General features: G+C 42.8%; 1 protein-coding gene across 1 annotated transcript; it reads right to left on the bottom strand.

Annotated features, from left to right (window-relative positions):
* Nucleotides 1-19,705: 19,705 nt before the first annotated feature.
* On the bottom strand, nt 19,706-60,601 carry SART3 (spliceosome associated factor 3, U4/U6 recycling protein). Its single transcript, XM_077461285.1, has 19 exons — nt 60,226-60,601; nt 56,743-56,869; nt 52,472-52,579; nt 49,681-49,865; nt 49,469-49,574; nt 48,995-49,119; nt 46,283-46,438; nt 45,179-45,317; nt 43,458-43,565; nt 40,644-40,721; nt 38,887-38,945; nt 33,938-34,047; nt 33,246-33,358; nt 33,075-33,151; nt 32,785-32,953; nt 31,551-31,996; nt 21,633-21,785; nt 21,110-21,297; nt 19,706-20,304 (listed from the first exon to the last, which is right to left on the bottom strand). The coding sequence occupies exons 1-19, from the start codon at nt 60,415-60,417 to the stop codon at nt 20,121-20,123; spliced, it is 2,823 nt and encodes a 940-aa protein (XP_077317411.1). The 5' UTR covers nt 60,418-60,601; the 3' UTR covers nt 19,706-20,120.
* Nucleotides 60,602-67,343: the final 6,742 nt, after the last annotated feature.

Here is a 67,343-nt window from a genome sequence, read left to right on the forward strand (position 1 = left end):
ACACTTAATTTTGTCTCGCAGCCCTCTCACGTTCCAAGTAAGAAATTTCAATGACACCATATCATGAAGTGGGCAAATAATAAAGCTGGATTCCCTGACTTTCCAAAAGGACGTTAATTTTAAGCTGCCAGTGGAAATACGTCTGCCGTAGCAGCCCCCCATTGAATGATAAAGCATGACTGACTATACCGTAGGTGAGTACGTTTACTTCGTGTTCTACAATAAGCATACATTTAACATCTAAAACTAACCCTGCCAACCAACCCTCCCCGCCCTGCATTTCCCCAAACTTATGCGGGCATTATCCCAAAACCAAACGCATGTAACTGTCCCAGAGTCAAAAAGGATGGTACAACACAGGATCACAGTGAACCGGCGGGGTCTATTCAGTGCAGACATGGCATCAGATAACACGAACATTGGTAACAACAACTTATAAATGAGCCATATCCAGTTTCCCTGTTGTAACAAACGGTGCAATATTGCCATACTCCTGCCATATCCATGTGCAATATGAAGTATAACCTGGGTTGCGTGGGGGGGTGTAATACACTGAACAGCATGACAGTTCAGCAGGACCCACACTTTTCCAGGGCTCCCACCACTGCCGTGGTGAAGGATTGTGTCACGCCCTCATGAGGATGGTAGGATAAAGAATAGTACAAATAATAAACTGTCTCCTGTGGCTCTAGTGATGTCTCAGCAGTCTCTCCGTGTAGGAGAACAAGGGTAGGGTGACTTGATAAGCATCCATTAACCACTTTCAGACCGGACCAATTTGCTGGTCAAAGACCAGACCACTTTTTGCGATTCGGCACTGCGTCGCTTTAACTGACAATTGCGCGGTCGTGCGACGTGGCTCCCAAACAAAATTAACGTCCTTTTTTTCCCACAAATAGAGCTTTCTTTTGGTGGTATTTGATCACCCCTGCGGTTTTTATTTTTTGCGCTATAAACAAAAATAGAGCGATAATTTTGAAAAAAACGCATTATTTTTTACTTTTTGTAATAATAAATATCCCCCAAAAATATATAAAAAAACATTTTTTTCCCTCAGTTTAGGCCGATACGTATTCTTCTACATATTTTTGGTAAAAAAAAATCGCAATAAGCGATTATTGATTGGTTTGCGCAAAAGTTATAGCGTTTACAAAATAGGGATAGTTTTATAGCATTTTTATTAATAATTTTTTTTTTTTTTTTTTTTACTAGTAATGGTGGCAATCTGCGATTTTTATTGTGACTGCGACATTGTGGGGGACCCATCGGACATTTTTGACACATTTTTGGGACCATTGTCATTTATACAGTAATCACTGCTATATAAATGCAGTGATTCCTGTGTAAATGACACTGGCAGTGAAAGGGTTAACCAGTGGGTGGCAGTGTAGGGGTTAAGTGTTCCTAGGGGTGTGTTACTAACTGTGGGGGGGTTGGGCTTTCATTTAGTGTACACTGATCTCTGCTCCAATCACATGGAGCAGAGATCAGCGTCACTAGTTGCTAGGCAGAATGGAAAAATGTTGTTTATACAGCATTTCCTCCAATCGGCCGCTCCGTGAGACGATCGCGGGGATGCCCGCGGCGATCGAGTCCGCGGGTCCCGCGACCGGACTCACGGGGGTCCCGACCAGCGCGGGAGCGTGCCGCCGGCGGCGCGCTCCCGATGGCACGGCGGCAACGAATATTGGACGTACATGTACGCCAATATGCCTGCCCGTGCCATTCTGTCGACGTACATCGTCGTGCGCTGGTCGGGAAGTGGTTAAAGATTATCAGCTAACAAAAATCACAGTCTGTCACCTCTCCCCTCCCTTCCATTCTGCACCTCCAGGTAAGTCATACAAAACAGAGGTAAAGAGTCAGACTCTTTACCTCTGTTGGGGGACCAAAGGTTCTTTGGTGGGGGGGGGAGTGTGTAGCGGGGGCTAATTTATCACCCGTAGTCCAGCACCTCCCAACATTCCCACCAGCGACCTCTGAACTGAATAGACACTCACACAGGCACTCACTGAGGGAGAGCACGCCTCTCGGTCCCTGTGGGGAATTTCTCCCCATCCCTCTCCTCTTCCTATGTCCCTATTGGCAAGTAGAGGGAGCCAATCAAGCAGCAGCAGAGGACCATGGGACTTGGAGTCTCATCACAATACAGCCCCATTGATTTCTACAGGGGGTTGAACTACCAAGCCCAGCCTGCTTTGCCAGAAGGGGGGGCTAGCTAAAGACTTAAGCTTGGTGGTCTGAGGAGAGATCACCATGAGGCAGGGAGGTGAATGGAAATGTGAGGAGAGACTACAGGCAGCTGCTGAAGAACTATCCAAAGACGGCTCCAGAGACCATTGAAGATGGATGTACCTTCTGTACCACCTAATATCTCTATTTTTATGTGGAATATCTCTGAAATTATGTGAGATCTAAAGCTAAAACCACTTGATCTTACCGGATCTAATGAATATCTATTAGCCTGAATGATTTTTGGTCAGAAAATTGCATGGGGAGGGGGGGGGGGGGGCAACCCATCCTTATGTACCACCTAATATTTCTAGTTTTATGTGGAATATCTCTGAAATGATGTGAGATCTAATGTTAAAAACCACTTGATCTTATTGGATCTAACACATGTCTATTAGCCTGAATGAATTTTGGCCAGAAAATTTGATAAGGGGGGGGGGGGGGGGGGGCTAACCCATCCTTATGTACCAAGTAATATCTATAATTTTATGTGGAATATCTTTGAAATTATGTGAGATCTAAGATTAAAACCACTTGATCTTACTGGATCTAACGAATATCTATTAACCTGAATGATTTTTGGCCAGAAAATTTAATAAGGGTAGGGGGCTAACCCATCCTTATGTACCATCTAATATCTCTAATTTTATGTGGAATATCTCTGAAATTATGTGAGATCCAACGTTAAAACCACTTGCTCTTACTGGATCTAACGAATATCTATTAGCATAAATGATTTTTGGCCAGAAAATTTGATAAGGGAGGCTAGCTCTCCCTCATTAATCACTTAATAAGTCTCTAACTATGTGAGATCTAACGTTAAAACCACTTGATCTTACTGGATCTAACAAATTGCTTCCAAAATAGCTAACTGCTTGTTCAATTTTTTTGATAAAGGGGGGCTGATGATGGGTTAGCCCCCCCAGCAAACAACTGTTAATATTGCTTCTTCTGTGTGAGCTAACCCGGCAGAGCTAAAAAAAAAATCAGCTGATTGCAGGCTGGGCCTGCTAGTTTAGAGAGTGCATTTAAGCCCCGTACACACTATCAGATTGTCTGCTGAGTTTTTCCTTCAGATTTACCAAAACCATATAATATGAGGTCAAACCTTAGGAGTTTCAATGTGTATGCAATCAGGCAGGCCCTTCTACTACATGGTTTTGGTAAATCTGAAGGAAAAACTCTGACAATCTGATAGTGTGTACGGGGCTTGAGGGGCGTATCAAATTTTCTGTCAGCGGAATCTTTGAATGAAAGAACATCCTCAATAGATACAGTGATATGTTTGTTTAGGGCAGAGGCAGCCGAGTCAACCACAGCAATAGCCCATTTTCTGTTATTTCACTGGGGAGTCCATCAAAGATTTTTGGCAGTATAAAAATTATTTCAGAGAATACATATTCTAATGACTGGGTCACCCTTATCTGTTCATGAACAGGGGATGTTTTGCACATTTTTGTATATATTCAAAGAGGTGTGGCAAGAAGGAGAGTCAACCTGCACTATGCCAAGGCTTTTGCAGACAGAGGCAATGAGCTTTTCAGTATTAGCAAGCATATTCTGTGAAGCTTCCTCCTCAATATAGTGACAATGTGGGGTGGAGAATTCTTCTACAGCTTCCTCCAGCACTGCCTCAACATGCTCTTCATTTCCCTCTAACTCAGCATCCTCAGTGACCAGCGTATCAGAGTCTGACCTTGGTTGACAAGCAGAAGTAAGAGAAAATATGGGGTGTTCCTGAACAAAGACAGCTGAAATAAGGGCCATAATTTGTCTGAGAAATTGCAACATAGATGCAGAAAATTCTGCTTTTGTCAAATAGGTGTGCCTGAAAGAATTGGATGCTGAAACTGGTGTTAAAACCATGTCCTGCTCCAGTGCAAGAGGTGCATCTTCATGCTGAGTTTGAGTGTTGTGCATGTCTTCAGCAGAGCAACTGTTTGCATGTTGATTAGAAATGGCTCCCTCTCACTTGATCTCTTCCATCACTAGAAGTGAGGATATTCGCCTGTGGGATACTCAGAGTAGAGTGTAGGCGATAATGTAAGCATGTGCAGGAATACACGATAGCCTACGTATAAACTGTCTATTGCCTGCCTCAATAGGGGCAATCCAATACACGACTTCCCATCAGGGGATCACTGTTCCGGACCTGTATAGCACCCTGCAAGTGTCCATACCAGATAGATATCAAGCACCCTTGGCTACCGCTTCCCGCAGGATCCAGAGCCAACAGACAACCTTATAAGGCCCTCCCCGAAGTTTGGCGGCATGGTCTGAGTACCACACCTCTGAGCCTAGTAGCAAGTAACCAATCTGAGAAAAGCTTTTCTCTATTTCCCAGCAGGGAGTACTGGAACAGGCAGATGCCAGAGAGGAAAAACTTCAGAGACTTCATGAGCACATGAATCACCTAAGCAAAAAACGAAGGCTGTGAGAGTTATGTCTGGCCGGTGAAATCTGCCTTTTTTGGCCAGTGTCCATTTGCCTGTAGGTGGCACTACCATCCAAGTAGTCATGAATAAGAAGAATCCATGTGTCCTGATATGTACATTTAAGAAAAAACTAAAGTAATTATTTGCACTTTACACTTGCTTGCAGCGTCAAGGGTTAGTACCCAGTACATCATACATCTCTAGCACATCCTTGTCTGTCCATTACTATGATTAACTGCATTACTGGTCATAGGGAAAGTGCAGGAGACTGCAGAACGTTCTGAAATTTACAAGAAGTCTTGAATTTGGAGCAGTCAGAAAATCTTAGCTCAGATTTTTGACATGAGACAATGGCATAACATGCTAGTATGCATCGCATTGTAGCACATTATGAAATACCTTAGAATGAAGCCCTCCAGCGACACACTGTCACTGGCACTGCCAACAGGGTTTCCATCGTCCACCCCCAGCTTTCATCTGTGTTCGCATTCTCTGGCTGTCTGAGTGTCATGCCCCCGGGAGTCACGGACCACAGCACAGAGTTCTAAAGGGACAGCACGTCTATGTCGCCCTTCAGAGTGCATGCGCCGGTGACATCACCGGCTGCATGCATATCTCTTAAACTGTGCAAGTTTAGGAGATAGTCACTGTGCCTACACGTAAGCTTGCCTGTAGGTACAAGTTAAACTTGCCGTCCATAGGATGTCCACGGATTTTGAGGTGGGCATACCAGGATGATGCCTGCACCTACAGGAATCATCCCATTATAACATTTTTTTAGCCGGCGATTCTCTAACAGGCAGAAGTCATTTGAGTGGCTAAATACTCGATCACTTCTGCGGGTGGCAAAAAGAGTGCAACCCCCCACCCCTGGACTCTGCCACCTTTCCCATGGAGCCCAGGTGTCATGGTTATGCAATAGTTTGTCTGCTTACCTGTCTCCATGTGTTCATCTCTAGAGACCAGCCGACTCTCACCTGACTGCTTTTGTAATCCCTCCTCTGGCATGGCTCCACCTTAGCTCCTATCAGAGAACTCTATATTAACCTGTGCACTGCAGGCCTACCCTGCTGATCAACCTTTGTGTGTTTGGCTTCCTGTTACCTGCCGTGTGCTCTTCTGTTACCGACTTTGGCGTGTCCCTGACTATCCCTGTTTGCCTGTGATCCTGAACCTTTGGCGTGAACTCTGCTGTCCTTGTCTGCTTGTGGCCCCGACCTTGGCTTTATCCCTCACTATCCCTATCCACCTGTTGCCTACTGTGGGTGTGAGCTGGGGGACCCTGGGGGTCGCGACCTGGAGCCAGTTACAGCCCAGTCCATCCTCACCACTAGAGGCTCTGGTGAACACCTGCTGGCTCTTAGACTCCGCTCCCCAGGGAATCTTACTCTCTAACCCCGGTAGGATCCGTCTTGGTGTTCCGGCGGCCCTGCCTTCCTTATCACCTTCACTTCCGTCCGAAGCAGTCAGACGTAGGATTCACAACCTTGCGGTGCACCTCTGATCCCTACGGTGTGCATCTGTCGTCTGGACTCTAGGTGGCCTGACACCGGGAGCGCCATGGCTGGTGGCATCGGCTGTAAGAGAGAGAGAGAAACCAAAATTGTACCCCCCTCTCTCTCTCTGTATGTGACCCTGGAAACCAGGAACGACAACTATGTCATCACTTCCGGTTCCGCCTCTGTTTACCTAGTCATTAGCCGCCAGGAAATCAGCCGATCAGACCGATCTATGTCTGATCAGCTGCATTGGAGGCCACAGGAGAGATTTGAGGTCTAATGGACCCCAGATCTCTCCATAAAGAGGACCTGTCAAAAGAGATGTTGTTCATCCCTTGTGATAGCAATAAAAGTTAATCCAAAAAAATAAGTATTTTGTATAACATAATAGTAAAAAAAAACAGATTTAGAAAGGCACCCAACGTCACCCCATACTTACACGCAAATGCTGTGAAGGAATGTAATGTACATTATGATAATCAGAAAATGTTTATTTGCTTATGTGTATACATGTTTCTATGCAACTCCTTACTTATTATGTAGTATACAGATTGGCTCTCTGTTTGGAGCTAAAGATGGCATCTGAAGCCTACATCCCACACGTTAGAAGAATGCATATAAGATAACAGAACCAGCTTCAACCAAACTTCAAGCATCAAGTTTCTCCATTTCTCTTGTATTTTAACCAATAAGATGTACCAGACTGACATAGCAATGACGTATCTTTCTATATTAAATATTGACACCGCCCAGAAATAAACCAAAAGTTAGGCTCGGTTCACACAGGGGCGACTTGTCCAGGCGTCTTCGCCGCCTGACAAGTTGCGCCCCGTTCTGTACTACGGAACCGTTCTAATAGGAGCGACTCAAGTCGCTCCGACTTAGAAAAAAGGTTCCTGTACTACTTTTGCGGCGACTTCGGGCGACTTGCATTGACTTCTATACAGAAGTCGTTTTGCAAGTCGCCGCTGAGGTCGCGGCGCTGCAAGTCGTGCCGCCTACTGTGTGAACCGAGCCTTAGAAGTAACCGAGCTGAACGTGTCTCAGAGAGTGTTTACTTGTAATGTGCATGCACATTTATACTTTTTAATTAGAAACAGCAGCATATAACCTTGAACTAGATTGTAGTTCTTATCTATTTCATTTGGCGCCCAGGACGTGGGGGCTCCAGGCTTCAATCAAAGGGAGACTGCATTCCAGGACCGAACAGCTGGCCAAATCAGAGAAGGGGGTTAAGTGCGCAGCTCTAACAGTATGGTAAGCATATTTATTCTTACCACTGTACAACTTCTCTGATTGGGCCGGTTGATTTTGTCTCATTGGTTCCTTTAGATTGCTCAAAGAGGCAGGTAACTTATTTCTCACCTGGGGCTGTTTTAACGAACCTGCCAATATTTTTCTGCTGACTGTATTATCTGTTCAGTGTCTGTCATTCTGAAGGACTGCAAATCAGCAGACTAAAAGTGCAGCTGCAGGTGTGTTTCCATCCTCACCCCTAGATTAGTTGTCTGCCTCTAGCGGCGGGATGGAATTCTGCAGCCATTTATAGACGGGTTACTCGAGGTTGAAAGTGTAGGACCTCTGAGGAAAATCTCAGCTGCTGGAATTTGGCAGTCTGAATGAAGACTTGCTGGAATTTGGCAGTCTTGCAACTCAGGTGAGCTGCTCCTAATGGTTATCTCAGCTGCTGGAGCTTTGCAGTTCAAAGAGTGGCAGGTGTAATGTCTTGTCCTAAATGTGTATGTGGATTAATGTTTGACATCAATGTGGGTAGCTGGGGTTTGATAAACGTCAAACAGCCAGGAGCCTGTGAGGAGGCGGTAGCTTGCAGGGTTGCGAGCCCCCACCCTAGGAATTCTTTGATAAGACAGCAGTGGGAGAGGCGTATTAACCCATTAGTTGCCTGTATTCTCCTCTGAAGCCATCCACTGAAAGAGAGAGAGAGGGAATGTTAGCATTTGATATTGAAAAGATGTTGAAATAGTTAACAAAGTTGTGTTATGTTGCTAAAGAAACAGAGAGGGATCCTGTGTGATAAAGAAAATTGGATAAAGGAAGTTAAGCAAGCTGACAATTGTATCAGAGTTGATGATATGCTGGAACCACCACGCTGTGCAAAAACCTGAAACAGAGGAGGGGAGGGGCAACCCTAACACTCACTTCCTTCTCACCACTGCAGCCCAAGCACAACCCACTGTGACAATTCCACCCGGCAGCCATCTTAATGCACCCAGGCCTTCACTTTCTGCCCAGCCCAGTGCACTTCCTGCCGGCGGCCATCTTGGTACACCCGTTAGGGCTAACCACAGCCTATACCCAGTTCTTCCTGTTTTAAACCAGGATAGTTCCTACTGCACAACGGGCTACCCCAATACAGAAGCATTACCTTCACAGGACGGATATGTTAATGATGAAGAAGTGTCTGAGTGGGAAGACCATCTGCTGATTTAAAGGGGTTGTAAACCCTTACAAACCACTTTGACCTACAGGTAAGCCTAGATTAAGGCTTACCTGTACAGTGGTGTGAAAAAGTGTTTGCCCCCTTCCTCATTTCCTGTTCCTTTGCATGTTTGTCACACTTAAGTGTTTCGGAACATCAAACCAATTTAAACAATAGTCAAGGACAACACAAGTAAACACAAAATGCAATTTGTAAATGAAGGTGTTTATTATTAAAGGTGAAAAAAAATCCAAACCATCATGGCCCTGTGTGAAAAAGTGATTGCCCCCTAAACCTAATAACTGGTTGGGCCACCCTTAGCAGCAACAACTGCAACCAAGCGTTTGCGATAACGTGCAATGAGGCTTTTACAGCGTCCTGGAGGAATTTTGGCCCACTCATCTTTGCAGAATTGTCCTAATTCAGTTACATTAGAGGGTTTTCGAGCATGAACGGCCTTTTTAAGGTCATACCACAACATCTCAATAGGATTCAGGTCAGGACTTTGGCTAGGCCACTCCAAAGTCTTCATTTTGTTTTTCTTCAGCCATTCAGTGGTGGACTTGCTGGTGTGTTTAGGATCATTGTCCTGCTGCAGAACCCAAGTTCGTTTCAGCTTGAGTACACGAACAGATGGTCGGACATTCTCCTTCAGGATCTCTTGGTAGACAGCAGAAATCATAGTTCCTTTTATCATGGCAAGTCTTCCAGGTCCTGAAGCAGCAAAACAGCCCCAGACCATCACACTACCACCACCATATTTTACTGTTGGTATAATGTTCTTTTTATGAAATGCAGTGTTCCTTCTACGCCAGATATACTTGGACACACACCTTCCAAAGAGTTCCACTTTTGTCTCATCGGTCCACAGAATGTTGTCCCAAAAGTCTTGGGGATCATCAAGATGTGTTGTGGAGAAATTGAGACGAGCTTTGATGTTCTTTTTGCTCAGCAGTGGTTTTCTCCTTGGAGCTCTGCCATGCAGGCCATTTTTGCCCAGTCTTTTCCTGATGGTGGAGGCATTAACACTGACCTTAACTGAGGCAAGTGAGGCCTGCAGTTCCTTGGACGTTGTTGTGGGGTCTTTTGTGACCTCTTGGATGAGTCGTCGCTGCGCTCTTGGGGTAATTTTGGGCGGCCGGCCACTCCTGGGAAGGTTCACCACTGTTCCATGTCTTCGCCATTTGTGGATAATGGCTCTCACTGTGGTTCGCTGGATTCCCAAAGCTTTGGAAATGGCTTTATAACCCTTTCCAGACTGATAGATCTCAATTACTTTCTTTCTCAATTGTTCCTGAATTTCTTTGGGTCTCGGCATGATGTGTAGCTTTTAAGGATCTTCTGGTGGACCTTACTGTGTCAAGCAGCTCCTATTTAAGTGATGCCTTGATTGTGAACAGGTGTGGCAATAATCAGGCCTGGGTGTGGCTAGAGAAATTGAACTCAGGTGTGGACAACCACAGTTATAGTATGTTTTAACAAGGGGGGCAATCACTTTTTCACACAGGGCCATGATGGTTTGGATTTTTTTTCACCTTTAATAATAAACACCTTCATTTACAAATTGCATTTTGTGTTTACTTGTGTTGTCCTTGACTATTGTTTAAATTGGTTTGATGTTCCGAAACACTTAAGTGTGACAAACATGCAAAGGAACAGGAAATGAGGAAGGGGGCAAACACTTTTTCACACCACTGTAGGTCCAAGAAATATCTCCTAAACCTATACGGTTTAGGAGATATTTACAAAAAGACAGCCACCGCTGGCAGCGCCGCACAGGCGCACTGGGCAGGCCACAGATCACGGCGATATGCTGCTCGTGTCAGGCTCCCGTGCGCATGCGCGGGAGTGACATCAGCGCGGGTCCGGCGAATCACAGCGCCGGAGAAGCGAGACCCAGAAGTCACTCCGGGATACATGGCAGCGGCGAACATAAAGACGGAGGGCCACTTCGGGGGCTTCGTTCTCAGGTAAGTTATTCATAATGAGCTAGTATGCTATGCATACTAGCTCATTATGCCTTTGCCTTGCAGGTTGCATTTTTTTTTTTAAATAGCCTTTACTTCCTCTTTAACCCTCAATCCGGCTCCGGACTCACAGTTCCGAGAGGATCTCAAACATATGCTGGCAACCATAAGGAACAGTGCCCCTTCCCAGCCCCCACCCCAATATCAGTCTCGGTTACCAGAAGGGGCACTGGTGATGTAGGTCACTTTTACCCCATCACAAGCAGTGGCCTTAGTGACAAGTCTGCCTGACCCAGAGAAACAGCCAATGCCCTTCTACTGCAGGATAGTGCAGATACAAGAGACTTGATCAGCCTATGCCAAATCAAAGTAGGACATGTCTTTTGGCCAGTCATGCAGGTGGCCTTCTATGATGTCTGTCTGACAAGTACCACTTCCTACACCTTAGGCATGGAGTTCTGTGCACAACTCCATGACTGGGCAAAGGAGAAATTGGCAGATCAGACTGTCACAACCCAAGATAAAGGGGAGTCTGTGGAGAAGTATCACACCAGACTCAAAGGCCTTTGATGATCTGGGCTTCTCCCACTATGGAAAGACACACACACACACAAACACACGTTATCAACTGCTTTTGTCTCAGGGCTCAAAAAGGATATCAGAAAAAGATTGCTCCCCTATCCTTAGAAGACTCATCTGCTTTGTATTCTCTGCCTCTCCTGATAACACTTCATGAAGCAATAACTCCAAGTTCAATACCACAGGAAGTACTTGACAGAATCCCTACGTGCCTATGATCCACAGGACCGGAAGACAACTGTCACTTAAAGGTGCCACCAGTTTCAGTCAAGTTCAAAGAGGGAGCATCATTGCCCCAGAAACCACAATACCCCCCCCTAAAGTTAGCCCAATCTGCAGCTATTTCGAAGCATGTCAAGGCCCTTGTGTCAAATGGAGCCCTGATACCCTGCGCATCTCCATGCAACACACCTGTTATCTAGGAAGAAGAGAACCCCTAAATGAGAACCAGCTACTTGCGGGAGTGTCCCTGACTGCAAAGTACCTCACAGTGGTGGACCATGCAAACGCTCTCTTCAGTGTCACCACCTCACCCTCACCCCTCCTGCTGGTACCTTTTGCATTCACCCACGGAAAAAACAGCAACATACCTAGACAGTTATGCCACAAGGGGCACAGAACTCTCCAAGCTAGTTTGCAAAAGCTATGGCTATCATCCTTGACACATAAGAGGATCACCCGGAAGGGATTCTCCTCCAATATGTTGATGACCTTCTCCTCTGTGCAGCTGACTTACCCACTGTTGACGTCACCTCAGAAAGCCTGTTGTGCTATCTTGCCAAACAGGGTTGCAAAGCCTCAAAGCCCAAATTGCAGTGGTGCTCAACATCTGAAATTTTCCTTGGACACAGTCTTGTCCCACGAGACAAGACGACTCCCTGAAGACAGGGTGAAAGCAATCTCTGACATCCCACTGACACAAGGCCAGAAGCCCCTCATGCCTTTCTTGGACTAATTTCCTATTGCAGAGCATGGATTCCAGAAGCCTCCCTACTGTTCTAACCTTTGTATGATGCTCTGAAATCAGACCCCTTCCAGATGTCTCCTGAAGAAATATCCAACTTTGAGGGCCTCAAGCGTGCCATCTCTGGCGCTAGGGCTCCGAGACTACGATATAACGTTCAAGCCCTTTTTATCCGAATGTCTGAGACATGCTGCAGGTGTACTCACCCAATTACACAGCATCTGCCTACGCCCCATAGGATATTATTCCTGTCAGCTGGATGCGATAGCAAGAGGAGGCCCATTGTGTCTGTGAGCTGTCTTTGCTGCACAAGCCTTGTTTGACAAAACTTCAGACTTGGTCCTCGGACACTGCCTCGTTCTGCTTGCTCCCCATGACATTACTCCCATACTCAACCAAGATCCAGCCGAAACATCTGTCCACTGCCAGATACTTGAGACTACTGTGTTCCCTCCTACTGGACGGTATTACTCTATTACGTTGTCATACACTGAACCCTACCAGTTCTCGAAGAGGAAAGGAGGAGGAGTTGAGTCTTGACTTGTCACCCCATGACTGCATCGAACTAATGCGGCTGGATACCATCTCCCCACTGTGAGTGAAATAACCCTGCAGGATCCAGGTCACCACTGAAAACTCGGTTCTCCAAACTGAAACCTTACCACCGGTGATGTCTGCACAGGTGGCAGAGCTGCAAGCACTTACTACAGCATGTAAATTGGCAGAGGGAAAAAGAGCCAACATTCATACGGACTCAAGATATGCTTTTAGCGTTGCCCATGATTTTGGTGTTATCTGGAAGGACAGAGGGTTCCTGACGGCTGCAGGAACACCTGTGAAACACAGCTCAGCGATCAAGGACTTGATGGAAGCCCTGCTTCTCCCAACCCAAGTGACTATTCTAAAAGTAAAGCACATGACAAACTCAACTCGAAGGAAGCTCAAGGCAATCTAGCCGATTCAGCTGCCAAACAGACAGCCAGTGATCCATGGGAAGTGGACAGCAGGGTGGTAGAAGACCACCCTGTGCTTATCAGACTCTCCCAGTAGACAGAGTTTATCTGAAAGAATTATAGGAAGCAGCAAGTTTGGATAAGAAGGAAAGCTGGAAAATGGAGAGGAGCAACTCTTAGAGATGGACTAATCGAGTGCAACAAGAAGCCTTGTCTACCCAGGAGTATGTACCTAGCCGTGGTGCAATGAGCAAATGGAGCTGCCCACTTGACAAAGACTCTTATGAACTCTCTTATCAAGTACTATGTAGCAGCAGGAGTTACTCCATTGGCCAACAACTTCTGCAGATCATGCACTATCTGCGACAAATGTAACCCAGAACGTACAGAAAAGGCACAGAAGAAGCACTTGGCAAAGCCCTATACCCCTTCCAGAGGATACAAATTGAACACTCCCAAATGCCAAGGAGTGGCAGATTCGAATACGCCCTAGTGGAGGTGGACATGACTGCCAGGACCACAGCTAAGAAACTACTGAGTGAGAGAGTATGTCGATTTGAGGTCCCAGAGGTGTTAGAGAGCGATCAGGGCCAGCCTTCACAAAAGAGATTTGGGCAGCACTGGGGGTTCAGTTGGCTCTACACACCCCTTACCACCCTCAAAATAGCGGGAAGGTAGAAAGGATGAAAGGGACACTAAAAAACAGGATGTTAAAGATGGCCCAAAAGACTAACATGAGTCGGCCAAACAGTTTTCCCATTGCCCTGTTCAGTGTCAGACACACTCCACGAGGTAAACATGCCCTATCCCCTTATAAAATTTTGTATGGTTCAGGCCCCAGACTTGGCTGTTACTTTCCACAACAGTTAAAGTTGCAATCTGATGTGTTGATTAATTATGTAACTGCATTATCACGAGAATTAACCCAAATGTATGTCCAGGTGTTTTCTTCCATTCCAGATCCTGAATTAGATACAGGAACACACAAAATACTGCTTGGAGATTGGGGGCTGGTAAAGAAATTTGTGAGAAAAAATTCTCTTGAACCCAGACATGATGGTCCATTCTAAGTTTTGCTGACCACAGCCACCTCAGTCGAATTGGCCAGGAAGAACACCTGAATACACACTTCCCACTGCAAGAAAGCTCCAACCCCTGAGGACAAGATCCCGCCCACTTCATGACAACCATTCTGCATATCTTTTTTCTGTTTGGTCTAGGGGGAGGCCCAAGAGGTGGCCATCACAAAAAATGATAACATAATTACATTTTGGTATAACTCTTCAGGTACAAGGTGACCACCTTTACCTTTGATTACTGTGACATAGTACCTTGTCCGTTTGATTTTTCATGGCAATGCCATTGGTACAGTGACATCCCTGATGGTAAGGAGATAGATAGATATATGTATCTATCTCTATCTGTTTTACAGACAGTTACTGGGGACAGAATTGTGGTTCCTGGGAGGGACAGTGGGTTGGAACATAGGACCAGATTAGAGGGTATCTGGACCGGTCGAATGTGCCATTGCAAAGGTCATTATGCCCCTCCATATCCTAGCAGAAGATACTCCTGATACATACACTGACCCAGCACCTAGTCAGAGGAGGAAGCGAGCAGCTCTCTCCGGAAGCTTTGATCCTCATTTGTACATGTCATAGGCTAAGGGGGTCCCTGATGAATTCAAAGCCAGTGATCAGGTAAAAGCTGGTTTTGAATCTTTGATCCCCATAATAACTGTCAACAAGAATGTAGATTGGAGTTGAAGAACTCGGGTATTACAGACCCATGGGATCTATATTTTAGCTGGATGAGTGGCTGGCAAAAAGTGCTCGCCTATATAGCGGTAACGGTACTAATAATCCTGGTTCTTTTAGCCCTGATTGTATGCTGTATTCTACATTTCATAAAGAAGTTAATGATCAAGGCTGTAGACAACAGCACACCTACATTTCTCCACCAAGAAGAAGAGGACCCTCTTATGATTGAGGATGACAAACCCTTCACTCCTCCACAGTCACTCCTTGTCCAAAATCTCACAATCCTATAGGGTTATAGGGATAGATGGCACCTGATTGCCCTTCTCCAGCTGTATCGAGGGGGGTAGTAAACTAGTTGCTGCCTAACTCGATATACAGCTTAAAAGAGTTGCTGAGGAGAATGGGCCAAGTGAGTAGGACCTTTAGATGAGGGACAGAAGAAAATAGCCATTTTAGGGGGGACTGTGAAGAAATGTAATGTATATAATGATAATCATAAAATGTCTATTTGCTTATGTGTATACATGTTTCTATGCAACTCCTTACTTATTATGTAGTATACAGATTGGCTCTCTGTTTGGAGCTAAAGATGGCGTCGGAACCCTACATCCCACGCGTTAGAAGAATGCATATGAGATAACAGAACCAGCTTCAACCAAACTTCAAGCATCAAGTTTCTCAATTTCTCTTGTATTTTAACCAATAAGATGTACCAATTAGACTGACATAGCAATAACGTATCTTTCTGTATAAAATATTGACACTAGAGGTCGACCGATATATCGGCCGATATTTGGCGTTTTTTAATTAATCGGCATCGGCCGATTGTGCTGTTAAAAAAGGCCGATGATATATTCAGCGCGACTTGCTAATGACTTCAGTAATAGAAGTCAGTGTAAGTTGCCTGGAGACTTGAGTGAAGCGACTTGTCTCCTCTCTGGGCAGTCTGCCAAGAAAAGATCAAAAAGATACAATGTTTACACTTGAATGAATGAACTCAACTCAGTGTGTAGAGTTCTCAGTTTAACCATTTAAAGACTAAATCTTTTTTGACACTTGATGCTTACAAATAAAAATCCTGTATTTTCTGCTAGAAATTCACTTGGAACCCCCAAAACTTATATATATTTTTTTAGCAGAGATCCTAGGGAATAAAATAGTGGTTGTTGCAATATTTTATGTCACACAGTATTTGCGCAGCGGTCTTTCAAACTAAATTTTTTGGGGAAAAAAAAATACACAATTTAAAAAAAAAAAAAAAAAAAGTAAAGTTAGCCCATTTTTTTTCATCCAAAAGTTTTGATTACCTTTTGTGTAATATATATATATATATATATATATATATATATATATATATATATATATATATATATATATATATAAAAAAAAAAATGAATATATATATATTATATATATATTCTAAATTATACATACAAGTGAACTGTTTGGATGTTTGTTTTGTTTAATAAATGTAAGACATTTTCTGTATCACTTAAGGCTGCTCTCACACTGGAGCGAGCAGGCGTTGACGGTAAACGCTGCCAGTTTTAGCGGCGCTTTACCGTCATTTTAGCGGGGCACTTATAATCCAGCTAGCGGCCCAGGAAGGGGTTAAATGTGCATGTGAAGCGCCGCTGCCAAATCGCATTGCAGGTGCTTCGGCAGCAGTGCCCATTCATTTCAATGGGCAGGAGTGGTGGAGGAGCGGTATACACCATACGAAAGATGCTGCTTGCAGGACTTTGTTAACGTCCTGCCAGTGCATCACCTCAGTGTGAAAGCACTCGGGGCTTCCACACAGACTGCAGGGGAGCCATGTTGCAGGCACTTTACAGGCGCTATTTTAAAGCGCCTGAAAAACGCCCCAGTGGGAAAGGTGTCTAACTGTTAGATTTTATGAGATGAAGGGGGAAAAATAAATAATCGGCCTAACATATCGGCCCAAAAAAATCTGCATCATATTTCGGCCGTGGCGATTTCTAAATATCGGTATCGGCATCGGCCAGAGAAAAACCCATATCGGTCGAACCTCTAATTGACACCGTCCAGAAATAAACCAGAAGTTAAAAGTAACCGAGCTGAACGTGTCTCAGTGTTTACTTCTAATGTGCATGCACATTTATACTTTTTAATTAGAAACAGCAGCAGATAACCTTGAACTAGATTGTAGTTCTTGATGGCATACATTACTCCTGCATGCATATGTAAATGGTGATTGCACCACACATGTGAGGTACTGTTACGAACGTCATAGCGAAAGCAATCATTCTAGCACCAAACCTGCTGTGTAAGACCCCATACACACTATTAGATTTTCTGCAGATTTTTGTCTTCAGATTTACCAAAACCATGTAGTGCAAGGGCCTGCCTGACTGCATACAAATTGAAACGCTTAAAGGTTTAACCTCATATTATATGGTTTTGGTAAATCTGAAGACAAAAATCTGCAGAAAATCTATGGAGAATTTTAAGCACCGTAGTTTGCCACCATTCCATGGGCAGATGCAAATTTTAAAAACATGATAGATTACTATTTACTCAGCGTAAACATCTTTCACATTTTACAAAAGAATTGTGGTAAATATTGTGTTTATTATTTTTTTTTAATTCCTTAGTGGGTTTTTTTTTTCCCAAAGAATTGCGTTCGAAAAACCGCTGCGCAAATACAGTGCGACAAAAAAAAAGCCAGCATTTTATTCTATAGGACCTCTGCTAAAAAAAAAAAAAAAAAAAAAAAAAAAAATTATATAATCTTTTTTCGAGCAAAAAAAGTCCATAAATATTGGGACAGACACAATTCTAATCTTTTTGGCTCTATAAACCACCATAATGGATTTGAAAGGAAACAAACAAACTGCAGACTTTCAGCTTTAATTTTAGGGTATTTACATCCAAATAAGGTGAACGGTGTAGGAATTACAACAGTTTGTATATGTGCCTCCCACTTTTTAAGGGACCAAAAGTAATGGGACAATTGGCTGCTCAGCTGTGCGTTATTCCCTCATTATCCTATTTACAAGGAGTAGATAAAAGGTCCAGAGTTCATTTCAAGTGTGCTATTTGCATTTGGAATCTGCTGCTGTCAACTCTCAATATGAGATCCAAAGAGCTGTCACTATCAGAGAAGCAAGCCATCATTAGGCTGCAAAAACAAAAACAAACCCATCAGAGAGATAGCAAAAACATTAGGTGTGGCCAAATCAACTGTTTGGAACATCCTTAAAAAAGAAAGAACGCACCGGTGAGCTCAGCAACACCAAAAGACCCAGAAGACCACAGAAAACAACTGTGGTGGATGACCGAATAATTCTTTCCCTGGTGAAGAAAACACCCTTCATGACAGTTCGCCAGATCAAGAACACTCTCCAGGAGGTAGGTGTATGTGTGTCAAAGTCAATAATCAAGAGAAGACATCACCAGAGTGTATACAGAGGGTTCACCACAAGATGTAAACCATTGGTGAGCCTCAAAAATAGGAAGGCCAGATTAGAGTTTTGACAAACCACATCTAAAAAAGCATTCACATTTCCGGAACATCCTATGGACAGATGAAACCAAGATCAACTTGTACCAGAGTGATAGGAAGAGAATAGTATGGAGAAGGAAATCCAAAACATACTACATCAGTGAAGACAAAACTGAAGGGAAAATGCCCCAAGAACAAGCAGGCTGTAATTGACTGTAAAGGATTTGCAACCAAGTATTAAAAAGTGAAAGTTTGATGGATGATTGTTAATCTGTCCCATTGCTTTTGGGACGTTAAAAAGTGGAAGGCACATATACAAACTTGTAATTCCTACACCGTTCACCTGATTTGGATGTAAATACCCTCAAATTAAAGCTGAAAGTCTGCAGTTAAAGCACATCTTGTTTGTTTAATTTCAAATACATTGTGGTAGTGTATAGAGCCAAAAAGATTAGAATTGTGTTGATGTTCCAATATTTATGGACCTGACTGTATATTTTTACACGTAGGGGTGAAGTGTCAGAATTGGTCAGGATACGAAGTGGTTAATAAATAGTTTACTACTACTTTAAGGGAAGCCCCCTAGACGTAATTATGAAATAATATGGAGCCATAAGTATAAGTGTGGAGAAATTTCTAATCGTATTAGTATTCTTGCTAAGGGCAACAAGGAACATTCTTGCTAAAGGCAATTCTATACATACTGCAAGATGCACAAATAGCGCTTAAAGTGATTGTTATAAAAAAAATCAAAGCTTTACAAACATGTCATACTTGCCTCCACTGTGCAGTTAGTTTTGCACAGTGTGGCCCTGATCCTCGAATTCTGGGGTCCTTTGGCGGCTCTCGCAGCTCCTCCCTGCATTGTATAACCCCCTAGGAGAAGCGATCTCCCAGGGGGTTACCTTGCAGGCGTGCCCTCGAGCCCATAGACGCCGAATGTAGGACTTGGCCCCCGGGCCATTGGATTTGTTTCACAGCAGCGGGAGCCAATGGCTGCCCTGCTATCAATCTATCCAATCAAGAGCTGGGACCCTGTGCAGAGAGGGACAGCGGGTCTCCGCCGAGGGAAATACGGGGGTCAGGTAACTAAAAACGGGGGGGATGCATTAAGGTGAAAACCCCTTTAAGTGCTGCAATTGATTAGTGTTGATCAAGTGTACATGATTTTCTATTATAGCTCTAAGACAGTTTCGCATTAAATTGAAAAAGGAAATAAAAATGTATTAGTAGTGTACACTGTAAATTAGATGCAGGTCTTGTGTAGCCAATGGAGATAAGCTGTGTGAATCATAAAATGTGTACAACATAGTAAATCTGTACATACTTGTGAATTGTGTTCTACAAAACAATAATAATTCATTAACACAACAGCACAGTAGATGGCAAAAGCACAATGGATAGAATGGCTTCAAAACAGCAAATATTTTAATCCAGTTTTGTCCAACACAAAACAACTTGTGAATTCCGGAAAACCAAAAAAAATAAAAATAAAATAAAAACCACACACATGACATGGAAAGTAATACATATAAAAAATACCCATTTTGGGCTTGCTCCACTGTGGCCTTCGCAACAATATGCGAGCAAAAAACTTTCTGCAATAACAGGTGTAAAAACATATCCAAAACAGACCAATATAGCTGCCTCTACATTGCCTTGCCTGCCTCAATATGAGGGAAATGAGGAAGCCTGCAGTCTGTGCTATTAAAACATAAAAAGGAAAGTCCAAGTGTAACTAGAAAAACAAAAATAAACTGTAAGACAAAAGGTATTTCTCTTCACATTTTCCCCATGATGCGCATTCTGATCTCCTGCTTCTTGGTTACTTTCGAAGCAACAACCGGGCAAAGTCCGCATTCGACATTTTTTGGGGACCCCCTTCACCTCCAGGCAAAGACCCCAACTGTGCTTGAGGGGTGCCATTTTCTGTTTTTGTGGCTGTTGGAGCATTCTGACGGTGCAGGGAACGGGGTAAAAGGGTCACTTGGGTTCTTCCTTTTCCTCTTCTATGAACAAAAAAAAAAATGTTTTACAATATTATGGGCTGTTTCTCAAACCTTCTTCAATGTTAAACCTGTTAGGAGGGAAATATGCTAGTTGCCTGCCAATTATGCTGTCCCTCTGACTTCAGCATCTTCCAAAAATGCGTCTTAGGAAAGTCCAGAGGAGAGGCCCTACCCTGCACCTACTAGTCCTTAAATCCATCACCATGATACCCTTCGTACTTGTAAATGCCTTCCAATGGTCTGCTTTAGAGGTATCTCTAATCAAAGGGGTCATGATTTTTCTAATATTTATAAAAAAAAAAAGATACGGGTGATACCAGGGAATTGCCGTTAATACATGCAAACAGCTAGTCAAATAAATGATTTCCAGTGAGATTATCCCTTAGCATCTCCTTGCACATGCTAAACATTTTGATAATGGCATACACTTAACAACAGGGCTTTGTTGATCTTTGGGGTGGCGCCTAACACACATCTTGGCTGCAAGCTCCATGAATTTAGAGGACCTAGAAAAGCCAAAAAAAAAAAAAAAAGACTCTCTATTGAAGTGAGTGAAGTGCTCCATATGCATGCGTGGGAGGGAACACTGGCTGGCTGAAAAGATTCTGAGGAGGCGGCTTTGTGGCCTGAGAAAGGGCGCTTAAATTAGGAATTACCAAGATGATCAGCATGGGGAGGGGTTACTTTTTTCTCAGTTATTGGAAAATGTTTAATAAAAAAAAAAAAAAAAAATGTTACAGCATATAAATTTGACATTTAGTACAAATAAGGGGAGAGGTTTCTTTAAATGACTTATTATACTTACGCTCCATAGATTTGTCGTGGCATCATAGGCCTGTTAGACTGTGCAGTTTCCGGGGCTTCTGGATGTTTTCTCTTAGGAGGATTACTAATTGCCACTTGAATTGTGTGGTCCTTAATCTTGGTACCATCCAGTTTCATCACAGCCTGTGAGGCCTGTGCCTCATTTTCATATTCAACATATGCAAGTCCCTTTAAATAGAAAAGTAAAAAAATTCAGCTTTAAAAGCTTTGCAAAACTGAAAGAAACGATGCACACTCAACAAAAAAGTTAGAGGCTCCTTGTACACAAAATACTTTAGCAATTGTTCATCAATCTAAGCTTTCAAATAAAATAACCATCTTGAAAGTGCACTTTGTTAAGTTTACTGTTACAACCAGCTTAAAATAAGATCCAACCTCCTGTACCCAATGCTCAAAACTTAACAGAGACACTAAGTTACATGTTTAAATTATTACAAAAATGTAACCACTTCCTGCCTGATGGAGAGAGAGAGAGAGAGAAAGAGAGAGATTTTATGGATTACCTTTGGCTTCCCCGAGCGATTGGTCACTAGCCGGATCTGTTTGATAGTGCCATGTTGTTTGAAAACTTCTTCCACTTCTTCCTTGGTGCAGGAAAATGGTAACCCAGAAACAAACAACTTGTGTTTCTCCAAAGCGGTACTATACTTGAACACCTGAGTAAGTGAAATATGTAGTTAAATACCAAAATTATGGTGTGCCGAACGAGTGTTTATATTCTGCTAAAGGCAGGATTTTCAACATACAGGCAGTCCCCCAGTTACAAACATCAGACTTTCAAACGGAGGGAGTCAACAGGAAGTGAAAGGAAATCTACCCCTAAGAAGGGAAAGTCACTCCTGCAAGAGTCATTATGGGAAAAAGGTTTCTCCATTGATGCTTTATCACCAAGGCTGGTTTCCACAACAACCCAAAATTTTCAAAATCCAATTGTCATTGGGACAGAAAGTGAGGTGAAATCTTCTGAACAAGGACAAGGAAAGAAAAACAAACATTACAGGGCTGTTACCTCTTCCCTATGCTATCCAAAAAGCTTAAAGATTTTTTGGCTGGATCTACTTAAAAAAAAAAAAAAAAAAAAAAAAAAATGTACCTGTTCTGACTTACAAACAGATTCAACTTAACAAACCTACAGTCCCTATCTTGTTTGTAGCCCGGGACCGCCTGTATACTGTATGTCTGCATTGGAAGATGACAGATGTGGATCTGCTAACGTCAATTCAACAATAAGCTGGACCGATATTTCTCCAGGGCACAGGATCGGATGGCACTTTGGTGGCGCCAAGGAATCAATGTGCCCTGATATATGCCTTCCCTCCACTTTAGCCACTACCTCCTCTATTTCACAAAATAGAAAGCGAGGGCATTCAGCACCACACTCTGAAATGCCATTTCAGAGACTAAGACCTTGTTTATTGGTCAGCCAACGCTGTGGCCTCTTCCAGATTAGCTTCTGAAATAGAGGCATTGTAGATTTAGCTATCTTCACCATGCTCAAAACTTGTAAATCTACCTCCCACAAGATTTGTCAACATATGTGGATGGTGTGAGACTTTGGGAGTTTCTTCGGGTGTCTTTTTGGTGGGTTGTTTACTCTTTTTCCTTGGAATAACAATATTTAACACTTAGCACCATCAGGGGTCATGTGTCACCTTGTCTGTATATTTTTTTTTGTTTGTTTTTTTCCTCAACTTCTTGCTATCAATTCAATAATTCGTACATTTATTGCACACGTTGGTCCCTCTATTCGTCCCATATGCCAACTCTGAGATTTACATAGTTAGGTTAAAAGAAGCCCATCTAGTTAAAAAAAATAATAACAGCAATAATAATAATGATAATAATAATATAAATAAAAAACAATCCCATATACACAATCCTATACACAGTTGAGGGAGGGGAAAACCCCCAGCAAAGATAGAGCCAATTTGCTTCAGCAGGTGGAAAAAAAAAATTCCTTCCTGATCCCCCAAGAGACAATTGGATTTTCCCTCGATCAACTATACCTATAAAATGTTAGTATCCAGTTATATTATGTATATTTAGGAAATAATCCAGGCCTTTTTAGGGCAATCTACTGAGCTGGCCATAACCACTTCTGGGAGGGAGAATATTCCACATTTTCACAGCCCTTACTGTGAAGAAACCTTTCTGTATATGGAGATGAAATCCATTTTCCTCTAGACGTAAAGAGTATCCCCTTGTCCTCTGTGATGACCTTAAAGTGAATAACTTGACACCAAGTTCACCATATAGATCCCTTATGTATTTGTACATGTTGGTCATATCCCGCTTTAGTCTCTCTTCTCAAAAGAGAATTAATTTAGTTCATCTAATCTTTCCTTATAGCTGAGTTCCTCCATGCCTCTCATCTTAGTTACCCTTCTCTGCACTTTCTCCAGTTCCCCCATATACTTTTTGAGAACTGGTGCCCAAAACTGAACTGCATATTCCAGATGAGGTCTTACTAATGATTTGTACAGGGGCAAAACAAGATCTTTTAATCTCTGGAGTCCATACCTCTCTTAACCACTTTCAGACCGGACCATTTTGCTGGTAAATGACCAGAGGTCTTTTTACAATTTGGCACTGCGCTGCTTTAACTGGTAATTGCGCGGTCATGCAATGTTGTACCCAAACAAAATTTGCGTCCTTTTCTTCCCACAAATAGAGCTCTCTTTTTATGGTATTTGATTGCCTCTGCGATTTTTATTTTTGCGATATAAACGTAAAAAGACCGAATATTTTGAAAAAAAATGATATTTTCTACTTTTTGTTATTAGAAAAATCCAATAAACTCAATTTTAGTCATACATTTAGGCCAAAATGTATTCAGCCACATGTCTTTGGTAAAAAAAAAGTCAATAATTGTATATTTATTGGTTTGCGCAAAAAGTTGTCACATCTACAAACTAAGGTACGTTTTCTGGAATTTACGCAGCTTTTAGTTTACGACTGCCTATCTCATTTCTTGAGGTGCTAAAATGGCAGGGCAGTACAAAACCCCCCCAAATGACCCCATTTTGGAAAGTAGACACCCTAAGGAAATTGATAAGTGGCATGTTGAGCCCATTGAATATTTAATTTTTTTGCCTCAAGCGATTGAATAATGACAAAAAAATTTTTTTTTTTTTTTTTACACAAAGTTGTCACTAAATGATATATTGCTCACACATGCTATGGGCGTATGTGAAATGACACCCCAAAATAAATTCTGCTGCTTCTCCTGAGTACGGGGATACCACATATGTGGGACTTTTTGGGAGCCTAGCCGCGTACGGGGCCCCGAAAACCAAGCACCGCCTTCAGGCTTTCTAAGGGCGTTACAGTTTTGAAGGCCATAAAATGCCAAGATGGCACAAACCCCCCCCCCCCAAATGACCCCATTTTGGAAAGTAGACACCCCTAAATTTACGGGTACACTAGTGAGACTAGGTAATAAATGGCGGGTGCCCTGAAACGATAAAAAAATAACTAACCAACCAGCGTCACCTGTAACAGTTATATGGTGATCACTGGTGAAAGAGTTAACTAGGGGGAAATCAGGGGGCTTTATGCGGTAGTATATGGGGGTCCCTGGCGCTATAAAAAGCTGCAGCGAACCTAAATACCTACCTGCCTAACTAGCGTCACCTGTGACACTAATACAGCGATCAGAAAAATGATCGCTTATTAGGCTGGGTTCACACTGGAGCGATGCGGGAACGCCACGAATCCGCGGCGAGTTCCCGCATCACATGCCTCCCGGCGGCAGTTCACACTGCCCTATGCGAACTGCTGGGAGTGTCAGTGAAATGTTAATGACACCCCCAGATCAGTTCGCATATCGCAGTGCGATCTGCAAACTCGGATCGCATGGTGTGAACACCCATGCGATCCGATTCTGCTGCGGGCCAAAAAAAGGGTCCCATGCGAATTTGCGGCGGGTGCGATGCGAATTCAGCCATACTATCTGTATGGCTGAACTCGAATCGCACAGAGATCGGATGTGATTTGCACTGCAGTGCGAATCACATTCGTTCTCATAAACCGCTGCAATGTGAACCCAGCCTTAGTGACACTGGCGACGGGGGGTGATCACGGGGTTAAACCTTTATTGGGGGGGGTTAGGGGGGTACATTAGAACTAAAGGGGGCTAACCCTAACTGCCCTAACAGTTATTACAGTCACAAATAACACCAATGCAAAAAAAAAAAAAAAAAAAAAAAAAAAAAAAAAAAAAAAAAAAAAAAAAAATGACATTGGTGTCACTGTGACTGGGGGGCAGGGGTAATTGGGGGGGGGTGATCGGGGGGGTGTGAGTGTGCCTGGCATGTTCTACTGTGTAGTGTCGTGTTGGTGCAACTCACCGATCCTCTCTCCTCGGTGTCGGAACGAAAAATACCGACACGGAGGAGAGATTACATCACTTCCTCTCCTGTGTTTACATTACAGGAGAGGAAGTGATGTCACGGAGCATTTTCATTCGTCGGGAGCGATCGCGAGGGGGTGGCCATGAATGAATGGCCATCCCCTCGTCCGGGATCGCTCCCGAACGAATACCGACCGCCGCAGGCACCGGGCGGGGGCCCGATCGGGCCCCCGACCCACGGGCAGGCAAGGACGTACATGTAAGCCCTTATGCCTGCCCGTGCCATTCTGTCGACGTACATCGTCGTGCGGCGGTCGGGAAGTGGTTAATAAAAGAAAGAATTTTGCTCACTTTGGAAACTGCACCTTGGCATTGCATGTTATTCTTATGATCTACCAAAACCCCCAGATCCTTCTCCACTATGGAGTTCTCCAGTTGTACTCACGCTAGTATGTATGATGCATGCATATTCTTAGCCCCCAAGTGCATAACTTTACATTTATTAACATTAAACGTAATTTGCCACATAGATGCCCAAATAAACAGAGCATTGAGTTTGGCTTGTAAGTTGGAGACTAGGGATGCACCGAAATTTCGGCCGCCGAAACATATCGGTCGAAAATGGGGGCGGGGCCTGGGCGGGCCTCCACCCCCCCTGGTGCCGCCCATTGCAGGGGTGATTTCCTGGCTCGTCCCCAGTCCTCCGTCCTCCCTCCTCCTGCCCGACAGTGCGGTGATCTCTGTGTGTCACGGAGCTGTGCATTGAATTGCCCGGGCGGCTGCAGTAACAATGTCCCGCCTCCTGTAATCATGCCAGGCTGATTCAATGTCCCACCATTGGATCAGTGTACCGTCTGTCACAGGAGGCGGGACATAGAATAAGCCTGACATGATTACAGGAGGTGGGACATTGTTACTGCAGCCGCCCGGGCAATTCAATGCACAGCTCCGTGACACACAGAGATCACCGCTCTGATCCGGTGATCTAAAAAAATAATCATCTTGATTTTGACCCAGCTAGGTTTTTATCGCCATGTGATAGAATGGGGGAAGGGTTAAGTTATTGCTAGTAGAGGTAACGATATGATCATTCCCAATAGAAATCTGTTGGAACGGAACCAGGTAGCTTGCTTGGGGCCAGTTCACACCAGATGCAGTTTTGTGTGTTTTTTTTTTGTTGCACAAAATGCATACAGTGTTTTCCATGTATTCCAATGGCTCTAGTTCACACCATGCACTCAGTTTCCGCACCAGAAACGGACTGCATGGTGTGAACTAAAGCCATTGGAATACATGGAAAACACTGTGCATGTATTTTTATCAGGCAGGCTGTATCTGAGGGGAACTGGTGAGGCTGCTTTGCTCTCCTGTAGCACGTCTGCAGTCTCTGGCCATCTCCTGTAGCACGTCTGCAGTCTCTGGCCATCTCCTGTAGCACGTCTGCAGTCTCTGGCCATCTTCTGTAGCACGTCTGCAGTCTCTGGCCATCTCCTGTAGCACGTCTGCAGTCTCTGGCCATCTCCTGTAGCACGTCTGCAGTCTCTGGCCATCTCCTGTAGCACGTCTGCAGTCTCTGGCCATCTCCTGTAGCACGTCTGCAGTCTCTGGCCATCTCCTGTAGCACGTCTGCAGTCTCTGGCCATCTCCTGTAGCACGTCTGCAGTCTCTGGCCATCTCCTGTAGCACGTCTGCAGTCTCTGGTCATCTCCTGTAGCACGTCTGCAGTCTCTGGCCATCTCCTGTAGCACGTCTGCAGTCTCTGGCCATCTCCTGTACCATGCCTGCAGTCTCTGACCATCTCCTGTACCATGCCTGCAGTCTCTGACCATCTCCTGTACCATGCCTGCAGTCTCTGACCATCTCCCCAGTCTCTGACCATCTGCTGTATGAAAATATTTTTTAAAAACAGTCATTTTCGGTATCGGTGCTGTTTCGGTATCGGTTTTCGGCCTAGTGCATTTTTCATTTTCTGTATCTGTTTCGGCACCAAAAAACCCATTCGGTGCACCCCTATTGGAGACATCCTGTAAGAACGTTATTCCACTGCATAAATCAGGGTCATCTGCAAAGGCTGAAAGTGAACTTTTAAACTACCATATTTATCCTTGTATAACACGCACCTTCAATTTAAGAGGGACGTTTCAGGAAAAAAACTTTTTAAATAAAGCACTTTGAAGCAAAATAATGGTCAGTGCCCATCAATGCAGCCCGATCTGTGCCCATCTGCAGCTTCAATGCAGCCCGATCTGTGCCCATATGCAGCCCATCTCCCATCAATGCAGCTGTCTGAATAATTGCCCATCTGCAGCCTCACCATCTTTCATCAATGCAGTGCAGGAAATCGCTGGAGCTGCCCTCTCCCGTTTACTCGGCTCTCAGTCGGCAGTCACATACACAGTCCCGCCTCCGCCATCTGCATTGGACCAGCTCCTGTGATAGATAGAACATAACACGCACCTGTGATTTGCTCCCCTATTTTCAGGGGCAAAAAGTGCGTGTTATATGCCGATAAATATGGTACTTGCCGACCAGCCACCATAGTTGTAATGCGGCAGGTTGGCACAGCTGCCAGAATAGCAGTCATTGTACGTCAGCCGCTTTAAGAAGCTATAGGGGGGCACACGCACCCACGGTGTGATGTTGGAGCCGATGCACACGGCCACCCGCAATTGCTCCACAGAGAGCCAGAACAGGGATCTGTGTATATAAACAGATTCCCGTTCTGACAGGGGAGTAGAGAGAGATCTGCTGTTCCTAATGATCAGGAACAGTGATCTGTCTCCTCCTCCAGTCAGTACACCCCCCCCCCCCCCCAACAGTTAGAAACACCTCCTTAGGGAACATTTAACCCCTTGATCGCCCCTAGTGTTAACCCCTTCCCAGCCAGTGACATTTAGACAGTAATTAGTGGCTATTTTTAGCTCCGAACGCTGTAAAAATGTCACTGGTCCCAAAAAAGCTTCCGATCTGTCTGCCGCAATGTAGCAGTCCCGCTAAAAATCACAGATCACAGCCATTAAGTACTAGTAAAATAAATAAAAATGCCATAAATATATCCTCTTTTTTAGATGCCATAACTTTTGCACAAACCAATATACGTTATTGCGATTTTTTTTTACCAAAAATATATAGACTACATATTGGCCTAAAATGATGAAGAAATGTTTTTTTCGATATTATAGCAAAAAGTAAAAAAAAAAAAAAAAAAAGCCCCCCCCCCCAAATTGTTGGTCTTGTTTATAGTGCAAAAAATAAAAACTGCAGAGGTGATCAAATCCCACCAAAAGAAAAGCTCTATTTGAGGAGAAAAGGCATACATTTTGTTTGTGTATGTCGCACGACCATGCAATTGTCAGTTAAAGAGACGCAGTGCCGTATCTCAAATAACGGCCTGGTCAAGAAGTGTATAACTTCTTCCTGTAAGTGGTTAATCCCAGACCCTACATAATTTATAAAAAGATATTAAAAAATAAAAGGTCCCAACACTGAACCTTGGGCTACATCACTGATAACCTTAGACCATTCAGAATCATTAAAGAGGAAGTAAACCCTGATGGGTTTACTTCCTCTTTTTTTCCCTGCAAAGGTAAAGCATAATGGACTAATATGCATCGCATAGTAGCTCATTATGTGTCACTTACCTGACACAGGAGCCAGCGAAGTCGCCGCTGATCCCTGTAGTCCGCCGCATCCATGTTGCTGGTGGCGTCTCGCAGCTCCGACGAATCACAGCGGCGAAGCCGCGATGACGTCACTCCCGCGCATGCGCACGGGAGTCGCGTCTCGCAGCTCCACCGCTGCCACTCGGCGAAGCCGCGATGACGTCACTCCCGCGCATGCGCACGGGAGTCGACAAATTAGGCAAATCCATTCATGGATTTGCCGCATTTAGTGCGCCGCTGTCTACGGCGCATGCGCCGTAGACAGCGGTGCCCATTTTCGGGCAAATATCTCCTAAACCATATAGGTTTAGGAGATATTGCTTGGACCTACAGGTAAGCCTTAATCTAGGCTTACCTGTAGGTCCAAGTTGTTTGGAAGGGTTTACTTCCTCTTTAACCACTACTCTCTGAATTCTGTCATTTAGACAGTTTCCTATCCATTTACAAACTGATCTCTCCAAGCCTGTAGACTTTACCTTACACATTAGCCATGTGTAGGGAACTGTGTCAAACGCAATCCAAGCGTTTTGTCCACAGCCACCCCTCTGTCTAAGGTTTTACTTACCTCTTCATAAAAATAAATCAGATTTGTTAGACAACTTCTGTCTTTCATGAACCCATGCTGTCTGTTACTTAAAGCGGGGTTCCACTCTAAAGTGGAACTTCCGCTGATCAGAACCCTCCCCCCCGGTGTCACAACTGGCACCTTTCAGGGGGGAGGGGGGTGCAGATACCTGTCAAAGACAGGTATTTACACCCACTCCCGTGGGAGTCTATGCCTCTTCCTGTCCCTGCGTGCTGTCTGCTGGGACACACACGGGTCCCAGAGACAGCGCGGACAATTCCTATTGCGCTGCGCGACTCGCGCATGTGCAGTAGGGAACCAGGAAGTGAAGCCGCTTCGCTTCACTTCTTGATTCCCTCACCTAGAATGGTGGCAGCAGCAGCCGATCGATCGGCCTCAGCTGCCGGTATTGCTGGACCCCGGGACAGGTAAGTGTCCATTTATTAAAAGTCAGCAGCTGCAGTATTTGTAGCTGCTGGCTTTTAATATTTTTTTCCACAGTGCAGTCCCGCTTTAAAATATTTTTTTCCCCAGCAAGAACTAATCTATGTGGTCTTTTATTAAACTTTTCAGTATCTTCCCAACTATAGAAGTTAAACTAACAGTTCTATAGTTACTTGGTAAACACTTTGATCCCTTTTTAAACATAGGCACCACATTGGTACCATTCCAGTCATTAACGAGTCCCTAAAAATTAGAAACAACGGCTTTGTCAATGTTACAAAACTCTCCATTTGAACCTTTCGGACATTTCTGTAACATTATACAACAAGTTGACTGCTTGTGGCCACTACTTTGGCTACTGAGGTCTCCCCAGCATTATCTTTTAAGGAGCCCTATTTAATGCTAGAAAAAGGCAAGGCTGTTTTGAGATCAAGGGCCTCCTTTTTTTCCTTTTCCTCTTAATGAGGATATTGTGCTACCTTTGTGTCCAGCGCCAGTTAATACCCCAAATTAATTTAAATTGTTTGGATTACTTGAGGGCTGTCAGGATTTTTCTTTTGGTCACTGCTTCTTCCAGTTTCACAATTTTAGTGGATTTGACAGGTTTAGTTTCCTGTGAGATAAAGTGCCTCTTTTGCTTATAAAGATCTGTTTGGCTAGAGCAGCAAGTACCTCTTGGGCTTTTTTTCCCCCATCAGGCCTCTGTGACTCAGATCTGTAAGGCTGCATCTGCCCCCTGATGACAGTTTCGTTTAAAAGGTTCTGCAAACTGCAGTTTAATGCCTTTATTTTTCCCTTGTTTTTGTTCATCTTCTAGGCTGGTCCACTTGTGGTGTTTGTGTGTACCCACTACTCTGTTTGGACTGCTTTTGGACATCCCTATCAAGCAGTGCCCCTCAATAGACAATAAAACATGATTTTTTACTAGGTACTTACTGTAAAATAACTTTAATAAGTAATTTAAAAAGCAAAGCTCCCTCAACTTATTTGCCATCTCTCCCCTTTGGACTGCTTGCACCTACTGGCAAGGTCTGAGTTGAGAAGAATTATAGTTTTAAAAATGGGCATACTTTCCATTTTTCTTAACGCTAACGAAAAAGGATTTCCTGGCAAGTACAAAAATCCTATTTTTCTTGATTTTTCATTGATAAATATAACAGCAATAAAGGACTGGAGAGATATTCACAAACCGTGCCCATAAGGGGCAGAAAACATACACTAAAAATACGTAAAGCCCTATCCCAAAGTGGTGAATCACTTCCCCACCTGCAAAACTTTTCAGGCAAAGCTGGCATCCACCATAATGTAGCCAAATCCACCTTTTAATCTCATTAAATGTAGAGTGGCCTTAGAATCATGTATAAAGTTTCAACAGATCAAGTACACATCACATACTAACCTTAAAGTCTGGCATCTTGTTCTTGTCCACACAGGGAGAGACAAACATCGGCCTTCCATTCATCTCCTGCCGATCCATTTTCAGTGCATCCAGAGCACTTTTTTCATCTGTAAACTCAACATAACAATATCCACGGAAGGTTCCTTTGTTGTTATAGATAACTCTGACATCAGTGATCTCCCCACAACCAGAAAAGACATTCTTAAGCTGCTGTTCCGGATTAGACATATTAAAGGACAGATTGCTGACAAACACAGTTATATTGTCCTTGTTTGTATCATGCAGAATCTTTGGAGGCTCCTTTGTAGTAGAGGGCTTGGGCTTGGCTGAAGTTTGAGCCCTAGAGGTGGTACTCCGGCCAAACAGTCCAATTTCAGTCTCCATCTCATCGTTTTCGTCATCTTCCAGCTTATCTTCTCCTTTGTGTTTCTTGCTGGGCTTCTCTGCTGCAAAGTACAAACGGAAAATATATCCACACGATTTACTAAATCAAGGAAATTCGCCACCATACTGTTGATCCCGTTTTTATTGTTCAGTTCAAACAATAAATCAAAATAGTGTAGCTTTCTGCATCTTTAATGTAAAGTCAAGTTATTTGCTGGCTGAGATAGAATATCTCAAACTCCTATTAGCATTCTAGAGGATTCCAGGTTGAGAACCTTACTCTGCCACCAGCTATGATGGACAGGCTTATTAAACCATTAGTTAAGCACCGGAGGTTGTATAGGAAAAAAAAAACAGCCAAATCAGAGCACACCAGAATTTAGGGGCTCAGAAGCTTTTAATGTCTGTTCCCAGATAATTACCGGGCAGCGAAAAATAGCTTGGTTGTATTGGCTATGCCCTTAGCCAAACGGCAGTGATAGTTTTAGGGGATTTGTACAAATTCATCAGGCGGAAGCGCCCTTTTCCACAAACCAAAGGCAAAAAAGTTAAGCTTGTTAATGGGAAACCAGTGCATCTGTATGTCTTGAACCATGGTTAACATAGTTATATACAGGCATGATGATTGCAACATAATTTTTGACTTAAAAAATAGATATGAATCCTCCTTGAAAGAAAATTATAATATACTGTATATCGACTAGTAGAGCTGTAATTTGGTAATGTAAGAGTAAATGATTACGACTGCAGAACCTGATTGCATAGTAATAATTGTGTCAGTAACAAGATGGTGCTTATTCATTTAACAAGAAGTGGCTACTTATCCAGGATCTACAAGGATAAAACTCACCGGCCTCCTCCCCCCATTCTTCATCCTCTTCATCCTCCTCTTCTGCTTTGCGTTTATCTCCTGGTTTTGCCTTTTTCACCTTCTTCGCTTTTTTCTCCGCTCGTGACTTTTTCCTATGTTCTGCTTTCTCCTCTTCTTGCCTGGCTAGTATTGCTTCCTTCTTGGCAGCCTGTGGAGTAATAGAAAGGAGACCTCATTTAGTTAAAATTGAAAAAAAATATATAAAAATCATTGGTACACTACAGTAAATTATAAAGTAAACATAGCGACATCTTCCAGAACGACCTGACCTTTGCACGCTGCTCACTAACGCGTGAAAGTCTCATTTCTGTTTTCTGAACAGCTGTATCCCAGTCCTCCAATGTCCCTGCAATGGTGGATGAAAAACAAACTTTGGATGTTTGACAATAAACGAGGAGCATAAAATCTTTACTGCTATTTGCCACAGAAGCACAACCCACCTTCTATTCTTTCCAGAGTAAGAAGAACCTCACACACATGTTCAGGGTAGTCTGAAGTGCACATGACCGCCCTATGCAAGGCTTTCCTGCAGTGCTGAATATCTCCATGAGCTCTGTAAAAACAGCTAGTTTATAAAGAATTCCAATATGCAGTGTGTTCTAGATACTAAAGAGAGAAAGCTTGCACATGCAGGAACTAGAACATTTTTGAAAAAAAAAAGTATTTTTGAAAAGTAGTAAAATGATAGAAGTAATGATACCCGATAATTACAACTACTATGAAAATTTCATCTCCTAATGCAAAGAAAAATACAACCTTTTTGAATAACCATCCTTTAAGCCTACCCCAACAGCCTCCTCCCCCACAGTTATATACTTACCCGTTTATGCTCGTGAAAGATCCATATCGCATGGCCCTCAGTGGCAGCACTGCACAGCCACTGCAAAATCTCCCATCAATCTTTGCATGCACAGAAAAATGCCATTTTTTTTCTGGTCCTTTTTCCCTTCCCCTGCAGCCATTCTCACATAAGCAAGAATGATAAGTCCCTGCTTCTGCAGCCTCCTGGGATCTCAACATAACATAACCCAGAAGACTGCAATAGTAGGACAGATTGGGGCCTGAGGGCGGAGCTTAAGTGGGTCATTAAATATCAAACCAGGTATCTCCAAGAAGCTAATCCTTTGCTTACCTTTCTAGGTTGTAGTACTCTAACCACATATTGGCGAATTTTGAATTTCCTTTGGTCATGATGTTATCCCACAGCTCTCTGGCTTTTTGCATGTTGTTGCAGTGTCCAGCCTTAATAGAGTAGCAGAGAGAAAAACTGTTTTAAATATAGAATTTAAAAGCCAGAAAGACTAAGTCTTAACTTAAAGCAGAGTTCCACCCAAAAATTGAACTCTCGCTTGCATGCTTCCTCCCCCCTCCAGTGCCACATCTTTAAAAAGGGGAGGAGGGGAATACAGGGGTGGATGTTTTTTGGACAGTTCCCCTTCCCAGTTTTCAAAAACCGGCTGCGGCTCGATCTCACGGTAGTTTGGCCCCCCCTCATCCTTCCCCCACCCGGGCCAATTAGAAAGCGCAGCACGCCTTGCGCATGCACAGTAGGAAACTCGCAGTGAAGCCAAAAGACTTCACTACTGGGTTCCCTTACTAGGAATGGAGGCGGCAGCCAGGAGTCGATCCAAAGATAGGCTTGGGTGCCAACATAGTGGGCTCCCTGGACAGGTAAGTGCCCTAATATTAAAAGTCAGCTGCTACAGTATTTGTAAGCTTAGCAGTTTTACTCAAGAATTTGTCTTATAAAAGCATGTATTCCATGAAAACGGCGATACCCAACATGCGTGGTTTGAACTGCATTTACAAATGTGGGCGGGACTTATGTGTGTGTTTGCTTCTGAGCGTGAGCTATCTGGGACAGGGGCATTTTAAATTTTTTTATTTTAATTCTTTTTTATCATCACTTTTATTCCTATTACAAGGAATGTAAAACATCCCTTGTAATAGGAATAGTTTGTGACAGGTCCTCTTTATGGAGATAGCTAGTCAAAAGCCTCCAAAATCAACCGGATACCATCGTCCCAATAAGTATATAAGGAAAAAAACTGGGCATATAGCTCAGAACAACCAAAAGGAAAAAACCTCAGAGAGATGAGTTTCCTATTGGTTCAGTGGGAACAGGGACTATTGCGGTATCATAAATTAATGTGAAACAATCATTAAAACACGATTACATTTTATTATAATTTGATCCATATAAAAGATAATACAAAGACATTGCTGTAGCAGAACCACATTATTAAATCCAATCACAGGACCCAATTGGTTCAAATTCTAAACAATTGGATATTTTACGGAGATACAGAGATGACGCATAAGTCCGACCGGTTTCGCGGTACTAAGAACACCGCTTCCTCAGGGAACGTCACTTTTATAAATCCCTGGAGCTCCCAACCCACAGCAAACGAGCGACCTATTTCGAGACACCCTCAAAACAGGGTGCCCCCCCTAAAGGCGGACACGGGGGGCAAAGTGGAGAGACTCTAATCAACGCATAAAAGGACCCCAATCTGTTAGATAGTTAAATCAAATGCTTCTAAGGTGTCACAAGGTTTTCTATAAGGGATATCCACAATTTCAATTACAGATTTTTCCTGTAGCTCAAAGGTCCTATGCATTGCTCGTCTCCACACAGGCAGCGCTCAGGACCTTTGAGCTACAGGAAAAATCTGTAATTGAAATTGTCCCCTCCCGTCACCTGTAAGAACAATCAAGCAGCAGAACCAACGCTATGATCATTCTTATGGTGCACAGAATCGCCCGCTAAAAAAAACAAGGATATCTGAATGATGCCTGTGGCTGCAGGCATCAGTTAGATATTCCCACTGAAAGTCAAAGATGTCATATGACGTCTTTCGGTGGGAAGTGGTTAACACAGCAAATAGTAAAGAGACCGAGAGAAAATCATAAAAAAGCAAGGCTATATAAATATTCTTATGCAAGATTTCATATTTACTATAGTCCATATTGAATACAAATCCACTCTATTCCATATAAACACTGGAAAGCAAAAAAATAAAAAATAAAACACACACACACACACACACAAAAAAAGGACAACAAGACAAAAACACAATGACACACACAGTGTTGGACTTTCACATACATTTATCTTCTATCCCAAAAGGTTTGTGATCACAAGATGGAGAAACACTAAAGCTAAACATCAGGAAAAAAGTTACTGTACAGTGGTGTGAAAAAGTGTTTGCCCCCTTCCTCATTTCCTGTTCCTTTGCATGTTTGTCACACTTAAGTGTTTCGGAACATCAAACCAATTTAAACAATAGTCAAGGACAACACAAGTAAACACAAAATGCAATTTGTAAATGAAGGTGTTTATTATTAAAGGTGAAAAAAAATCCAAACCATCATGGCCCTGTGTGAAAAAGTGATTGCCCCCCTTGTTAAAACATACTATAACTGTGGTTGTCCACACCTGAGTTCAATTTCTCTAGCCACACCCAGGCCTAATTATTGCCACACCTGTTCACAATCAAGGCATCACTTAAATAGGAGCTGCTTGACACAGTAAGGTCCACCAGAAGATCCTTAAAAGCTACACATCATGCCGAGACCCAAAGAAATTCAGGAACAATTGAGAAAGAAAGTAATTGAGATCTATCAGTCTGGAAAGGGTTATAAAGCCATTTCCAAAGCTTTGGGAATCCAGCGAACCACAGTGAGAGCCATTATCCACAAATGGTGAAGACATGGAACAGTGGTGAACCTTCCCAGGAGTGGCCGGCCGCCCAAAATTACCCCAAGAGCGCAGCGACGACTCATCCAAGAGGTCACAAAAGACCCCACAACAACGTCCAAGGAACTGCAGGCCTCACTTGCCTCAGTTAAGGTCAGCGTTCATGCCTCCACCATCAGGAAAAGACTGGGCAAAGATGGCCTGCATGGCAGAGTTCCAAGGAGAAAATCACTGCTGAGCAAAAAGAACATCAAAGCTCGTCTCAATTTCTCCACAACACATCTTGATGATCCCCAAGACTTTTGGGACAACATTCTGTGGACCGATGAGACAAAAGTGGAACTCTTTGGAAGGTGTGTGTCCAAGTATATCTGGCGTAGAAGGAACACTGCATTTCATAAAAAGAACATTATACCAACAGTAAAATATGGTGGTGGTAGTGTGATGGTCTGGGGCTGTTTTGCTGCTTCAGGACCTGGAAGACTTGCCGTGATAAAAGGAACTATGAATTCTGCTGTCTACCAAGAGATCCTGAAGGAGAATGTCCGACCATCTGTTCGTGTACTCAAGCTGAAACGAACTTGGGTTCTGCAGCAGGACAATGATCCTAAACACACCAGCAAGTCCACCACCGAATGGCTGAAGAAAAACAAAATGAAGACTTTGGAGTGGCCTAGCCAAAGTCCTGACCTGAATCCTATTGAGATGTTGTGGTATGACCTTAAAAAGGCCGTTCATGCTCGAAAACCCTCTAATGTAACTGAATTAGGACAATTCTGCAAAGATGAGTGGGCCAAAATTCCTTCAGGACGCTGTAAAAGCCTCATTGCACGTTATCGCAAACGCTTGGTTGCAGTTGTTGCTGCTAAGGGTGGCCCAACCAGTTATTAGGTTTAGGGGGCAATCACTTTTTCACACAGGGCCATGATGGTTTGGATTTTTTTTCACCTTTAATAATAAACGCCTTCATTTACAAATTGCATTTTGTGTTTACTTGTGTTGTCCTTGACTATTGTTTAAATTGGTTTGATGTTCCGAAACACTTAAGTGTGACAAACATGCAAAGGAACAGGAAATGAGGAAGGGGGCATCGGTCCACAGAATGTTGTCCCAAAAGTCTTGGGGATCATCAAGATGTGTTGTGGAGAAATTGAGACGAGCTTTGATGTTCTTTTTGCTCAGCAGTGATTTTCTCCTTGGAACTCTTCCATGCAGGCCATCTTTGCCCAGTCTTTTCCTGATGGTGGAGGCATGAACGCTGACCTTAACTGAGGCAAGTGAGGCCTGCAGTTCCTTGGACGTTGTTGTGGGGTCTTTTGTGACCTCTTGGATGAGTCGTCGCTGCGCTCTTGGGGTAATTTTGGGCGGCCGGCCACTCCTGGGAAGGTTCACCACTGTTCCATGTCTTCGCCATTTGTGGATAATGGCTCTCACTGTGGTTCGCTGGATTCCCAAAGCTTTGGAAATGGCTTTATAACCCTTTCCAGACTGATAGATCTCAATTACTTTCTTTCTCAATTGTTCCTGAATTTCTTTGGGTCTCGGCATGATGTGTAGCTTTTAAGCATCTTCTGGTGGACCTTACTGTGTCAAGCAGCTCCTATTTAAGTGATGCCTTGATTGTGAACAGGTGTGGCAATAATTAGGCCTGGGTGTGGCTAGAGAAATTGAACTCAGGTGTGGACAACCACAGTTATAGTATGTTTTAACAAGGGGGGCAATCACTTTTTCACACAGGGCCATGATGGTTTGGATTTTTTTTCACCTTTAATAATAAACACCTTCATTTACAAATTGCATTTTGTGTTTACTTGTGTTGTCCTTGACTATTGTTTAAATTGGTTTGATGTTCCGAAACACTTAAGTGTGACAAACATGCAAAGGAACAGGAAATGAGGAAGGGGGCAAACACTTTTTCACACCACTGTATATGGGTAGGCCGATTTGCTCAGCATGTTGTCTTGAAGCCGAGCCTGAATGGCTCTAAAGTCAGGACACACGTACTGAAAATCAGCCAGTTCAGAAGGAACAAACCAAATTTCGGTATGCGAGTACCGTTGTCTGTCCAAAAGACTGGCTTCTGTTCAACAGTCCTGCTGTAAAATCTGCATTAGATCAGCACTTGCAGCCAATGGCTGCAGCACTGATCTGTGTATTTTAATGGGGAAGGAATGGAGAAATAAGTCAGAATACAACAGCACAGCAGGGGAGATTCTAGCATACACATTGCTTGTGTGGATGTGGTGATCCTTGAGCTTTTTTTACGTTCAATCTGCTAGTTGTGACCAAGTTTTGCTAAGGGACGAGAAAAGGACAACTGTAGAGATAATAATAAAAAATAAAAAAAAGGTGTTGATTAACAAAATTAGATACATGCTTACCTCAACTCTGGCCCAGTTTTGCATTATGCTGCAAGTTGGATCTCCACTTTCACCAAATCCTGAGAAAGAGTAAGAAATGTAATTTAAGCACTGTAAACTCAGATCTCCATCATATATAATTATGCATAGCTCTTACTACTGCTACCCATTGCATAAAATTTTACCACATTACAAGAACATAAACAGGACACACTGATTTCACTTTCACTGATTCAAGTGACAATATAGTATCAGGTCAATTAAACTGAGTGCAGTGCTAAAACACACCCTATACCTACTATTGGAAAAGAGTCTCATCCAAACACCCTCCTTCCTCCAGCAATAGTCACAAACCACTCAGTCTAATCTCGATCTTCCTGCTTACAAACGCCTCCTTCTCTGGAACACATGTGCTGTCTGTAACAAGCTCACCTCTGTCCATGATCTTCTTGTCTCAATTCCATTAACCTTCTAGCAATTACAGAAACCTGGAATCAAGTGTCTGACTCCGCCTCTCCCCCTGCCCTCTCCCGTGGAGGCCTCACTCACCCAGACCCAGTGGTCGGTAAGGAGGTGGAGTTGAATTGCTTCCCCCACTTTTGAAGTCATTCCTACCCCTCCCTATCCTCCTCTTCTTTTTAGACGCACTCTATTCGTCTGTTTTCTCCAATTTCTCTATGGATTGCAGTGATCTATCGGCCTCCTGGACCAGCGTCACACTTCCTTGATGACTTCTCTGCCTGGCTACCCCATTTCCTTCATCACTTTCACAGTATCCTTGTCTTCAACCACCTATCTCTCCAAGCAGGAAACAATTACCCATAGAAACCCAATAACCAAATCTTATTTCTCCCATCAGTTCATCCCTCAAGGTTAATAGTGTATATCTTTTGTTCCACCAGCCACTCCCCATTAGATTGTAAGCTCCTAGGAGCAGGGCCCACCTATCCCTCTTGTTTTGCATTGTATTGTTGCTGTACTGTCTCTCTTTATATTGTAAATTGCTGCAAACTGTTGGCGCTATATAAATCCTGTATATATACACACACACACACACACACACACACACACACACACACACACACACACACACACACACGTGCAAAAAAAAAAAAAAAAAAAAAACACACATAACTTATGAATCTCATGGGCCTCTTTCACACTGGGGCGGTGCGGGCATTGGCTGTAAAGCACCGCTATTTTTAGCGGCGCTTTACTGTCACTTTAACGGCAGTCTGCGGCCGCTAGCGGGGCGGTTTTAACCCCTGCTAGCGGCCGAAAAAGGGTTAAAACCGCCCTCAAAGCGCCGCTCTAGCGGCGCTTTGCCGGTGGTATAGCCGCGCTGCCCCATTGATTTCAATGGGTAGGAGCGGCACCGCTCCAAAGATGCGGCTAGCAGGACTTTTTTTTACCATCCTGCTAGCGCACCGCTCCAGTGTGAAAGCCCTCTGCCTTTCACACTGGAGTAAAAGGGGTCGGTTTTTTCAGGTGCTACACAGGTGCTATTTTTAGTGCTGTAGTGCCTGAAAACCACCCCAGTGTCAAAGGAGCCATAATAAAGTGCATATGTGAAAACAATCATAGCTTGCACATTTTGCATAAAAACAAATTCAAGGTGTAGGACATGACCAAGTTGGCAAGGAATCGGACGAGTGTTTAAAAAAACTACTACACAGTGGTGTCCTAGTTTAGGGTCCCCAGCCATTTAATATAAGGTTTTTTTGTGTGCAAAAAAATAATAATAATAATAATAATAATAATTATATAAAAGTACTTACTTTCCTCAACTTCCTGCTTCAGGTAGTCAAGTGCACGAGCAAATGCAGCTCTAAGTTCTTCAAGCTCTTTACTGGAATCTGGAAAAATTAAGTTACGAGAAGCCTGTAATGCTACTATTACATATGATAATACTGACTGATCCATCAAAAAAAACAGAAAATCCTAGTTTGTAATACATGTAACCCTTCCTGGCTAAAGTGAGGCTCTCACTGAAATCACTTAAGAACACATTTGTGGATAAGTTTACTCCTGTGCCAATATTGTGAAGCCAAAAATGAAAAATGATCAGTCTATAATTTTAATGGTAGGATTGTTTTAAACAGTGAGAGTCAGAATAACAAAAATCCAGAAAAACGCATTTCAAAAAAGTTATAATTTGATTTGCATTTTAATGAGCGAAATAAAGTATTTGACCCCTTCGCAAAACAGGACTTAGTACTTGGTGGCAAAGCCCTTGTTGGCAATCACAGAAGTCAGACGTTTCTTGTAGTTGGCCACCAGGTTTGCACACATCTCAGGAGGGATTTTGTCCCACTCCTCTTTGCAGATCCTGTCCAAGTCATTAAGGGTTCGAGGCTGATGTTTGGTAACTTGAACATTCAACTCCCTCCACATATTTTCTATAGGATTAAAGTCGAGAGACTGGCTAGGCCACTCCAAGACCTTAATGCACTTCTTAAGCCATTCCTTTGTTGCCTTGGCTGTGTGTTTTGGTTCATTATGCTGGAATACCAATCCAGGACCCATTTTCAGTGCCCTGGCTGAGGGAAGGAGGTTCTCACCTAAGATTTGACGATACATGGCCCCCTCCATCGTCCCTTTGAAGCTGTTCTGTACCATTAGCAGAAAAACACCCACAAAGCATAATGTTTCTACCTCTATGTTTCATAGTGGGAATGGTGTTCTTGGGGTCATAGGCAGCATTCCTCCTCCTCCAAACACGGCGAGTTGAGTTGATGCCAAAGAGCTTGATTTTGGTCTCACCTGACCACAACACTTTCACCTAGTTCTCCTCTGAATCATTCAGATGTTCATTAGCAAACTTCAGACGGACCTGTACAAGCGCCTTCTTGAGCAGGGGGACCTTGCAGGCGCTGCAGGATTTCTGTCCTTCACAGTGTAGTGCGTTATCAATTGTTTTCTTGGTGACTATGGTCCCAGCTGTCTTGAGATAACTGACCAGATTTTCATAATTCTGGGCGGATTCCTTTCCGTTCTCATGATTATTGAAACTCCACGAGGTAAGATCTTGCATGGAGCCCCAGACCAAGGGAGATCGACAGTTATTTTGTGTTTCTTTTATTTGTGAATAATCGCACCAACTGTTGTCACCCTCTCACCAAGCTGCTTGGCGATGGTCTTGTGGCCCATTATAGCCTTGTGTAGGTCTACAATCTTGTCCCCGACATCCTTGGAAAGCTCTTTGGTCTTGACCATGGTGGAGAGATTGAAAAATTGATTGATTGCTTCTGTGAACAGGTGTCTTTTATACAGGTAACAAACTGAGATTAGGAGTACTCCCTTTAAGCTGGCCATACACTTATAGTTTATCTGCAGATTTTCTACGGTTAGATGGAAAAAGTGCAACATATTTCTCCATGTATGCTAAACTTTGTGGATAGAGGAATCTCCCACTCAGCCAAGCTTCATTATATTGCTAGTCGGCCCCGCTGGCTCTCAACCTAAACAACGCTTGCACCCAATCAGAATGTTCAGGTATTGTGAGCCAGAGGGGCCGACTAGCAAGATATGGAAGCTTGGGCCCGTGGGAGATTCTTCCATCCAAACAGTTCAGTGTAGATGGAGGAATTTGTTAAACTTTCCATCTGACTATAGAAAATCTGCAGGTGTATGGCCAGTCTTAGGAGAGTGCACCTAATCTCAGCTCGTTACCTGTATAGAAGACACCTGGGAGCCAGAAATCTTGCTAACTGATGGGTGATCAAATACTTATTGCACCCTTTTAAAATGCAAATCAATTAAAAAACTTATGAAATGTGTTTTTCTGGATTGTGTTTGTTGCTATTCTGTCTCTCACTGTTAATATAAACCTACCATTAAAATTATAGACTGATCATTTCTTTGTCAGTGGGCAAACATACAAAATCAGCAGGGGGGGTCAAATACTTTTTCCCCTGTAGTTTACTTTTTTAAGAATACCTGGTAATCGGAACAGAAAGTCACCATACTTGTAACTTCCTGTGGACTAAAATGAAATCCTAAACAGCCTTCCCAGATATTCCAGAATGATAAGGTGCTCGTATTCCAAATCGGGAGAGCATCCTGGGATGAAAAGTTGCTCCCCAATAGGTGCAGTGAGCACTGTTACCATGGGAAATAAGGGTGTTATTGAGGCATTTCTTATTTTTATTTACCTTCCTGGGATTTAGCTAAAGAGGTCAGGAATCCATAGTATGTATTTACCAGTTTACATTGCAGAATGTTGAAACATAGGCCCTTGGGCTTTGTGTTGACCCTGTAATCTCAATAACGTCCGAGTAAACCCAGACTATGGCAGACCACTGAAAACTAAACTAGCATGTTCTAGAGTACTTTAAACTTCTCATGCAAGTCAAATGATCAGAAATAGTGATTTAATAAATATCCAACCTTGGATAACCAGAACAGTTTGGGGACTGAATCTTTAAAAACAAAATCAGCAATGACAGTTCCAATATTCCTGTGTTTGCATGCCTCAGTTCCCCATACAAAAACCATGAATGAAAAGACCAAGCATTATTTTGTACTGTACCAGTCCCAGACAGACAATACAGGACATTCAAGCAGGAGTAGTAGACAGATCCAGCAGTTACCTTTTGTGAAGTCTACTCTTCTTCGAAGATAGTCCAAGTATGACTGCCAAATCTCCACATAATCTGTGGCCTGGATGAAACCAGCATTAAGAGCCTTTTCAAATGTTTCTGAGGAAAAAATTTAATTAAATTCAGAGTGCTGGAAGCTACTTTAGATACAGTTATCCCAAGTCACAAAAGATTCAATTCGAAAAGAAGTAGTAAGGTCTAAGCCATTTTGACCACACTTTTCCTGTAGGTCACAGTAGTACAATTTTGCACTCCTGTGACCAGTTTTCAGCCGACAGAGGGCTAAATTTGTCACTCAGATGGTCCAGGTTTGGAAAAGATCCTGACCATATGGGCGCTGGAGCAGCAGAGCAGAGAGCCGCTGACTGACAGTTCCCGTCTCTCTGCTCAGAGTGGAGAGGAGAACTAAGCAATCGGTGGGGTTTGAATGCTCAGGTCTCACCGCAGAGCCGGCAAGGGACAGATGCAGCATTAGGTCGATGCTGCATCCACCTAGGCGAGTATAAATGTTTATTTTTTATTTTGTATGCGCATACTTCTCTTAAGGGAAAAACATCCCAGTCTGACCTCTTCTTCTGAAAAGTCAAAAAGGGGTTAAAACAGGCGGTGAGGAGGCAAAACAACTCTTCCTCAACACCTGTCAAATGCTCATTGCACTTCGGAGAGCAAAGCAGGTGCAAAAGAGCCCTCAAGCATATACAAAAATGTTGATGTGTCCTATGCTGCTGAACTAAAATCACTAAATAATATTAAGAATTCTAACTGCAAAAGTTATATTTTTTTTAGGTCAATAGGTTAACCTCCGCCCTAACCAACATGCGAATGACATTTCTCTATGAAAGGCAGGCAGATCGTCCAAGTCTGTAGGAATCGGCATTCATAAAGAGACCACCACATTCGCATGCAGCCTACCCAAGATAACACTCACATGTGATGCTGAGCCATGATTTAAAGAACCTAAAATTTAAGAAATGAAAGGGGCAGGCAGGAGAAAGCAAAGCAGGGGAGGAAAGCGTTACTGAAAGTCCTGAAGTCAGGAAACAAGGTGGGTTCTATCTGACTTACGGCAGCTTCTAAATGTAATCTAATTTTTTATCAGTATAAGTTTCAAGTCAAGGATCGGACCTTAAAAAAATCCAAGTTGTCTAGAACCCCAAGCACCATAAAGCTGAACTTCACGAGAAATTGCCACAATCTTTCAGGTCCTGTGCCAAGAGGCTGTCTACCAGTACATGGACCACAGGAGGTCACTCATTCAGCAATGTTGCCAATGACAGAACAAATTTATTTTTTTAATGAATACAAAGGTTTTTTGACTGATTGGACATGGTGGAGACGAGAGAGAGGCGGTTATGTCACAATGTCCACCTCATCCAATCAGTGAAAGGTGTGGCAACAACGTCGCACTATCCTGAATTCAGAGATATGCTTGCTTGCACTACAGTGGGATGAAAAAAGTGTTGTCATTGATAAATCACAAGCCTGTAGCTTGTCAAATCAGCACCTGGCCACACCTAGTCCTACTCATACTTTCTGGTATTGCAGTACTGACAGTGCTGCTGAAAAACTCCCACTGTAGGGCTGAAATGTCTGGGGAGGGGGAGAGGGGAACATGTGAGTCCTTTTCAAATCAGTTCTGTAAGCTCACTGACATTTTATGCACTGCACAGCTTACAAAGAGGTTTACTTGGATGTAGTAGACCAGTACTTACCAACTATAGTGCTGTGATCAACACAATGTCGTTCCATGGCGAGAATACACCTCTTCCAAAGGCCCACTGTCCATGGACAGTTCCTGGTAGACCGGTCATGAGCAGAAAGAACCAGTTCCTTCACTTTAAGCTGTCTGTCCTACAGGTAGATGCAGCAACATTAATGTATTTTCTTTCCTAGAACTAAATTTACACCTACTAAACTGAACTATTCCACAGCCAACATTGTACAAGATAAATAAACAAGCCTCTAAAAATGCAATCAAGTTTACTTAAAAGGGAGAAATGTGGGAATTCCAAAATAAAACACACACAATACTAATCCCCCTGCTTTAGCATCGGGCTGCTACAGCTGTCCCCCACCGGCTCTAAGGCCAAGCACTAAGCTATCACATGACTGCATCAGACTGCATCAGACATATTTATGCATATTATCAGCAAAAACTCTTTGATCTTTCTGAACCTTACACATTGAGGATCCTAAAAGTGAAGTGTGGCCAAAGCTTTTTTTTGACCATACTTGTGCTCTCCTGTGATCCAGAATCAGCCAAAATACGCTAAAGTTTGCTGTTGGCTGACGTCACTGAGCCACTCCAGGCTGATTACTGTTGGGATCTACCCAGATGCTAGACTGAACATTAAATCAGGATCCTTCTGTAATGGGGGGGGGCTAAGGACAATGATGTGAGGCAGCTGAGGACAGTAGTGGAGGGGGCTGAATATACTGTATTAGGGGTCTTCGCACAATGTGGGGGAGCCGAGCACAGTAATGTTGGAGAGTGTTGATGTGGGGGCGTCTTGATGGGAAGGGAAGAGAACTGCGATGTGCAGTGGACACTGTGGAACTGATGTAAGGATGGGATTGTGATGTGGGGCTCAGTTCAGATCTATGGATCTACATGTCACAGGTAGGTCAGCCCACTCATTTTAATGGGGTGCACTACCCATGAGAAATGCGGAGAGACAGGTCCCTGGCCCTTTTTTTCCCCAATTGCGCAGCACCATGCAGTTTAGCGCACGCATGTGCTAAAGTGTGAATGATGAATTATAAAATCAATGGTCTGCATAAGCTGCCCATTATAACCCATTCAACCAGATACTCACAAGGTACTGAGCGTATCTTGCCCAAAGATCCGGAACCAAACAATTTTCAGCTAAGGCACGTTCGAAAATAAGCTGGATGCGAGCTGGATCTCCTTCCTTCATTTCAAAATCAATGTAAGCTTGGTATTCTGCTAACTTCGGAGTCTCAGCAGCCAGCTGGTGGGACACAAGATGGAAGGTTATAGCCATTATGGCCTGATACAAGCACTTGCACAGTGTCACTGAGGTACTTAACAAGGGTCTAAAATATAATTTGTATTCTTTAATATTTAAACATATATTAAAGTGGAAGTCCATGCAAAAACTAAAATCCCTGCATCTAGAGACACCTCCGATCTAACACTAACCTCTCTAGCCCTATAAAGGAGAAATGTATACAGTGCATACCTTTAACCCGATCTCCAGCGGCAGAAGCTCTGCAAAGGACACAGTTGTGAATTGAATGGGAAGCGGCTTCACCCATAGAGTTACTATGGGGCTTCTGTCATCCGTGTCCTCTGCACCCGCATACACATCAAAGCTGCGGCTGACAGCTCAGTGTGGGATCCGGTCGGATCGGGTCAGAGTGACTTAAAAAAAAAGTATGTATACTCATTTTGTCTTTACAGGGCTAAATAGGTTAGTGTCAGAATGCTGGTGGCTATAGATGCCGGAATTTTAGTTTTTGCATGGCCTTCCACTTTAACTCTAGATAGTTGCTGCACAATACAGTGGGAAAAGTAGAAAATTAAACCACCGATATATACTTCAACAGCTTTTTTACAGCATGTATTCATTTTATATAGATATTTAAAGTGTATCTCGATGAATTTTTATAAAAAAATAACACCATAACCATTTTGTTCTTTATATATATATATATATATATATATATATATATATATATATATATATATATATATATATATATATATATATACACACACACACACACACACACACACACACACACACACTTTTTTTTAGCTTTGGATAGAGTGGAGAGATTAGAACACCCATTTTTATTGCTGTCTGTGCCCCCCGTTATGGAGATTCACCCTCTCTATTTGTCCTGTTTACCATTATCATTGAAAGTAAAAGAAAATCCCCCATTACTTTTCTGGGTTGTCCCCAAAAAAGTGATAGAGGGGAAATCTTCCAATGGGAACACTATTTTTGGTGATCTAGGGGTCCTCTGGGAAATGCCTTAATTTCCAGGGATTTCCTCTCACTTCCTGTTTGGCTAGGAGACAGGAAGTGAAGAGAAATCTCTATAATGTGGCACAGATGGTGGGAAAAAAAATCTGACAGGGTGTAACCAGTGTAAAATTTCTTAGGTGAAAACATTTGTCAACATTTTCGTCAGCAGCCTTTTTACACCACATTTTTGTCCACTGACAAAAACTATGATGAAACAAAAACATGAGGCAGTGACTTTTACCCTTGTGAATTTCAGGTTTCCATGGAACTCCGCCTGCTTCCACTCCCAGCAAGCAAGCAACTTAAGTCCGTAGCGTGCTTCACTTAGCAGCACTGTGCAGAAAGCATTACAGGCTTCACGGCAACCGTCCAGAGCAGCACTGTGCATTACAGGCTTCACGGCAACCTTCCAGAGCAGCACTGTGCATTACAGGCTTCATTGCAAGAGGCCCACTCCCGATGACGACCTTCCAGAGCAGAGAGAACTATGAGTGTGTACAATACAGTTACAGGCCTTCCCTCAGACCACCGTACCTCCAGAGCACTGTGCATGCATTACAGGCTTCCTCTGACCACTGGCATCCAGAGCACTGTGCATTACATACAGGCCATCCCTCAGACCACCATCCCAGAGCACTGTGCAGCATTACAGGCCTCTCATACCACTGTCCTTCACACTGTGCAGCATTACAGGCCCCCCTCAGACCATCCAGAGCAGCTATATCTGTGGCTGTGAGTTTGTTTAAACCAAAATACCATAAATAAACATAATATTCGATTTTATTTTTTTTACTTCAGTATATTTCTCTGAAATTGTAGAGAAATGCTTAAATAATGCATCGCAATTTAACAAAACCCATTCGATTTTAGACAAATAAAATGAGTTTTAGTCGACTAAAATGTACTGGAGATGTTAGATGACTAAATTAGGACTAATTCCAGGTTTTATTGTCAAAGCTTATTTGAAAAGGCTGAAGTTAGAAGCCGATTTGCCATCAAGCACAGTTGCACCAGATTCTGCATGCACCACATTTAGTGAATCTCCCCCTAAGTGTCAATGACAATGATCACCGGGAGAAATAGAGAATGAATCTACCTAGCAGGGGCAGAAAACAAACATGTCAGGGGGTTTGAATCCTTCCCTATTTCATTCAACAATAAAATTAAAGCTGGCTACAATCAGCCAAAACTTATACTATGGGTGACACTTCAAGAACCACCCAGTTCAACAACAGTCCAATCAGATTTTGTCACAATTTAGGTGTTTGGGAAGCAATGGGTGCCACGTCTGATGAAAACAACAACCAGCGGTGGAGATTCCTCCATCCATGCTGTTTAGCGTGGATAGGGGAATAGATACGTTATCTTCTCGTTTGGATTGAAAAACGTTTTTTGTTACTTTTTGCCTTAGATATCATTTCAATTTTTACAGTGTATTAGAAAAATTAAGATCAAAATATTGTTTCATCAAAACTATGTTACAACAAATAACAACCACCCTACATTAAATAAATAAGAGTTAAGGATTCTCACCAATGCCTCTTCATATGGCTTATACTTCTTAACTTGTTGCAAGGCCTTCTTGTAATTGTTTACAAAAGAATCTGCAATGGGTTCCTCTGACCAATCCACATACTCTGCATATGTTGTTTCCATCTCTGTCAAGTATCCAGTGGATATTTCATCAGTCAGAATAATCAGATAAATACATTTAAACTTATGCAAACATTAAAAAAAAAAAAAATAGCATTACTAAAGAAAGAAAACTACAATGAAATGAAAGGTAGCAAAAGCAGCTACGTTCTACACAAATAATGCAAAAAGTCACTCAAACAAAATTTACATTAAAAACGATTAGCATCTGAGACACATAACTATGCTAGTGTTCTTGCTCCATCAGTTTTAACATAGTAAACAATGCTGCAAGTTATCTGTGTGGAAATAAGGGCACTGAAGCAGTTTTTTTTTTTTTTAACTGCGATGACAGATGTTAAGAATTGCTCTTACCTTGGAGCGGCACACCCAACTGTCGTTTAAATAATGTGCGGATTCTATCAAGTTGGTCATTCAGCAGCTGCTGCTGTTCAGATGAAGGGACGGTACCTGCCATTGGCTAGGATATATTAAAAAAAATAAAATAAAAATCAGTTAGATTATCATTACATGTGAATATAAAACCCAGCTCATGTAGAGCACAGATCATTTTAGAATTTCATTACCTGGATGGAGCCCAGAATTGCGTTCTCAAATTCCCTGTAGGCATCCCATACAGCAGATCCTTTGGTCATATGAAGTCCAACAGCTGTTAAAGCTCTCTCGAATATAGAGCGGACTTTGGCAATGCCTCCTTTTTCACCCATTCCACCAATGGAGTACTGAGCATATTCAAGCCAAATTTCTGGACCTAAAAGCAACACAAACAGCTCAGACAATAAACAATCAAAACAGCAATTACTTGCATGTGTTAATTGGCAGCAACCAATTCGATTTAGCTTAAGGAGGGCAGATTACTAGAACAAGATTTTGTAGCGTTTGCTATGGATTACATCAACATACTGTATATTCTGATATGGCCTGGTAAAATAAAACCCTAGTACTTTCTGATCATCTTTCATGTCCTTTATGATATTTATGACAATTAAAATATCTACAGAAACTTTTGGCACCACATACTGTATATACAGACAGGCAAGAGTCCTAGGTTCCAAAACCCAGGTACACATGCAAAATGTAACTATCCATGCCACACCAAGTTAAAATGTTCATGCAGAGAACAGATAACTTTAAAGTGGAGCTCCACCCAAAAAGGGACATTTCACTTTAAGGACTCATCCCTGGCTCCTCTTAAAGAATTGCCACTTTTGAGGAGCGGGTACCCGATTCTGACAGGGAGTTATTTTTTTATTTTTTTACACTGCACGTTATTTAAAAGAAGAAAAAAAAAAAAAAAAAAAAAAAAAAAAAACACACACAACAGACTTTACAAACATGCTATACTTACCTGCTCACAGAGTGACCCCAAACCACCTCTTCTTAGGTCAACCGCCAGTGCTCTAGGCTCCTCCTCTTCTTGGTGCGCCCACATACGAAGATGCTTTCTATGGAGCGCACCTGCAGGCTCACTCCCAAACTGGGCTCTATGCATCTATTGACACACAAAGCGCAGCTCGGCCCCATCCCTCACTCCTTCCTCAATGGATCTGATTGACAGCTGCGGGAGCCAGTAGCTCCCACTGCTGCCTGTTAGTTTCTGTGTGGAGAGAGGAGAAAAGACTGCAAGTGAGCCCAGTGTTAAATCGATCCAGGAGCCAGGTAAGTGTTTAAAAGGGGGAGGGGAGCACAGCAAGTTCTAAAATAGGTCAAAGAAATGTAGTGCTGCGCTCCCAAGATAAAGTGAAGCAATGGGAGAGTGAAAAAACAAAGAACCTTATCCCACAAAATATATGTGACCTTGTGACACGTGGTCTAATCAAATACACTGGGGACTAACCCCAAAATATATATATATATATATATATATCTCTAACAAATAGGTCAGATATACATCAACATATCGGTGAAATGCCCAAACAACAAATGTTATGCGTGACGTAACCCAATAAAAAGGGGATGAATGTATAAATAAAACAGTTAATCCAAAGTGTCATGCGTGATGAGATCTAAAAACAGTGGTCAAACACATTAAAGTGCTAAGTGCATATGATGAACAAAACCCCCCAAAAAAATTAAAAAAATAGTTCAAAAAAGTGAATATTGCAGTGAAAATATCAGATGCAATAATAAAGTGACATGGTGCTTTAAAAGTGCAAAAAACTCTGTTTCAAGTTCTAAAATGTTTTTTTTTTTTTAAATTAGCGTAGGGAATGCATTAAGAGGAGAAGTATAGCCAAAGCTCATTGGTCAATTTGTTTTGCACTCCCGTGACCTGGTTTCAGCAGAGATCAGGCTGAAGTCCGCTCTCTGCTGACATCACAGAAGTCAGTCCAGGCATTGTGTCATCACGACAATGGAAGTCAGAATCTGCAAGGGGCCTGGACTGACACTCGGCTCAGGCTCTCAGCAAGCCGCAGAGAGCCTGAGACACTCTCTTTGCCCCCTTCACAGCCCAACGCTCCAGTGAGCATGGAGGGGGTGGGGCGGAGTAGAGAGCTGTGAGTGACAGTCTGCAGCTCTCTGCTCACAGAGCTGTGAAAACTGAGCGATGTTCGAATGCTCGGTTCTCAGTGCAAAGGCGCCATGGGGACCGATGCTGAATCCACCTAGGTACGTGCCCATACTTCTCTTTTAAGGTAAAATATATGTTTTAGCTTTAGAGCCACTTGAAGGTTTCCCTAGTTATTACATAAAATATGTACAAACGAGCCCCAGAACAGAGTCGAAGTGTATAAGTCAGTTTATGCATAAAAATTCTCTAACACGCCAATGCATTTCAGAAGGGCTTTAAAGTTACAGGCAAGAAGGATTCCTGGACCGTACAGAAGCCTTAATTATGAGACAGCTTTCATGGATGCTCAGACTGCTTCAACTGCAGCTGCTACATCTGCTGCTGGAGTTATCTGGGAACTCCTAAAAAAACATCTCAGACAAAATTAGAAAAAACAAAACCTCAGTCATGAAATCTAAACAAAGCACTTATCTGTAGTGTTTACTCGTCTCTCTCATAAGTTCTGAGTGTCATTTCTCTCTGGTGCTTTGTTCCTCTGTTATCAGCATGAGTCACTTCTGACAAGTTCTCCGACACCAAAGATAAAATGGTGACAGGGAGAAGAGCTCAGCATACAGCCTGTCTATTCACAACACAGCTCTGCATCATCATTCCTTTTTCCCTGTGCAATGTGTGTGTGGGATCGTTGTTCTTTCACTGTCCTCCAATCAGCTCTCAACACACTGTACCAGAGATCTAAATTGCAGCTCTCCGCACCCTCTATGCTACTGACAGACGGCAGAAGAATTTTATCTAAATTCAGCGCGTTAAAGTGATGTAGAAAAGAGAAGACATTTAGGACTTACAAATATAATCTTTAACAGCTCTTTCAAACAATTCATAAACAGTCTCCCGGCCTGAAGTTTCTGATTCTGCAAACTTCATCTCATCCTTTAACCAGTCCAGCCAGATCTCTGCAAGAAAGAAAAAAAAAAAGTGTGGCAAATTTAACAACAGTAGTATAGTCAAAATGGACCATGATGCACAGCTTGGGTCTGGTATCTGGGACAATGTAGAGACCTGTGCCATGTGTGCATATGCCCTGGAATCCCCCGCACATGTGCAGACATGCTGTTGGGTCTCTGCCAGTGTGCAAATATCTCATATCTCAATATGTCATGCCTGCTTTGGAGCAATAACCTGCAAATGATTAGCCTTGAACCTACTCTGCGTCCAGGGCCAATTATTCACAAGTAGTTTTTTCCATGAGTGATTACATGTGAGCAACTGCAATTAGTTATGGGAACTGTCAGCCCCCCATTGTTTTCAATGAAGATGGCCACTACAGTAATTGCTGGGAACCCCTACTGGGTCTCTCACATGTGACTTGCTAGCGGTTCCATTTGCAAGTGTAAATGGGGTCTTAATCATTCCTAAGCAGTAGGCAGAATCTTTTTTGTATTAATACCCTCATTAAAATTACACCAAATAACAGTAGTTTAACATAAATGTATCAAAAATCAGCGTATACTGGCAATAAAACAGTTGTTACTGGGAAAATCTTTTTCCTGCACAAAAAAAAAAATGACTGGTTATCTAAAGAGAACAGAAGCTGTAAGCCTTCAGACTTCCTTGCTCTCTCTGAAACTACAGAGCCATTGAGCAAGTTTTTCTTTCAATAAAACAGTTAATGCCCAGGGTGAAAAAATATCCATCCATGCAATGGGGATCCCCCACACTGCATAGGTTAAATGCTCGTTAAGTCTAGAGTGTAGAGGAAGAGTCTATTATTTACACTATTCCTCACTCCGGAGGGGTTTTGGGTGCTCTCTTCAGTGCTGCAGGTTGTGGGCATTCCCACAACATTCTGCATTGTACTTAATGGAATTGCTAGCTGAAGTAGCTTAGAGACGCCTGTGAGGGACTGGTTTCAGAGGCTGAGGAAGCCTGCCAGAGTGAGGGATAGAGGAAGGATTACACTTTATTCCTCTATCCCTAGGCTTACCAAGCATTTATTCCTTTCACTGTGGAGAAGTCCCACTATAAGTGTAATGATTTTTTTTTTGAGCTTTTTCTTGTGCATTTTGCGATGCAAATTTGCATGGCACGTGAGTATTGAGGGCAAGTTTGGCGCAGTGCAATTCGATTTTCCACAAAGAAATGAGAGCTTTGAAACTCGAATGGAAACCGCCCTGCTGAATTGCAGGACAAATTGCACCACTGAATCGCACATGTTTTGAACCAGGACAAAGTGATATTAAAGCCTTGTTTTTTTTTTTTTTTGGTTTAAAAATAACAAACATGTTATACTTACCTGCTCTGTTCAGTGGTTTTGCACAGAGAAGCCCAGATCCTCCTCTTCTCGGGGTGCCCCACCGGTACTCCTGGCTTCTCCTTCCTGCCAAGTGCCCCCACAGCTATGGGAGCACCCGCAGCTCTGTGTCTCCATTCGGACATGGAGCCGCAGTTTGGTCCTGCTCTCTCTTCTCATTGTCCGACTGACAGCAGCAGAAGCCAATGGCACCCACTGCTGTGTCTCAGCCAATCAGGAGAAAGACTCCCAAAAAGCTGAGGCACTTGTGCACATCGCTGGATCGGGGCTCAGGTATTAGGGGGGCTTTTGCACACAGAAGGTCTTTTATCTCGATGCATAGAATGCGTTAAGATTAAAAAATAAAAATAAAAGCTGCCTTTAGAAACATTTTAATGCCACATTCACACAGATGAACAGGCACAGATAATAGCAAGACACAGTGGGGTTGATTTACTAAAACTGGAGAGAGTGTCAAATCTGGTGCAGTTGTTCATGGTAGCCAATCGGCTTCTAACTTGTTCAATTAAGCTTTGGCAAAAAAACTGATTTGGTTTCTACATCAGACTTTGCACTTTACAAATTTTAGTAAATCAACCCCAGTATATTGTTGAGGCTGGGCTGACAGGTGTGTGCAGTAGCTGTCCATGTCTGTTTGTCCAAATTAACAAGGCCTCAAGGTCCGCTAAGAAAGTAAGTGAAGACCAGCCTACAGTTACATCTTTGACTGTACATGTACCGTATATGTACACATGAAGTGCTCAAAATAATATTCCATTTTACCTGACAAAAAAAAAAAAAAACACACACACAACCAAAGATCTCTGCATCTGTGAATGCTGAAAAGATGGGGGCTGTGGACCAAACACTAAGCAATTGCCACAGTGTCCAAAATGACATGTTCCACTACTACATTGTGTGACCAGCCGAAGGGCTCATGCACACTGCAGCTCAAAAAAAAACAGTTACAGTTATTTGGGCTTTTATTTCTCAATTTCTCAAAAGCTTGAAGAAGCTTGGGTTTTTTTTTTTGCTCTTTTGCACATTTTTTCAAGCTTTTGTGAGCATAAGTATTTTCTTTTTTCACAAACCCTTCCCTCAGTTCATTTTTTTATTTTTTGAGCGTTTCTGGATGCTTACGTGTCTTTTCGCTCGAACGCTCCTCTCAAAACCACGAGTTTTGCGAGTTTTTTATTCTGCCTGTAAACTCCTGAAAAAGTTAGAGTGTGCATAGACACATTGGCTAACATGGAGGGGAGTTTCCAGGCAGAAAAAAAAATTTGTGCTCACAAAAGAGTCGCTTCTTTGAGATGCACAGTGAATGAGCCCTTAGAATAGAAGTCAGCATAAATAAAGACTATGTCAAACAGTGGCATATGGATACCTGTTCAAGTGACATCTCCAAAATAAAAGAATTCAGATAAAGCTATTACTGTGTGGAGGGCTCTTCTACTATGTTGTAGCGTCTCCTCTGCCAGAAACAAATAGGTAACAATACGTTTGCCACCAACTACACTTTAAGTCAGGGCTCGACAAAACCCGGGCGCCAGGTCGCATTGGCGACTAGAAATAGCGACCTCGCGCCTGGGGCAGCACAGCTGGGGGTATCCTGTCTCTGTGGACCCCCCCAGCGTGATCGCGTCGGGCCGTTCCGCCGGCGGACGAAAATTTAGGCCGCGGCTTTGAGGCCTTCTGCGGTCCTATGATTCCTTATGGAATCTGGCGCCCTCTTGTGGTCGCCGTTGGTATGATAAACCAGCAATGCTAATGACTGTTTTATATTACCTGCCTCTTCTTCCCTTTATTTAGAACCCCCTAAACATTATATATATTTTTTATTCTAACACCCTAGAGAATAAAATTGTGGTTGTTGCAATACTGTCTGTCACACCGTATTTGTGCAGCGGACTTACAAGCGCACTTTTGTTGGGAAAAATAATTTAGTTAATAAAAAAATAAGACAGCAGTAAAGTTAGCCCAATTATTTTTTATATTGTGAAAGATAATGTTACGCCGAGTAAATTGATACCCAACATGTCACGCTTCAAAATTGCACCCGCTCATGGAATGGCGACAAACTTTTACCCTTTAAAATCTCCATAGGCGACGTTTAAAAAAATTCTACAGGTTGCACGTTTTGAGTTACAGAGGAGGTCTGGGGCTAGAATTATTGCTCTCGCTCTACCGATCACGGCGCTACCTCCTATGTGTGGTTCGAACACCGATTTTATATGCGGGCAGGACAGGGCGCGTTTAAAAATTATTATTTTTTCTGCTTATTTTAACTTTTTTTTTTTTTTTTCCACTGTTCTTTTAAAAAAAATGTTGTGTCACTTTTATTCTTATTACAAGGAATGTAAAAACCCCTTGTAATAGAAAAAGCATGACAGGTCCTCTTATATATGAGATCTGGGGTCAGAGAGACCTCACATCTCATATTTACACTAAAAAAAAATGTCCCTCTAAGAGCTATGGGCAATGACTTGGAGATGGGGGGGGGCGGCGACGGCGCTGCTATCTTCCCCTCACTCGTCTCCATGTCAGGCCAGGGACAGGTCCGGATCGCCGTCACGGACCCGGCTCCTAACTTTTTAAGCTGGCTCCTAGATTCCAAGCAAATTTGTCAACCCCTGCTTTAAGTACAAACGCATTTGGTATTTCTGCTACAGTACAGAACATTTTACATATATTTTGTCAACCCTAATTACTTGCATGCACCGCTGAGTAAAATTAGGGATAGTTACAATTTCCAAATCTTACATAAGAAAATATAGTAGCTAAAAGCAACACTAATAAAAATAGAACAAAGGCAGAAATAAAGTATACCTTCAGTTAATGGGAAAAGTTCACTCATCTTCTGACGGGCATGTCGCAGCCTTTCCAATTCCCCCTCCTGCCGTAACAGTTTGATGAGGTCAACATGGCAGTTGTAATCAAAGGCATTGATTGACAGCTGGTAAATGAGAGAAAACAGTGCATTACTGCGGGTTATAATGTGGGTCATGGAGTATGTTACAGTGTGAACAAGCAGTAATATGCTATATTACAGAAATTGCATTGTGTGGCTCCTTCTGTTACGGGAAACCTCAAAGCTTCTTTTTAAAGAAGAAGTAAACCCCGATGGGTTTACTTCCCTGCAAAGGTAAAGCATAATGGGCTACTATGCATCACTTACCTGACACACAAGCCAGCGATGTCACCGCTGTCCCCTCTTCCACGGAGTGTCCATCTTCTTTCCGTGCATCGTGGCTCCGTCGCTGTGATTGGCTGAAGCCGCGATGACGTCACTCCCATGCATGGGAGCCGCCACTAAGGGCATATCGCCATTAGCAGTGGCATGCTCAGTCAATTTTCTTTTTTTTCCCCAGGCTTTTTCCCCTTTATTTTTAATGGCTGCCAAACAATCCCTGCTTGGAGAAAACTAAATATATTTCCTCAGGTCCCTTACACATAGAATGTATCACTGCTAACCTTCTACACCAGAGGAAGGCAATCCCTGCACAGCTGCCACGAAACTACAAATTCCATCAAGCCTCTGGGAGTCATGCCTGTGGCTGTCAGTCATGGAATGCCTCGTGGGACTACAAAAGCTAGAATGCCAACGTTGCCTAACCCTGTTCTTCACTGATACAGTATATTTACTTTCATCAACAGAAGTATCCTCTGGAACAAATGTACCACTAATAGAGAATAAGTAAAGTAAAAATGCAGTCCTGCTAAATGCTTCAGACTCGTCCCTTTTGCAGGTATTGCATTGAAAAACATTCTTAAAATGAGTGCCTATACTGTTTAAAATGCAGTAATACACAGTCTCACCCTGCGCTGCACATGCTCAGTTGTGCTCTATTTTTGGCACTGTGCCAAAAATGTAGAAGCCCATCTGCTGACAGCCTAAAGATATACTGCTTTTTTTTTTTTTTTTTTTTATCAAGTTAAGGGCAAGGTCCCGCTTTAAAAGGAGATTCACCCTATTTTTTTTCTTTAATATTACATTAAATAAAAGCGATGATAAATCAAAACATTTGCTTTTGCACTAGAACAGAAATAAAGATCTTCCAATTGTGAATCTTGTTCCCATGAGAGGGGATATCCCTCACATTGAAAAGATATCCTCTCACTTCCTGTTGTTCTATAGGACAGGAAGTGAAAGGAAATCTCTCTAATGAGACACAGATAGCAAGAAAAGAAAATTCTGACAGCAATTTTAACCCTGCCACACTGAAAAAAAGTTTCGGCTTTACAATTACTTTAAAGCTGAACTCAGGGAAAATTCAATACTACCCTTGAAGTGCCCCCCCCAACTACAAAGTGTTAAATGTTTGATTTTGCTGTGGGTATCATTCAAAAGCAGATTTACTTATCTTATCCCTCGAATAAAGCTTAAGCCTCATAAGTAGCATACATAAAAAAATGTGAAGGGTACCATCATGCAGAAAAATTGATCTTAATAATCCTCTCTTATTCTTTGCTCCCGCAGGCTCCTCCGTCCATGAAACCGGTCCTCCAAAGCCTTCTTTAAAAACATTCCAGCTGGTGGTAGCCGCAATAACAGCATCAAGTCTAATGCAAAACCAGCAGTCCAGGATTGCAAGTGAGGACACCCGTTCCATAGCCAGAATGTTGGACAGAAAAGTTGAACACTTACTGCAAGGGGAGTGAGGGATGAGGTAAGGGCTATTTCAAATGAGTGGCAGTGCTGAGCACTCTCAAAAAAGCAATAAAGCAGTGACTGACATTCAGGAGGCAATCCTGCTGCCTCCCAAATATCTCGTTTAATTTTTTATCCCAAGGGGATTGAAGCCCCCCCAAAAAACACTGCAAAGGCAAGCCAAGCATTTGTCTCACAGTTGAGGCATTAATTCTAATGGACACCACCTGTTCTACTCTGCTGGCAAAGTAAAAATTTCTAAGGCATATGTACAACCCCATCTGGCTGTAATGGGAGAATTTAGGTGGGTGATTGAAGGGAGGGAGGGAGGTATAACTGCTGGTCAACTGCCTGTTTTTACTACCCCCAGGCCACCCATTTAAAAGTGCCCTTGGCCTTGTTTCCTCGTACACTAGGCAAAAACATGCATTTAAGCCTTGCAGAGTAGGGTGAGCACCACTGCAAGGGTATTTTTTTTTTCTTCAGAGTTCAGCTTTAACCAGTGAAATGAGGCCTGTGTGATCAGATCTGCACGCATGGACATGTGATCTGTCACTATAGATTGATGTGCACAGCACTTCTCTTAGCTCTGCCTTCCTTATAGACCAGACAACTGAAGTCTGATAAACATGAAACTCTTAGAGCCGGTTCACACAGGGGCGACTCAGATCTTCAGAAAAGGTTCCTGCATTACTTAAATCCGACTTGTAGGCGACTGGTACCCGTTGATATCAATGGAGGTCGCCTACAAGTCGGATCTCCGTCTATACGGAGGCAACTCTGACAGAATTATCAGCTCTGAAGGGGGAACTCCACGCCAAATTTATGAAAAAAAATTGGCGTGGGTTCCCCCTCCGAGAGCATACCAGGCCCTTAGGTCTGGTATGGATTCTAAGGGGAACCCCCCCTACGCCGAAAAAACGGTGTGGGGGTCCCCCCCAGATCCATACCAGACCCTTATCCGAGCACGCTACCCGGCCGGCCAGGAAATTGGGTGGGACGAGCGAGCGCACCCCCCCCCCTCTTAAACCGTACCAAGCTGCGTGCCCTCAACATGGGGGGTGCCTTGGGGAAGGGGGGGGGCCACGACTGAGCGGAATTCAACCGCTTTAGTGCAAACAGCACATGAAGAGCCCGCCAGGAAGTCAGCACTGCACTAATCAGTGCCGACTTCCTGGCGGGCTCTGCGCGAACACGCCTGAGCTCATCCTTAATCCTGGCACACAGGTACTGTGCTGGAAACGTAGCTGCGCATGCGCCGCTCAGTAGTGGAGTGGATTGCAAGCAGGTCGGTCTACATTATGGCAGAAGTCTCTGCCAGAATGCCCTCTCCTGAGATGTATTTCATTTGACTTCCATTCTGCGTTAACTAGGACTGGAGCAGCCAGAATCTGCAATAGTTGAGCATGACAACCAATCAACGTCTAGCTTTCATTTTCAGAGCTTAACTGAACAAGCTGAAGCTAGAAGTTGATTGGTTGCTATGCAGCAGTCTTAGTGTGATAATGGCCGGCAGGTCGGGATGCAGGTTATGTAGAAATGAATTATATATATATATATATATATATATATATATATATATATATATATAGCCCTCCTTCCCTATTACTGACAAGTGATGTGCCTGCTCCATGTGCGGCCTCCTCCGCTCCGTAGATTACCTGCTCCTCCAGCCGCTGGATCTCCACCTCACACTCCTTATCATCCTCCTCACTAGAAGAAGACTCTCCGGATTCCTCCGATGAACCGTCCCCCTTGTGCCGCTGTTGTCCCCCTTCCTCCGACTCCATTTCCTCTTCTCCCTCTTCGGCCAAACGTAGCTTTTCTCTTTCCTCCTGATCGGGGGCCGCCATTGCGATTCTTGCTGCGAATTCACAACGTTGCTGGGCGGGAGGGCCTTCCGTGGCGGCTCCTGTCTGGAATACGGCTCTTCCCGGACATTTAGAATTCCAATTTCAACTGAAAAACGTTATATTATTTCGTGGAGTGGAAGCTTTTCTCGCGCACTATGAAGATTTGAACTAACGGAATAATATTTTTTTTATGCAGGCACGATAGGTCAGCCTCGTCTCCAGGGAGACCGAAATCCCGCGTTTTGTGGGGTCCTCCTTTATTCTACGCCTTATTCACTTTCACTCACTGAGGGTGTGAGTTGTAGATTGACTGATATGTCATGAGTTCTATGTAGTAGTGTGAAGGAAATACACCGATTTAGCTGTTAGTTCATGGAAAGCTTCTATCTATACATAAATTGGAAGAGAACAGTTCATGGACAGCTTCTATCTATACATAGAGACTGGAAGAGAACAGTTCATAGGCAGCTTCTATCTATACATAGAGACTGGAAGAGAACAGTTCATAGGCAGCTTCTATCTATACATAGAGACTGGAAGAGAACAGTTCATAGGCAGCTTCTATCTATACATAGAGACTGGAAGAGAACAGTTCATAGGCAGCTTCTATCTATACATAGAGACTGGAAGAGAACAGTTCATAGGCAGCTTCTATCTATACATAGAGACTGGAAGAGAACGTTCATGGACAGCTTCTATCTATACATAGAGACTGGAAGAGAACGTTCATGGGCAGCTTCTATCTATACATAGAGACTGGAAGAGAACGTTCATGGACAGCTTCTATCTATGCATAGAGACTGGAAGAGAACGTTCATAGGCAGCTTCTATCTATACATAGAGACTGGAAGAGAACGTTCATGGACAGCTTCTATCTATACATAGAGACTGGAAGAGAACAGTTCATAGGCAGCTTCTATCTATACATAGAGACTTGAAGAGAACAGTTCATAGGCAGCTTCTATCTATACATAGAGACTGGAAGAGAACGTTCATGGACAGCTTCTATCTATACATAGAGACTGGAAGAGAACAGTTCATAGGCAGCTTCTATCTATACATAGAGACTTGAAGAGAACAGTTCATAGGCAGCTTCTATCTATACATAGAGACTGGAAGACAACATTCACGGACAGATTCTATCTATACATAGAGACTGGAAGAGAACGTTCATGGACAGCTATCTATACATAGAGACTGGAAGAGAACATTCATAGGCAGCTTCTATCTATACATAGAGACTGGAAGAGAACGTTCACGGACAGCTATCTATACATAGAATCTGTCCGTGAACGTTCTCTTCCAGTCTCTATGTATAGATAGCTGTTCGTGAACGTTCTCTTCCAGTCTCTATGTATAGATAGAATCTGTCCGTGAACGTTCTCTTCCAGTCTCTATCTATACATAGACACTGGAAGAGAACGTTCACGGACAGATTCTATCTATACATAGACACTGGAAGAGAACGTTCAGAGACTGCTTCTATCTATACATAGAGACTGGAAGAGAACGTTCATGGACAGCTATCTATACATAGAGACTGGAAGAGAATATTCATAGGCAGCTTCTATCTATACATAGAGACTGGAAGAGAACGTTCATAGGCAGCTGCTATCTATACATAGAGACTGGAAGAGAACATTCATAGGCAGCTTCTATCTATACATAGAGACTGGAAGAGAACGTTCATGGACAGCTATCTATACATAGAGACTGGAAGAGAACATTCATAGGCAGCTTCTATCTATACATAGAGACTGGAAGAGAATGTTCACTGACTGCTTCTATCTATACATAGAGACTGGAAGAGAACATTCACAGACTGCTTCTATCTATACATAGAGACTGGAAGAGAACGTTCATGGACAGCTATCTATACATAGAGACTGGAAGAGAACGTTCATGGACAGCTTCTATCTATACATAGACACTGGAAGAGAACAGTTCATGGACAGCTTCTATCTGTACATAGAGACTGGAAGAGAACGTTCATAGGCAGCTTCTATCTAAACATAGACACTGGAAGAGAACAGTTCATAGGCAGCTTCTATCTATACATAGAGACTGGAAGAGAACGTTCATAGGCAGCTTCTATCTATACATAGACACTGGAAGAGAACAGTTCATGGACAGCTTCTATCTATACATAGAGACTGGAAGAGAACAGTTCATAGGCAGCTTCTATCTATACATAGAGACTCGAAGAGAACAGTTCATGGGCAGCTTCTATCTATACATAGAGACTGGAAGAGAACAGTTCATGGACAGCTTCTATCTATACATAGAGACTGGAAGAGAACGTTCATGGGCAGCTTCTATCTATACATAGAGACTGGAAGAGAACAGTTCATGGGCAGCTTCTATCTATACATAGAGACTGGAAGAGAACAGTTCATGGACAGCTTCTATCTATACATAGCGACTGGAAGAGAACAGTTCATAGGCAGCTTCTATCGATACATAGAGACTGGAAGAGAACAGTTCATGGACAGCTTCTATCTATACATAGAGACTGGAAGAGAACAGTTCATGGACAGCTTCTATCTATACATAGAGACTGGAAGAGAACGTTCATGGGCAGCTTCTATCTATACATAGAGACTGGAAGAGAACGTTCATGGACAGCTTCTATCTATGCATAGAGACTGGAAGAGAACGTTCATGGGCAGCTTCTATCTATACATAGAGACTGGAAGAGAACATTCATAGGCAGCTTCTATCTATACATAGAGACTGGAAGAGAACGTTCATGGACAGCTTCTATCTATACATAGAGACTGGAAGAGAACATTCATAGGCAGCTTCTATCTATACATAGAGACTGGAAGAGAACGTTCATGGACAGCTTCTATCTATACATAGAGACTGGAAGAGAACAGTTCATAGGCAGCTTCTATCTATACATAGAGACTTGAAGAGAACAGTTCATAGGCAGCTTCTATCTATACATAGAGACTGGAAGAGAACGTTCATGGACAGCTTCTATCTATACATAGAGACTGGAAGAGAACAGTTCATAGGCAGCTTCTATCTATACATAGAGACTTGAAGAGAACAGTTCATAGGCAGCTTCTATCTATACATAGAGACTGGAAGACAACATTCACGGACAGATTCTATCTATACATAGAGACTGGAAGAGAACGTTCATGGACAGCTATCTATACATAGAGACTGGAAGAGAACATTCATAGGCAGCTTCTATCTATACATAGAGACTGGAAGAGAACATTCACAGACAGCTTCTATCTATACATAGAGACTGGAAGAGAACGTTCATGGACAGCTTCTACCTATACATAGAGACTGGAAGAGAACGTTCACAGACAGCTATCTATACATAGAATCTGTCCGTGAACGTTCTCTTCCAGTCTCTATGTATAGATAGCTGTTCGTGAACGTTCTCTTCCAGTCTCTATGTATAGATAGAATCTGTCCGTGAACGTTCTCTTCCAGTCTCTATCTATACATAGACACTGGAAGAGAACGTTCACGGACAGATTCTATCTATACATAGACACTGGAAGAGAACGTTCACGGACAGATTCTATCTATACATAGACACTGGAAGAGAACGTTCAGAGACTGCTTCTATCTATACATAGAGACTGGAAGACAACGTTCATGGACAGCTATCTATACATAGAGACTGGAAGAGAATATTCATAGGCAGCTTCTATCTATACATAGAGACTGGAAGAGAACGTTCATAGGCAGCTGCTATCTATACATAGAGACTGGAAGAGAACATTCATAGGCAGCTTCTATCTATACATAGACTGGAAGAAAACGTTCATGGACAGCTATCTATACATAGAGACTGGAAGAGAACATTCATGGACAGCTTCTATCTATACATAGAGACTGGAAGAGAACAGTTCATAGGCAGCTTCTATCTATACATAGAGACTGGAAGAGAACGTTCATGGACAGCTTCTATCTATACATAGAGACTGGAAGAGAACAGTTCATAGGCAGCTTCTATCTATACATAGAGACTTGAAGAGAACAGTTCATAGGCAGCTTCTATCTATACATAGAGACTGGAAGACAACATTCACGGACAGATTCTATCTATACATAGAGACTGGAAGAGAACATTCATAGGCAGCTTCTATCTATACACAGAGACTGGAAGAGAACGTTCACGGACAGATTCTATCTATACATAGAGACTGGAAGAGAACGTTCACGGACAGCTATCTATACATAGAATCTGTTCGTGAACGTTCTCTTCCAGTCTCTATGTATAGATAGGATCTGTCCGTGAATGTTCTCTTCCAGTCTCTATCTATACATAGACACTGGAAGAGAACGTTCACGGACAGATTCTATCTATACATAGACACTGGAAGAGAACGTTCAGAGACTGCTTCTATCTATACATAGAGACTGGAAGAGAACGTTCATGGACAGCTATCTATACATAGAGACTGGAAGAGAATATTCATAGGCAGCTTCTATCTATACATAGAGACTGGAAGAGAACGTTCATAGGCAGCTGCTATCTATACATAGAGAGTGGAAGAGAACATTCATAGGCAGCTTCTATCTATACATAGAGACTGGAAGAGAACGTTCATGGACAGCTATCTATACATAGAGACTGGAAGAGAACATTCATAGGCAGCTTCTATCTATACATAGAGACTGGAAGAGAATGTTCACTGACTGCTTCTATCTATACATAGAGACTGGAAGAGAACATTCACAGACTGCTTCTATCTATACATAGAGACTGGAAGAGAACGTTCATGGACAGCTATCTATACATAGAGACTGGAAGAGAACGTTCATGGACAGCTTCTATCTATACATAGACACTGGAAGAGAACAGTTCATGGACAGCTTCTATCTGTACATAGAGACTGGAAGAGAACGTTCATAGGCAGCTTCTATCTAAACATAGACACTGGAAGAGAACAGTTCATAGGCAGCTTCTATCTATACATAGAGACTGGAAGAGAACGTTCATGAACAGCTTCTATCTATACATAGAGACTGGAAAAGAACATTCATAGGCAGCTTCTATCTAAACATAGACACTGCAAGAGAACAGTTCATAGGCAGCTTCTATCTATACATAGAGACTGGAAGAGAACGTTCATAGGCAGCTTCTATCTATACATAGAGACTGGAAGAGAACAGTTCATGGACAGCTTCTATCTATACATAGAGACTGGAAGAGAACGTTCATGGGCAGCTTCTATCTATACATAGACACTGGAAGAGAACGTTCATGAACAGCTTCTATCTATACATAGAGACTGGAAGAGAACGTTCATAGGCAGCTTCTATCTATACATAGACACTGGAAGAGAACAGTTCATGGACAGCTTCTATCTATACATAGACACTGGAAGAGAACAGTTCATGAACAGCTTCTATCTATACATAGAGACTGGAAGAGAACAGTTCATAGGCAGCTTCTATCTATACATAGAGACTCGAAGAGAACGTTCATAGGCAGCTTCTATCTATACATAGAGACTGGAAGAGAACAGTTCATGGACAGCTTCTATCTATACATAGAGACTGGAAGAGAACGTTCATGGGCAGCTTCTATCTATACATAGAGACTGGAAGAGAACAGTTCATGGGCAGCTTCTATCTATACATAGAGACTGGAAGAGAACAGTTCATGGACAGCTTCTATCTATACATAGCGACTGGAAGAGAACAGTTCATAGGCAGCTTCTATCAATACATAGAGACTGGAAGAGAACAGTTCATGGACAGCTTCTATCTATACATAGAGACTGGAAGAGAACAGTTCATGGACAGCTTCTATCTATACATAGAGACTGGAAGAGAACGTTCATGGGCAGCTTCTATCTATACATAGAGACTGGAAGAGAACGTTCATGGGCAGCTTCTATCTATGCATAGAGACTGGAAGAGAACAGTTCATGGGCAGCTTCTATCTATACATAGAGATTTGAAGAGAAATTTCATAGGCAGCCTCTATCTATACATAGAGACTGGAAGAGAACAGTTCACGGACAGCTTATATCTATACATAGAGACTGGAAGAGAACGTTCATAGGCAGCTTCTATCTATACATAGAGACTGGAAGAGAACAGTTCACGGACAGCTTCTATCTATACATAGAGACTGGAAGAGAACGTTCATGGGCAGCTTCTATCTATACATAGAGACTGGAAGAGAACAGTTCATGGACAGCTTCTATCTATACATAGAGACTGGAAGAGAACAGTTCATAGGCAGCTTCTATCTATACATAGAGACTGGAAGAGAACAGTTCATGGACAGCTTCTATCTATACATAGAGACTGGAAGAGAACAGTTCATGGACAGCTTCTATCTATACATAGAGACTGGAAGAGAACGTTCATGGGCAGCTTCTATCTATACATAGAGACTGGAAGAGAACGTTCATGGGCAGCTTCTATCTATACATAGACACTGGAAGAGAACAGTTCATGGACAACTTCTGTCTATACATAGAGACTGGAAGAGAACAGTTCATAGGCAGCTTCTATCTATACATAGAGACTGGAAGAGAACAGTTCATAGGCAGCTTCTATCTCTACATAGAGACTGGAAGAGAACAGTTCATAGGCAGCTTCTATCTCTACATAGAGACTCGAAGAGAACGTTCATAGGCAGCTTCTATCTATACATAGACACTGGAAGAGAACAGTTCATGGACAGCTTCTATCTATACATAGAGACTGGAAGAGAACAGTTCACGGACAGCTTCTATCTATACATAGAGACTGGAAGAGAACGTTCATAGGCAGCTTCTATCTATACATAGAGACTGGAAGAGAACGTTCATAGGCAGCTTCTATCTATACATAGAGACTGGAAGAGAACAGTTCATGGATAGCTTTTATCTATACATAGAGACTGGAAGAGAACGTTCATAGGCAGCTTCTACCTATACATAGACACTGGAAGA

Source organism: Lithobates pipiens, unplaced genomic scaffold (assembly GCF_037356315.1).
Source record: "Lithobates pipiens isolate NorthernLeopardFrog02 unplaced genomic scaffold, aLitPip1_a1.2 Scaffold_3, whole genome shotgun sequence".
Classification (NCBI taxonomy): Eukaryota; Metazoa; Chordata; class Amphibia; order Anura; family Ranidae; genus Lithobates; species Lithobates pipiens.

Excerpts from the sequence above, each read along its gene's own strand:
- SART3 (XM_077461285.1), bottom strand. The coding sequence starts at position 60,417 with ATGGCGGCCCCCGATCAGGAGGAAAGAGAAAAGCTACGTTTGGCCGAA. Across the intron at positions 43,566-45,178 it reads TGATCACAGCACTATAGTTG|AAACATTTGAAAAGGCTCTT; the intron begins GTAAGTACTGGT and ends TTTTTTCCTCAG. Across the intron at positions 33,359-33,937 it reads GAGTACTACAACCTAGAAAG|AGCTCATGGAGATATTCAGC; the intron begins GTAAGCAAAGGA and ends CTGTTTTTACAG.